At 37.4% G+C, this 72089-nt stretch overlaps 4 protein-coding genes and 1 pseudogene across 5 annotated transcripts in view; 4 read left to right on the forward strand and 1 right to left on the reverse strand.

Moving 5' to 3' along the window:
• Positions 1–12790: 12790 nt before the first annotated feature.
• Positions 12791–21362, forward strand: FGG (fibrinogen gamma chain). Its single transcript, XM_029953196.1, has 10 exons — positions 12791–12895; positions 12997–13041; positions 13490–13673; positions 13783–13876; positions 15387–15517; positions 15847–15980; positions 17160–17344; positions 18806–19083; positions 20451–20620; positions 21135–21362. The coding sequence occupies exons 1-10, from the start codon at positions 12818–12820 to the stop codon at positions 21147–21149; spliced, it is 1314 nt and encodes a 437-aa protein (XP_029809056.1). The 5' UTR covers positions 12791–12817; the 3' UTR covers positions 21150–21362.
• Positions 21363–32430: 11068 nt separating this feature from the next.
• Positions 32431–40272, forward strand: FGA (fibrinogen alpha chain). Its single transcript, XM_029953296.1, has 6 exons — positions 32431–32492; positions 34558–34683; positions 35141–35324; positions 36416–36561; positions 37148–38570; positions 39364–40272. Exons 1-6 carry the CDS (start codon positions 32439–32441, stop codon positions 40083–40085), a joined length of 2655 nt encoding a protein of 884 aa, XP_029809156.1. The 5' UTR covers positions 32431–32438; the 3' UTR covers positions 40086–40272.
• Positions 40273–51651: 11379 nt separating this feature from the next.
• Positions 51652–59503, reverse strand: FGB (fibrinogen beta chain). The gene is made up of 9 exons (XM_029953393.1): positions 59407–59503; positions 59180–59200; positions 56635–56823; positions 55988–56171; positions 54815–55042; positions 54148–54261; positions 53669–53794; positions 52909–53194; positions 51652–52322 (listed from the first exon to the last, which is right to left on the reverse strand). The coding sequence occupies exons 1-9, from the start codon at positions 59476–59478 to the stop codon at positions 52091–52093; spliced, it is 1452 nt and encodes a 483-aa protein (XP_029809253.1). The 5' UTR covers positions 59479–59503; the 3' UTR covers positions 51652–52090.
• Positions 59504–68076: 8573 nt separating this feature from the next.
• Positions 68077–72089, forward strand: part of PLRG1 (pleiotropic regulator 1) — a 17120-nt gene continuing 13107 nt past the window's right edge. Inside the window, exons 1-4 of one of the 2 annotated variants that reach the window (XM_029939812.1) lie at positions 68077–68177; positions 69519–69625; positions 70671–70813; positions 71486–71539. In XM_029939812.1, the coding sequence (XP_029795672.1) occupies positions 68169–68177; positions 69519–69625; positions 70671–70813; positions 71486–71539 (313 nt within the window). In that variant the 5' untranslated portion in view covers positions 68077–68168. Of the gene's footprint in view, positions 68178–69518; positions 69626–69920; positions 69993–70670; positions 70814–71485; positions 71540–72089 lie in introns of those variants that run through there. The other variant, XM_029939814.1, reaches the window with a different exon arrangement.
• LOC115302906 overlaps positions 72081–72089 on the forward strand; it is a 114-nt pseudogene continuing 105 nt past the window's right edge.

Raw genomic sequence — 72089 nt, forward strand, 5'->3', positions numbered from 1 at the left:
AACCCAAAATGGATAAAAGACCTGAATGTGAGACAGGAAACCATCAAAATCCTAGAGAAGAAAGCAAGTAATAGCCTCCTTGACCCCAATCACAGCAATTTCCTATGTGACACATCCCCAAAGGCCAAGGAATCAAGAACAAAAATGAACTATTGGGACCTCAACATAGGACTTTAAAATAAAGCATATTCCTAAATTTCTCCTATTCTGGTCACCAGCTCTAGTAAGTCCTATGTGATGCTGGATATCTATAATGACATAACTATATTAAAGCTATTCACAGTTCAATCCAACAGATTTGCTCAAGCCTTTCAGGTAATTCAGCACAATTAGGAGACTAGTTTTACGGAATAGGTCAATAAACAAAATCAATTTAGTAGACAGTCTATCTGCTTCTGGCTCTATAAACATGAAATAAATAAAATGACTACTCCACTACTCATTTCATATTATTGGACATATTATCCAACAACTAAGGTTCTCTTTTGTTTAAATTGTTTATTATTCTTTAACTGAAATGCATTCCAAGGCCCAGATAAATAGGTGAACTTAAATCCATGGGGGATTTCATTCTGGAGATTTGAAAGTCTTTGGCATTCTGTAAGATTGGGGCAGGAGATAGGGATAGACCCTTTCTTTCTTTCTCTGTTCTGTTATCTTTAAACTCAGGTCCAACTTCTGCCCTGAAGCCCTTTTGTTTTCACACCATACTTCTTTCTTGGATACTCTTGATGTCTCTCATTGACTCAACATCAGTTCCCACTCCCAAATCTCTGTCTCTAGCATTCTGATGCCATCAGCCATTAGAGATCTCATTACTGTTCCAACATAAAATGTTGGAAATTGGCCTCAACTCTCTCCTCTAAACCAGTTCCTCCTCCTCATTTTCCTGTTTATGTTCACAGACACCATCTTTCCTACTCCTCAGAGCTATTACCCCTAGCCCTTTCCACTCCATTTCTTCCTCAATCCTTCCCTAAATCCTTTCTAGGGTATTTTTGTAAAGTGCCTGAATCTCCCCCAAGTTCTTCTTTTTTTTTAATTTAAATTTTTATTTTTGAGAGAGAGACACACAGAGTGTGAACAGGGGAGAGTCAGAGAGAGAGGGAGACCCAGAATTCCAAGCAGGCTCCAGGCTCTGAGCTGTCAGCAGAGAGCCGGATGTGGAGCTTGAACCCATGAACCATGAGATCATGACCTGAGCTGAAGTCGGCCGCCCGGCTGACTGAGCCACCCAGGCGCCCCATGAATCTCCCCAAGTTATTTCCTGAACATCTTCTATGTGCAAGCACTTCTGCCGTGTGTTCCAGCATTGGACTTGGTGCCAGTCTACCTTTCATTCTTGTGGCGGCCTTGAGGCAATGCTCATAAAGCAATACATATCAACAAGTTGAATTACCAAAAGTCTAATTTTCAACTTAAATAGAAGAAACTTCTACCTTTTGGGGTTTTTAAAAAATTGTTTTTGTGACAAAAAAAAATTGTTCCAGTATGTCTTTGGTATAAAACATCAGGGGAATTACGTAAGCTTTGAAATTGCTGAGCAGAAATCAGTCCTCCCTATGTAAAGTAGGCGTGATTCCTCTTCGGTACCATGGACAGCCCTGGTTCTCCTAAGAATGAACATAGTAATCATCTAGGGAAGCTTGTGAATAAAAAGTCCCTTTCCTGGGTTATTCTGATTCAGTAGATCTAGAATAGGGCTGGGGAATGTGCATCTTAAAATAAAATAAAACAAAAATCTGAGGAGCATTTTAAAGAAATAGGCATGTAGAAGAAAGTCTAAGTATTTAATACAAAAATGAAACATTGCCTGTATCTCATTAAATAGCTTTATACAACTACTACTATACCTAATTTGTGTGATAAGATCCCATAATTCTCTCTCAATAGCCATTACCTAAAATTCTATCTTTAGAAGCTCATGTCTTTGATTTTTAGTTTTATCTAAGGTTTAAGTTTCCATCTTGGTAGAAGTAACACCTTAGTCTAGATCAGCCATTTGTCCCTTACCACATATGTATTTATCAGATCCTGTCCTTGGGAGAACAGAAAATAGGTAGGGATTGCTGAAAGGAGAAGGTGCCACAACACACCCAAATAGGTCAGGGTGCTGGGCCCAGGCTGGCAGCCACTGACGCAGGACCTTACAGCAGACAGAGACGTGGCCGTCTGGGGCTCCATAGCAAATTGTGGATGAAGAGTGGAGTTGGGTGGGGATCCAAAACCTTTCAAGAATTCCTGAAATGTAGGCTATGACACCTCTTATTGGTGATAGCTTAGGGCATAGTTGGGTGAGCTGGGCTAAAGCATGGGACCAGGACAGAGAAGCCTAAGGAAAGGGGCAGATGAAGGTCATTTGGCTTTCGGTACCATACATGTGAACCCTAGACCTGTGGGCTGTAGACATGTTTCTTCAATTAGCACCAATGCCTGACAGATCCAACACAAAAGCTTCATGAATTCCCCTATTTTCTCATCTTCAAGTGTTTTAACTTTGTTAGGGTTGTGCTGTTGCTCAGGGCTCTCTGAGCAGGTTCTAGGCAAGTGCAAGTAGCTCAGAAGCCTGTGTGTAGCCTTCTCTCCTTATACTTCACAGAATGAACGAGGAGAAACAGTGAGCAGCGGCTCCTGGAAATTCTTCCTAGTTGTGGCAAGGGGACTTGTCCAACCTGTTTTAATGGACATCATTCCAACTTGGATTAAACTGTTACATAGTTTTGCTTTTGTTTTCCAAAAATAAAACACATGTGAAGTCTCCTTTAGATTTTTTTTAGTGTTTATTCATTTGGGGGGAGGGGCAGAGAGAAGGAGACACAGAATCTGAAGCACACTCCTGGCCCTGAGCTGTCCAAACAGAGCCCAATGCAGGGCTTGAACCCACAAACCATGACATCATGATCTGAGCGGAAGTCAGACATTCAACCAACCGAGCCACCCAGGAGTCCCATGAGGTCTCCTTTGGTCAAAAAGTGACGGAAAATGTCTCTCTCCCGGACTGATGCCACTCAGATGGGGTCCCGGTGGTTTGTGCCGGGGCAGCTACTGTTACCGTGTCCCACTCATACCCGGTCCACCCTGTGCTATATCTGATTGTCTTGCTACATCCATGAACAGGTTTTTTCTGGGAAAAACACTTTCAAAGGCTGGGGTAATTTGCCTTTTCCTTTCTTGACTAATCTTGTAAATGCTTTACTATTCATATACTCTTCTTTAAACTGCACTTTACTATTTTATTTTAGTGTTTTAGTAACACTTAATATTCAGTAATATTTTGGTAAAATAAACTTTGTTCACTAAACAAGTATTTATTGAGGAAGTGCCTTGTTTTAAGTGCTGCAGGTAAGAGCGGGTAAAAATCTTTACCTTCATGGGGCTTACATAAATTTATTTTAATTAATTTATTATAATATAATTATAATATTGTTTTAAATTTTATGGGATTGTGATATCTTAATCTGATTTAAAATATCTGACTACTAAGCTATGTTGGGCATGCTTTTGTGGAGGAGTGTAAATACAAGACTGAGAAGTTTGTATTTTCTTGGCTCGGATTAAGAGAGTCCTAGAAGGGTTTTTATGAAGAGAGCGACATCATCAGGGTTCCTTTACAGGATACCAGACAGAACAGTAGTGTGTGGCTGGATTTCACCATGTTTGGGGGCTAAATTTTACAGGGTTCCTCTACTTTACCCTCACTCTGCCACTTCCCTGGGACGGTCAAATCTCTCACAACCCCAAATCAAAAAATTATGTATGTTGGCTTCAAACCACCCACCCTCCAGATTCCTGGGGGCCTGCAGGTGGCAATGGCGAGCCAGCATGAGAGTGGTGAGTAGCCTCACCACAAACCCAGCAAACCTCACCTGGTCACCGAGGGCCAGGCTCACCCACCCCCAACCAGCACAGGCTCAGCCTCTCTCCTTCCCCTACCCTCCTTTATTTTCCTTCACAACCTTTATTACCAACCGATACTATATGCTATTTATTGCCTCTTTCTTTCCACTACAGTGTAAACTGGACGGCAGAGACTTTGTCTATTTTGTTCATTGTGTTGAACAAGGAGGGCGTGGCAAACAATCCACACTCAATAAACATTTAGTCTGAGCAGCCAGTGGAGGAACATCAGGGGACAGTGTGAAGTTATCCTTTAGCTGAATTTTGGGGTGCATATTTGATTGAGCATTACTTCAAGAATTTTCTGAGGATCATTCTATATAGTGTCAGAGCCAGAGGCAGCTTACCACAGCAGGAAGATAGGAAGAGTATGAGGAAGAGGCCTTCCATGCCCTTAACAAGATGATGCAGTACTCAGTATTAATGAAGTGCTCATGGGGAATTAACCTAAAAAACATATTGGGCGAGATCCAGAAAAAGTATTGATATGAGAATGTCAGGTAGTTTTCTGACTCAGAGGGGTGCATGATTAAGCAACTGGTCTCCGGGATCTTGGTAAATGGATTTCTCCTGTGTCGTTACTAAAAGATGAAACACAGTGTTCTGAATTTTTGACTGATTTTGTCTCTTTATGACTGAGCCTGTCCTAGTTAGCTCCGAAGGCTGTTCTTCAGTAACCTACTGGCCCAGTAATTATCAACTAAGAATCTGGCTTACACTCTGGTCTTCCTTGCAAAACAGTCAGTAAATATTTGGGCTTTTGCAAATGGCATCTCTGTTTATCAAGCGGAGGTCACTGTTCCACCACTCAAGGTAAAGCACACATGGCAATCTATGTTTAAAGAAGGGTAATTAATGTATGTCACCTTTCACGGATGAAGCCAGGTCCTCCGAAATGTCAATAAAAAGTTACCCTTTGCATACAGCATATTCTTTATGGATTACATTTGAATTGAAAGGCCTATAGTGCCATCACATTAAGGTCCTAAACTAACTCAAGGAGTTAGAATTTAAAACAAAGACACAAGTCTAATCAGTATTCTATTTGCTCTCATTCAAGACTGAAGTTCAGAGCAAAGGCAGGCATTATGTAAGATAAGATGGATCATTTTGTTTATCTGGTAGAATTTTCTTTTCTCCTTACCTGCTCTCCTTCAGGAATGTATAATGTTTCTACAAAGATGATTTATTTGACAAAATGACCAGAGTTTTCCTCAAACATAGTGCTGCTTCTTTCACCATACATAGGCTGGTATCTCTACTCAGAGAGTTCAAAGGTCCTGTTTCTGGAGAGTATATTTTTGTGAATATTATTGGCCCCTTTGTAATTTTTTTTAAACCATACTCACTTGTTCTTGATATCTTCTGCCAATCACATTTAGTGGTGAAAATTGTTTCATAGGGTGAGGGATCTCATATTGTAGATTCCATGAAGATAGAAAGGAACAAACCAGGCACTCAGTAATAGAGGCCAACTCAGCTCTTAAATCTAATATTGATTTATCTCAATTCAGAGCAGTCTCAGAACATTTCCTAATCCCCAGTCATATTAAAAATGGCTGCTTCTTGGCCATATTTGGCACTGAATGCAATTCTGATTGGAATAATCCTTCTTTCTCTAAGCACGAGGTTGCTTGATTTTCTAACGTCCCTTCTGTAGCATTTTTGAACACTCCTACCCTAGCCCAGATGTTCCAATTGATACATCTGATGTAGCTTTGTGAAGTTAGAAAGCTCAAAACCCACTTTGTGGCTGCTGCCCAGCCCCCAATGAGAACTCCATATCAATGTACCATGTTGTTTTTCTGTCTTTGATTTACATAGTGAAACTAAAGGTACATTGTTCATAGTCTATCAAGAAAACATTTTCATTTTCACTTTCCCTGGGCTATTTTTATAAACAAAGCAAATATCCTAACAGACAAGGTTGTTTCCCTTAATGGGATATTTCTACTATTGGGTTTGGACTGATTTTCAACATGTCAACAGGTCATTTCCTACCAATTTGAGGAAAGCCAATTCTAAGGAGTTAGGCTACAAATTTAGCTTATACCTATAAATGGTTTATTATTAGACAAATAGAAATATCATTGTTAGCATTCATTCAAGATTCCTTGGATGACCCAATGGATCTATCTTCCTTTAACCTACAGAGAGAATTCAACTCATCAAGTCCTACTGAACTTGAATCATGCAGTTAGCATGGAAAAAAAAAAAAAGGCTTGCATCTAAAATTGGACTGCAAATTGTCATAAAACAATAAAAACCCAGGTTTGAGAAAGACTATAAAAGACCATCCAGCCAACCTTGTCTCTAACTCAGAGAAGACAGGCAGATTAGATAGATATGATAGCAGTAAATATATGTTCATACAACCATGCACACATGTCCTTAGATATATGTGCAAACACACTTTTTTGATCCGTAAACTTCACTAAAACCCATTCCATCAGTGAATAATTTTGATTCTCACAATAATATCTTGTATTGTGTATCACCTTAGGTTAAGAAGAGCTTCATTTAGAGCCATGGTTAAGAGGTCAGGTGTTGGGCTCATGGGTTTGAATTTCTGTTCTGGCATAATGACTTGCATATGTCACCACAAACTCTCAAAGACTCTCTTTGCTCATTTACAAGACCTAGATAATACCTTCCTCCTAGGCTTGTTATGAGGATTAAATGAGAGAATATACAAAATGGCAACAGCTAAATTACAGCATGGCATCCAGCATGAAGAGTATGGTCAAAATCTGTGGCTCTTTTATTATTTCTGTAGGTCTCTATCATTGTCGGCAAATCAAAAAGTCTTAAATTAACGCTATCTAATAAAATTCAAATTCAGCAAACAATTTTGGAGCAGAGGTGGACATAGCAGACAAGTGGTTTACAGAGTAAATTATCAATATGAACACCAGTAGCAGTAGATGTTGTATTTTCAATTCAGAACACAGTGGATAATAGGCAGTTTGGGAGATTATTATTCCAGTAAACAGACCCATTGATCTCTGAACTAAATTAAATAATAATTTTGGTTTAAACACCACATAATCTATTTTTTCAGAAAATGAACCGAGAAGTAGAGGAAATCTGATTTAACAAATATTCCTCTTTCCTGGAACCCATTAATCATTTATAATTTATCAGAAAAAAAATAATTGGCTCAAATGTGGAAGAGAACAACTAGTTAAAATTTAACAAACTAAGAGATACCAGACTGAATTCAGGGCCAATGTAGGTCACTAAATCACTGTTGGTCATTTTGTCCCGAAGAGCGTCTTATCTAATATAGTTCTGATTGAGATTGTGGTAAAAAGCAAGTCATTTCTTTAAAATTGATTATTCATTTCAAATCCCAATGCAATTCAGTAAAAGCCAGAAACACAAATACTATACTTCTAAAATTGGATAAGAAAGAATGTTCAATTTCTTCAATATGTGTTTATCAACCTTGTGCATATGAAATTATATATATATATGATTTTATATATGTGAGTGTGCTTATAAATATAAAATTTAACACAAAGGTATGAATTATTACCTAAAATCCAACAAAGCAATACTTCATGGTCTTTAGCATAAAGAATCACAGTGATAACATGCTCTGTCGGAACACACTGTGCATGAACTCTCTTACTAGTAGGAAGTAGACCTGGCATACAGTCCAGTTCCATTAGCATTTCATCTCTGAATGGTGGAATTGATTTCAGCAGAATTTCAATCTAAATTAGACAACCAGATGTTTTCTTCTCCAGGTAGCATTAAGGAATCAGCCTGTAGTTACTTACAACAGATCATTTATTACAGAAAATGTTCCATAGCCTAAACAACAATTTTGTTCCCCATAAACCAAAGCTACCAATAAATGCTGGAATCCAGCACCAGCAGGTCCAGGGTTCCTTGAAGGATGGACAGTGTGGGAAAAAGGAAATGAGACAGCCTCAAGTTTCTTTCTGATCACCAAGCAGGCATCTCTGCTTTGTCTGTTTTGATGTCTTTATTTATAGGTCAAGCGATAACATGACATCAGAAAATAGAATTTTTTATAGTGGCTAGTTTTTTTGTGATAAGATGTTTTGATCAGCAAAAGTGTACAGAAGCAGGTTTTTTCAGAAGTATTTTTGTAGAACAACCCCTTCATTCTTCATGTAAGTCCCCCAGAACAAGAAAGTAACAAACTTATCTTATTTTGCATGGGTTGTTTTTTTGCCAATATTTATGACTCTGTTTTTTAATTAACAAGTTACAACTAAGTCATGTACTTAGTTGAGCTGAGTACTTAGTACTTACAGTGAGGTTGAGTAAATCTTATAACAGGATGTTTTTAGTAAAAAACAGGATGACATACACATTTTTTAAGTCAGTAACGCTAAAATTAAAACATAGTTTAAGTTGTACATAGGTAGGCTAGGAGTTATTTTATTTGGCTCATTAACCACAAGAGAAAGACTGTTAACAAGTTGCTTGAAAAAGCCTTTTCTTTGATGTAAGCACAATGGAGGCCCTATGTGCGTTTGCCTTGCACCTTGGTTTCTATTTTCTTATCCATCCTCATAAAAGAGGTCAGTACAAGGGAGGGTATTTGTAGAATGTGGACCTTGGGAAGGGACTAAGTTCTGTCCTTGTCTTCTATTTCTTATCTCCAAATTAAGCTCCTTTTCTCTGGGCCAGACTTAAATGCAACTCTTGTGTTTTTAACCCTTTTATAGTCTATGTTTTGAATCTACAAAGGCCTATTGGAAGAGTCTTTCAACGAATATCTACAGTGCTTTGATCTAAAATCTCCTTTGTAGGGGTAGAATTATGCTTCTTCTCATGAGGTATCTGTGGGGAGAATTTCGCTCTGATTTGGAATTTGTGAGGTCTAGTCAATAAAAGTAGGCCCATTCCCAACATGAACAGTAGTAGCAGAAGGAGAAGATACCAGTTTCACCTCTCATGGCAGGAGCTGTGCAAACATCTGTCATTTCCTCGCTGTGACTATGTTATCCAGTGAGGCTGGTGTGGCTCCCAGCAAATAATGATCAATCTTACAATTTTATGAAATGAAGTACTTATTTCTACAAATTCCAATTTTCACTTGAAAACATTTGGTAATTCATAATCCTTATAAAAATTTACTTAACTCTTTCTATAAATCAAGCAATGTGCTCAGCACATTATTTCATTGAATCCTGGTAACAGTCTTATGAAATAAGCATTATATTATAAATATTATTTCTATTTTACTATCACAGATAATGAAACTCAGAGAGGTTAAGGAACTTGTCTTGAGTGACATAACTGGTGAGTTGTAGAGATGGGATTCAAACCAAGCAGATGGACTCCAGTGCTCTGAACACCTATTTTAGCATATTCTTCTCAATGGCTACATTCTCCTTAAAGGGCAATGTTTTCGTCAGCTTTTATATTTAAATTTTTATTTAATTTTTTAATGTTTTTATTTATTTTTGAGAGACCGAGAGAGACAGCGTGAGCAGGGAAGGGTCAGAGAGAGAGAGAGAGAGAGAGAGAGAGAGAGAGAGAGAGAGGGAGAGAGGGAGAGAGAGGGAGATATAGAATCCAAAACAGGCTCCAGGCTCTGAGCTAGCTGTCAGCACAGAGCTTGACGCAGGGCTCGAATCCACGAACTGTGAGATCATGACCTGAGCTGAAGCTGGACGCTTAACCGACTGAGCCACCCAGATGCCTCTATATTTAAAATTTTTTAAATCAAGAAATAATTATTAGTAGTACAACAAATAATGATTGTGCATGATAAATAGTTACATGTTTTAAGTATATATACTTTAAGTAAGTAATTTGTGCATATATTCAAAATTCTAAAGACAGAGTATACAGAAAAAATGAAGCCTTTTCTCCAACTTTGTCCTTCATGCTTCTACCTCATCGCTCTGTAGACTCTAGTGGGTAATCTTGAAAACGTATTCAGTGTACATGCTGACATGCATATGTGCACATTCTGTTGTCTTTTGTATTTTGCTTTTTATTTTGAATATAGTGCTTTGTTTTGTTTGGCTAGGAAAAAAAATTTTTTAAGTAATCAAAGTTCAACAATGTTTTATGGGATTTTGTGTTATATTTAGCTAGACCTTTCATACTCAAGTGTTATGAATGGTTTCTCTCATATTATTTTTCTAGTATTTCTGTGGTTTTCTTTTTTCTTTTTATTATTTTTTTACTGTTTATTATTGAGAGAGAGACAGACAGACAGACAGAACATGAGCGAGGGAGGGGCAGAGCGAGAGGGAGACACAAAATCCTAAGCGGGCTCCAGGCTTTGAGCTATCAGCACATAGCCCAACATGGGGCTCAAACTACCAACCATGAGATCATGACCTGAGTCAAAGTCGGACACTTAACCAACTGAGCCACTTAGGTGCCCAATGTGGTTTCCTTTTTTATATTTAAGGATGCGTTTCATCTGGAATTTATTTCGGCATGAGAAGTTAGGTATGCATGATGCTCATTTTCCCCAGACACCTTCCCACTTGTCCTAACACCGGGTTAATGCCATAATTGAATAATTTTGAAGGCTTATTTTCAGCCTAGTTCAATTCAAGTTATCAAATCATTATTGAGTATTAAACATGGCTATGCTATGTGCAGTACCCATGAAATTAAGTTTACAATCTAAGGAAGTCGCCACAGCATGTATAATATACAAGGGAAGATTGTTATGGAAGAAGTAGGGGAGCAGACCTCCAGAATCTGGGGTTTTCTTTCGGAAGGGTAGAAATCATAAAATAGGACCTTATGGTTGTGTAGGATTTTGACAGTCAGAGATGCAGGCATGTGTATGAAGTCAATCCAGGCAGAAAGAATGACATGTAATAAGCAAAACACCATGTGAGAGCTAAGACTATATGGAGCACCATAAGGGGAGGTCAGTTTGATTCAATCCAGTTGGGGTAGAGGAAGTAGGAAATAGAATCAAGAGAGAAAATGCAGCACGGGTAGGAAGGACATTTATTATGTTTACATTCACTATGATGGAAGATAGGAAGGCATTAAAGGTTTCTGAGCAGGCGAATGTTACAATCAGAGCTACATTTATAGGAAGATTAATCTGTCAACAGCATGACAAGTGGTTTGGAGCTGGAAATGACTGGAAGGGTGTTGGAAGAAAAATAAGTTAATGTGCAGTCTAGACAAGCAGTGCGGACAAGAAATGAGTGACTCCTCTAGGATGCTGGCCGTGAAAATACAAAGTAGGAAGAAAATAGAAGTGACAGTGGGAAAATAGTTTTAAATAACAAGTGTTGACAACTAATTAGATGAATAGATAAGGAGGGTGAGGAAGACTGGGAGACTTTCAATGGCTGAGGGCATGGTGATGTGACTGGTAGTAATTGGTAAGTCAGAGAAGGTAACTATAAGGAGAAGAGAAAGACAACACATGCAGCGTTAGTGTATTTACTTTGTTATGATAATTATGGATTATTTATTGAGTAGGAACATTTGTTTCTGTTTCAACTCAAAACAAATGTTCTTTTGTAAGGAGTTAGGATTAAATATCCAAGTGTTCGTATTTGTTTCAATCCAGATGTGTTTCTCCCAGTAATATATTTAATTAAAATTTTCAGTAAACCTGACTTCAGAGGAGGAAATAGTAAAAAGTAAGAGCATTAATAACAGTGGTAATGCACAATCATAAATTATATAGAGGAGATGACAAAAAAACCATGTTTTCCCAATATACAAGGAAACGCTAGGGGCGGAGTGAAAAAGGGCAGCCTCTCCTTTATATCTCATTTTGCCCCATTTTCCTCCAGGCGGGCTCCTGGTCACATATATGGGGTGAAGATTTTCCTAGCCCCTGTATCCAGGCTTTCCTCGAGGTAACTAGATAGAGCCCCAGGGAAAACAAAAGTAGGTTCCTGTTTCCCCTCTGGGGCAGATGCCGTGCCAAACCAGCTCGTTCTTCCCAAGGAAGAGAAGAGTGGAGCTTCAAAGCCCACTGCAGAAGGAGAGCCTTTGATGGTGCTCAGCATGTGGGTGAAGGTGGTCAGAGGGTACAGACGTCCAGTTCCAAAATAAGTCCTGGGCATGTGAGGCACAGTGTGGTAGCCAAGGTTAATAACACTGCACTGCATATTTGAAATGGCTGAGAAACTCGATCTTGAAAATTCTCATCACAAGTAAAAAAAAAATGTATTTTGTAACTATGTGTGAAAGGTAACTAGTTTTGTTAGTGGTGATCACTTTGCAATATATAAATAGTGAATCAGCATGTTGTATGCCTGGAACTAATATAATGTTATGTACGAATTGTATCTCGACTTCCCGGAAAAAAAAGGGGAGGGGTAAGAAAGTGGTCAACACGGAGGGTTACGGATGTATTTCCAGGTCATTCATTCCTGAAAATACTGTCAATTTGGGACCTGCTGCTTCCCCAAGGCTTCTCCTCCTGCCATGGCCACAGGTTAAAAGTAGGCGTATGTTATCTCATCCCTTGGCTAAGAAAGGGCTTGCATTAAGTTGGTTTATGGCACCAGGCTTCATCTTCAGGCTGGGGTGGGTTTGTTCTGGTTGAGGTCAGCTCTCTATTTGCTCTCAGCCCTGTACTGGAAGAGGTTGCATCACACAACCTCCCAGGCCCCCTCCCCCTTCACCCCAATGGCTAATGCTTCACCGGCCTTTGCAGATGAAGGTGCTACAGAGGAGAAAGTTTGCGCTGAGCCAGAAAGGAGGAGCTTTCACCTGTGTGCCAAATCTGAGATCCTGACCGAGCATAGCGTGGGAGCCAGGATGAGGAAAAAGACGGGAAAGACCTCCCTGCCTTTCTGGAAAGAAGGTCCCGTGATCAGCCCCAGCCACTGGCAGTCCAGCCATCCTTGGAGCTTACTTAAAGGGACAAGTGGGGCCCGAGAGGCCACTGTGCTGACACTTCAGGGCTTGGAGCACCGGACACCCAGACACCATGACTCGGTCCTTCAACAGCCAGGGTTTAATCCTCTGCTTCTGTACTCTTTCATTGCTCTCCTCGACATGCCTGGCAGTAAGTGCGCTGTTATAGAACATAGTTGTTTCACATGGAAAACTGGAAAGTAAGGACATAGCTGATAAACTAGTGACATTTCTGTTCTTTTTTTCCTACAGTATGTTGCTACTCGAGACAACTGCTGCATCTTGGATGAAAGATTTGTAAGTAGTTTTCATGTTTCTCATTGTGTTTGAAGTGGGGAGGGGCAGAGGAGCAGAAGGAGTTCCCTCACAAATATCATTTGGCATTTTAAACTTTAAAAAAAAATTTATGTCTTTATTATTATTTTTTTATTTTTAGAGACAGAGACAGAGAGATAGCGGGAAAGGATCAGAGAGAGAGGGAGACACAGAATCTGAAGCAGGCTCCAGGCTCTGAGTTGTCAGCACAGAGCCCGAAGTGGGACTCAAACCCACGCCGCACTATGAGATCATGACCTGAGCTGAAGTCCTACGTTTAACCAACTGAGCCACCCAGGCACCCCTAAACTTTAAAAAAAAAATAGTCTAGGTTTTACCTATGTTTATTAGTAGATATTAATGCAATATTTAAATTTAGCTAATTTTTCAAAATCAAGATTTCTAATCACTCTAATCATTGCATTTTCAGGGTAGTTATTGCCCAACTACCTGTGGAATTGCAGATTTCCTGTCTACTTACCAAACCGGTGTAGACAATGATCTGCAGACTTTAGAAGACATCTTCAGTCGAATTGAAAACAAAACCTCAGAAGCCAAAGAATTGATCAAATCAATTCAAGTCATCTATAATCCCAATGAGCCACCAAAGCCAAGTGAGAAACTAAATACTACTAACTAAGAAAATAATTTGTGAAGTTCTTTTGCTGTTCTTTCAGTGGTTCTGTTTGCTTAAGTCTTTTTATCTCTGATCCTGGGTTACAGACAAGATAGTGAGTGCTACGAAGGATTCCAAGAAAATGATGGAGGAAATTATAAAATACGAGGCATTAATTGGATCACACGCATCCAATATTCGGTAAGCATTTTTGTGTTAATTTACTCTCCCAGTCTGACTTAGATTTTACTCATTATTTCAAGCTTCAGCGGAAGTAATCTTTTATTTCTTCCCCACTTATAATATCCAATGGGCATTATGCCTGACTATCTTGAGCACAGCGAAGGTAGGAGTTTTTAGAGCATTACCAATTGCATTGGGTTATAAGTGCTTTTTAATAATCTAGAGTAGAAAGGTGTTCTAGACATCTTCATATGCTATTGTGACCAGAATTAATCAAGACGGTCACCACCTACCCACTTTGCCTTACAACACAAATTCATATTGATGGGAATTTGGTTGTTGAAGATGAAATCCTTTTAATAAAAATAACAACAATGATGTGGTGGGGAATTAGTAAGCAGAGGTACAGGGAAGATCTTGGCTGCAATAGTATAATACATTGAAGGCAGAACAGAAAAAATGCTTTAATAAACTAAGCATAACAAACATTGTAAAGCAACATGTTGATCATGGCACACGTATGCTCCTCCCTTCACTTGAAAGCAAAATGTGTCTGTTAACAACTTCCCAGAGCCTCACTGACTTCCTGAACCTAGGGTCTGAGATACAGCTTAGTTTCTTACTCAAATTTTTTTCCTAAATTATTCTTAAAGTAGCATAGGAAAATGATATAAACGATGACCGGAGAGAAGTGGTCCAGAAGGGGTCTATCTTCTGTTTGTCATCAGAGGCCATTATTATTTTTTGTGTGGTTATTATTAGCATGATAATTTGCATTATGATTGCCCATCATTGAAGTAAAAGACTATGGTGCAGAAATTTTCTAAGGTGCATGAGAGAAAAAAAAAGTGGTCAGATAGTTTGTCTAGCCTTCTTTCTTTCAAAGGAAGATACAACAGTCTGCACATGGTAGATGGTTTTCTCTCATTTCTGAATATGTACAAGCAACCCAGTGAGAAACCACAAAAACAGCTTTTTATTTCCCTCAGACTCTTTCCAAAGCTATGTATACAGAAACAGTAAGAAGAAAGAGAAAGTGTCTGTTATTTTATGTAAGATACTGCTCCAGATACTTTTCCCATGTATGTTGTAGACTGAAGTCCATAAATAGATCCTCAGATCTACAGTGAGAAGGAGTAGCTTCCGCCTGTGTGAATTACTAGACGTAACCTTTCCTTTTCTATGAATATTCTGTCCTAAGAAAGATCAGGCAGTCTTCCTATTAACCAGGATCAATACTCACACACGCTGTTATTTGCTGCCCTTTCTGCAGAAGGTAAGAATCAGGATGACGACTTACCATGGTATTGTTTATTGATAAACACTCTGTTATTTTCTTTTTCAAAAAGCTTAGAACCTCATTCAGAACCTCATTCACCTCAATTCAGTATCATAACTTTATCATTTCCTCCAAGAATGAAGCAATTTATCAGGAACTACTTCTTGAGACCACAAAGTATTTTGTAATGAAAATACAGAATTACTCCTCTGAGGGGAATACTCTGTTACCTTATTCTTCTGCTTGTAGATTTTTGCAGGAAATATATAATTCAAATAACCAAAAGATCAATAACCTGAAACAGAAGGTAGCCCAGCTTGAAGCCAAGTGTCAGGAACCATGCAAAGACACAGTGCAAATACATGATACAGCTGGGAAAGGTATGTGAAAGGCTTATATTGGGGTTATTTTTATCACGGCAGATACATAAAGCAAAAGAGAATGTATAGAAATGTACAATGTGGAAAGTGCTTATAGGAATGGATAAGAATAACATAGAAAGTGTTCAGCCAATAAATCTAAAATGTCCAATTGCTTAGACCTTTCTTGAGCAGCTAAAAATAGGAAGGAATGATGATGTGAGAAGAAAATGCTTCTTGGGACATGAATAGTTTGCAGCATATTAAAAGCTCATTATGAAGGTTGAAACAGTTAACAGGGACTTCAAACCACAGTAAAACCTCTCTCTCTGCTCCTTCTCCTCCTTCAGACTGTCAAGACATTGCCAACAAGGGAGCCAAAGTCAGTGGGCTTTACTTTATCAAGCCCCTGAGAGCTAAGCAGCAGTTCTTAGTCTACTGTGAAATTGATGGATCTGGAAATGGATGGACCGTGCTGCAGAAGGTAGTTTTCCCTCACCGCATATACTTAATAAACACCCAGATAAACACCTGCCATATGCCAGAGACTTCTGCAAGCACTTAGTGAACATTAACTCAGTCAGTTCCATGCAATTTCTCTATGAGGTGGGTACAATCATTTCCTTTATAGAGGAGGAAACTTAGGCACAAGAGGTTAAGTAACTTGTCCTTGGTTACATAATAACTAACACATAATAGGTCATGTAATAAGTAAAAGAGTCAGGATTTGATCCCAGGCAGTCTGGTTTCAGAGTCTGTGCTTTGACTCTACACTATGTTGGCACTACTGTTGTAGACTCACGATAGCATATAATCACTCTCAGAATGAACTGAAGTTCTAGCTCAGAAAGAACTAGAAGAGACCTCTTTCATCAGGTTGCACAAGATCTAAAGCTGCCCTTCACAAAAAGACAAAGTCTCCCAGAAGATACAGTTGGGCTATTCCGAGACAAGGGCCCTCTGGTACCTCTGGCACTCATTGCTCATTCTTTTGCCTTTTGCTTATTTTTTTATTTTTTTATTTTTATTTTTTTAATGTCTTTATTTATTTTTGAGAGAGACAGACAGACAGACAGAGCATGATTCGGGGAGGGGCAGAGAGAGAGGGAGACACAGAATCTGAAGCAGGCTCTAAGGCTCTGAGCTGTCAGCACAGAGCCTGACACAGGGCTCAAACTCCCAAACTGTGAGATCATGACTGGAGCTGAAGCACCATGCTTAAAGGACTGAGCCACCCGGGCGCCCCACCTTTTGCTTATCTTTGATCACTGTTACAACTAATCCTGCAGGGGGAACTCAGAGTGAATGATGGAAGCAATTGGGTTGACTTTCCTATCATCAGTGTAAAAATCAGCAATATCAAGTTGGGGTTCTGATGTCCTCTAGGTGCCTTTTCAAAACGACCACTGCTTTAGAATTTATTATGTACCAGACACTCTATTAAGTATTTCTCTTAATTCTTTGATGTAATCCTGCAGCAACCCTAAGAAATAGGCATCATTTTTCCAATTTTACCAATGAGGAAACTAAGGCAGTTTGCCAAAGTTCACTTCATAAATGGTGGAATCATACTGTCTACATTTTCAACAAAATGTTTATAGCAGTTTCTTTATATGCACTGATAACCCACTTTATCCTTTTGTCCATGCAATTGTCTAAGTAGAGACTTGATGGCAGTTTGGATTTCAAGAAAAATTGGATTCAGTATAAGGAAGGATTTGGACATCTGTCTCCTACCGGAACCACAGAATTTTGGCTGGGAAATGAGAAGATTCATTTGATAAGCACACAGTCTCCTATACCATATGCATTAAGAATAGAACTGGAGGACTGGAATGGCAGAACCAGGTACTGTGGAGAGGACTTCTATTTTTTGGTGAGGAGACCGTCTGGAATGTGCACTTTCCAATAATCAATAGGCCAACAGCAAAGACAGCCTTACAACTGCAAAGAGCACATCCAACCACTTTCCTCAGAAGTCAGTTTGATTCTTAGGCAGTTTGAAGATGTAGGTCTCATCCAGGATGGGTAGTGCTTGGTACAATCTACTTACCCTGGAACCATACAGAATAATAACTAATATTTGCTGAGCATTTAATATGTACCAGTCATCGAGTGTGAAATTATAATTCAATCTAGTTCAAATAACTATTTCATGAGCAAGTACTATTATTAATCTCATTTTACAGAGGAACTTTCCCAAGGTCACATTGCTGGTGTGTGGTAAAGATTGGATTAGAACTTAGGTAGTTTGACTCTACAGCCTGTCCTCCTAATAACTATTTTGGTTGAAAAGCGAATCCAGAGTTTTCAGATTTCCTGGTGCTTTAATGACAATTCAGTCAAATCCATGAGTTACCTTAAAATTAAATCATCTAGCTCCTTTGATGAGATAAAGTCCCTTCTATGCCCAGAGCTATCGGAGAACTTTGAGCACAGTATTCCTAATTAAAATTCATAAAAATATCTCATACTTTGGTTACGTCTACAAAATAATTAAATACACTGCCTCCAGACAGGTATTTTTAAATTTTTTTTCATCAGAAACTACCATAGTCAGCAGACTTTCTCCTATGAGAACACCTCCCATTTCCCAAGTACTGGAGATCAGGGAGGAGGCTAAATTTTTTCTGAACATTTCTATTCATGCACCAAAGCCCATTCTTTCCCGCACTCCATAGAATTCTGGTCCTTATTCACAATTTTTTTTCCAGGGAAGAACCTCTCTCTGATCATACCACCTATGTTTTGTGGGCCACACAAGTACTGTTTCATTTATGTGATGCTCTAGGAAGCCCTTCTTCCTGCCACTACCACACTGCTTTGGATAAGAAAAACTCCTTTAGGACCTCATCCTTTAGATGATATGACTGACTAATAGAGGTGTAGTTCCTCCAAGATCACTAAATTAATGATCACTCAGTGTCATTTTCTATGCTTTATGATAACTCCATGTGTAATGCTAACCACTTAGATTAAGGTGGAAAACATGAAATTAGATTCATCTAAACACCTGGATTTGACATTAGGACTCCATAGGCAAAAAGCATTAAAAGGGCAGATGTTTTTATAGTTTTCACTGGGATGCCTTGAAGGCTTCTAGACCCATCCTGGGTGGTGTTGATGAGTTCTGAACTCGTTCACATGTCCACTGCCTCTTGTCAGATTTGCAGAAAAGTTGACTCAATCAGCACACTTGAGGCTTACAAAGCAAAGTTAAACATTCCAGACAATTTTCTTATGGAAAAGGGAACTTCTGAGATCCCAAATGTGGGTCAAGGTGTAATATCTCTATGCCCTTCTTTATAGTACTGCAGACTATGCTGTGTTCAAGGTGGGACCTGAAGCTGACAAATACCGCCTGACATATGCCTACTTTATTGGTGGAGATGCTGGAGATGCCTTTGATGGCTATGATTTTGGCGATGATCCTAGTGATAAATTTTTCACATCCCACAATGGCATGCAGTTCAGTACCTGGGACAATGACAATGATAAGTATGAAGGAAATTGTGCTGAACAGGATGGATCTGGTTGGTGGATGAACAAGTGTCATGCTGGCCACCTCAATGGAGTTTATTACCAAGGTATAGATGTCTTCCTTAGATATATGAACCTGTGTATAGTCTATATTTTTATAAAAAGTAAAGAATAGATATTAGGAAATAAGAAATAATAGTAAAGATGTTGAGGGGCTTACTGTTTAGTTCTTTATTTTAAACCAGAATTAGATAATACTAAACTTATACCTCCCATCGACCCCACTACAAGAAATCCACCCAGTTGACACTTTGGGTTATGGTATCTCTTCTAGACTTATCATATGTATGATATGGACAGACTAACATTATCGTATATGTGCTTGCTAACATATTAGCGTGGGGCAGCTTCCCATGAGCTATATGACAGATATAACCAGTGAGCAGTAAGCAGGTGTCCAAGGGACCGGAGTAAAGAGCAGGGAAGTAGTGGTAAGGGCACAGTTCCATAAAAGCTTGAGAGGAAAGGAGTCCAGCCTGAGAAATGTAGGCACTTATTTTGGACCGGGGGTAGCAAGCTGTAGTTTGCTCTAAGGCTAGAATACTTCTAAACAGTGGACTTACTGGTAAACGATTGTTCCTACCCAACAACTATGTATTGGGGAGGAGGCCCTCCCAATTCTGAAAGCTCTATTAAGATAAGCAATCTTACTTCCTCCAGGCACTGTGCTAGCCAATAGATGATTTGTAGGAGTCCTCTTAAAAGCTATTTTAATTGATATTTTGGTTTTCGCAGCATTTTTTCTCCCCGCCCCCCCTTTAAGTTGTACCTTTGCATTTACAAACCATGCAATTAGAAGACACTCTCAAGGAAGGTGTTCGACCCACATGACTCAGAGTTACCATGTTGATAACCTGTGGTATAATCCAGTGTTGGACTCAGAGAATCCTTTATAAAATTACATAAGATCTGGTGCCCAAGGACAAGGAGAAGGCAAATCAATGTAGTCTCCACTGTGTAATGGAGATGTAAAATAACTTTCCAGAACTGTTTTCTAAAGTACTTTCCAGTGAAATTGTGTTTTTAGGTGACTCTAGGCCATCTCGTCAGGAATGTGACTCCTGCCAGTCTAACCTGCTCTGGAAAGATCATCCATAATATCTGATACCAGGATGGCTAAACTCCTGGGGTTAGCTAAACTGGGGGTTCTCACACTGTTAGTAAGGGAATACATTTATGTATGGATGTGATCAAGAGGTTCAATACAGATATAAGATATAAGGGGTTGATTCATGATAGAGTGTATTTTAATTGTAAATCAGGACTTAGGAATTTTTAGGGATATTCCTGATAGCAGATAACACTATAAATTTGATATAAGTGACAATGTGTTTTGTAATAAAGCATTCTTTATAGACTTTCTGAGGCAAGGACATTCAAGAGCAATTATATGTACATCTACAATTTGTTTTAGGTGGCAGTTACTCAAAAACATCTACTCCTAATGGTTATGATAATGGCATTATTTGGGCCACTTGGCAATCCCGGTGGTATTCCATGAAGAAAACCACCATGAAGATAATACCATTTAACAGATTATCTATTGGGGAAGGACAGCAACACCATCTCGGGGGAGCCAAACAGGTTGGACCAGAACACCATGTTGAAATTGAATATGACTAAGTCATTTTACCCCAAGAATTAACTGTTAATGTATATTAATCCACAACATTTCAGAATCTTTTCTGAAAGTTTCATTTTTGTTACTCTATTTATTAATTTTAAGTCTTTTATTAAGAGTATTTAGCCTTAAATGGAAATTAAAACTCACTTTGGATTATAGTCCCAAATTACTGAACTCAGAGTTGTTTAAAATATGTTTCAGAAGATAACATTTTAGTTTATTTCCTAAATCTATAATAGTAAAATTATTGCCTTATTTTGCATTTTAATAATAAGATATCATTTTGTCTTAATTTTTTGTTTTTATTATTTCTTAAATATTTTAGTATATATGAATAAAATCAAAGTAAATTCTAGCATTTCAAAGGCCTAAGTACTTTTTCCATGTTTATTAACCCCAAATCACTCATATTTAACTCTTCTTTTTAAATGGACAGAAGTATATCTTTTTAATATATTTTTGTTTTGGTCTTAGGCTGGAGACATTTAAAAGACCATTTCAAAACTGATTTGCTTTTTTAAAAGGACTTTATCTGAACAGAGAAATAAAATATTTTTCCTATGGGACAATGGACTTGCAAAGCCTCACTTCATTTTAAGAGTAAGGAAGAACCACCATGTTGAGAACTCCACTAACAGTTTTATGCTGATGATAATTTATCTACATGTCATTTCAATAAACATTTTGTTTCCTAAGACTATATACATGGTACCTTTTATTGATCATGAAACACCATCACTTTCCTTCAATTCAGTAATTCCAGTTGGGTAATCATCAGTAGTTGCTGAGCGCTTACTCTATGCCGAACCTTATCTTGACTCTTAGGTAGTTATGAAGAATATGGAAATCATGGCTTTTGTCCTCCAGGGGACATAAGACAAATACAGGAGAATACAGTAAGCCCAAGTAACAAAATTTGGTGTAAGAAGATAAACGCAAGTCACAATCTCACAATCACATAACTAAGGTTCATGGAACCCAGAGTACAACTGGACATATAAGGTTGTTTGGGGATTCTCTCAGAAAAGCCATTTAGCTGCAGACCCCTGTAGCTAGATGTGGGCACCATGAGAAGATGGAGAGCTTTAGGGCACACTCTGCTCTGTCCCTCCCTGGTAACTGATAAGTTGAGTGGAACCGAGCCATGACTTCATGCTGAATCCAGGGATGTTGAGGTTTTAGCAGCCAGAGATAGGAATTGACAACTTTCTGCTAGGAGTAGCACAGTCTGTGTAAGTTGACCGCAGAAAGTAACTGACTAATTTTATGAGAGGAGGATCCAGTCATACTGTAGTCCTCAGCTTTGGCTTTGGATTCTCTTCTTTTCCACAATTTCTTTCCTAATTCTCCAACTTCTTTGTTTTCATGAGTCCTGATGAGAAGTTAAAAACAGGAAGTCACTTCTAGTAATACAACCAAATACCTGTGAGGCTTTGGGATAAGAAAATTGATTCATTGTTTCCAACACTCATTCATTTATGTATGGTTGAAGTATCCATTCAGCTAACACTTACAGAATGTCCTCACTGTACTAGCTACTGAGCTGGAGAGTGGGGATATTGCACAGAGTCGTATTTTCCTTCTTTCCAAACTTGTTTTATTCCATCCAGTTCTCAAGTTCCAAAAAACCCAGTGGCTCATCTTCCAGTCTTCCTCGTTCTTCCTTCCCCATATCGTCAAGCCTGCCAAACCCACCTGCTAAATATTTGTTATTTTCATTTCCTTCTCTATACCCCCTGCCACCATGTTAGTTGGGACATACAATATCCCCTGTCAGGATCATGGCAATCATCTCCTTCCTCTCCTCCATTTTGTCTTCAACCTTGCCTTCTCCCACCTGGTTATGCTTCAAACTACGTTTAAACTCAGAATGCATGCAAGACTGCATTCCCTTTGTGAATCTACAAAATTCTCTGGGTGAGCAATTTGGTCACAGACAAGAAGAGTTGTATTAATATCATAAGTTTTGTTGTAATATCACTTCAGTCATTTATCCCAAGAAAATTATTTTTGAAAATGAAAATAGCTATGTAGAGAAATATAATACATTCATATATCTAATAAGTGAAACATTTAGAAAATATTTCACAGTGGAAGAATGGATGAACAAGATGATTTATTAGTACAATAGAATCATTGAATGCAATGATTACATAATAAGTATAATATCTCTATAAACATGGAAATATTTCCAAAGTAAGTGAAATTTTAAGATGAAAAATAATTCTACAATAATTATTTTAAAAGTATCTATACATAAGTTTTGAACAAAATGCAATCTTTACATGTGTACACTTTTTGTACATATTTATTCCCCCCAACCAATCTAATGTAAAATTTAATAAACATACTAGAACACAAAACAAATATAAGGTAGTCCAAAATCTTTTCTGATTTTTCAAATGATCACTTATTTAGTGCTTCTTCTAAAATATCAACTATAACTTTCTTTCAGAAAAATTTTAGAATGTTTTTGTGAGTGTCCCAAATATGTATTGGTCTGCATGTTGGATAATCCAGGATTGGTTGTTAGAGGAGGGCTGACTGATTGGTAAAGAAGGGCTTCCAACTCTCTCTTTATATCTCTCTGTATTGTTCGATTTGCTATTAATGAGTACTTATTAAATTTAAAGTTAATTTTAAAATCTAATGAGATAGAGAAAAACAGATGAACTACAATATCTTATTTGTTTAGTTACTAATATTCAGTGGTAAGAAATAAAGCATGAGAAACACTTCCAGACTCAGTTGGATGATATCTCCACAAATAAAATAGAAATAGAAAGAATTATCTTGATAAACTTTAAAAGGTCTACTTTTAAGTGAAACAAAGAGTCTGAGGCCTCATAGACAAAGATTATTTTTCTTCACAGCTCAAATCATTGGGTAACTTACTCAACCCTTTCCCAGACATGCAAAAACTAAGGTCACTGCAAAATAGGAAGGCTCAGTGCAAAGCAAGTGTGCATGGTCCCACAGTTTGAAAAACCTGCAGAGGGAAGCTTCCAAAAAGGAAGGTCTTGTACAGGTGTGCTGAAACCACGACTTCAGTTTGTGCCACTATATGGCAGAGCTCTTTAAGCGACAGGCTGGAATAATCATTTATGAGCAAATATCAAGATTTAGTATCAAATACATTAAAATTTACCTTTGACGTGCTGTAACTTTTTTCAATTCTCTTTATGCTTAGTAGTTGTAAAGATCATGTTTCAGATTGGTAGATAGGTTGAAAGTGAATGAGAAATGAAGAATGTAAGTATAGTACACATACTAGGGAACTTGACAAGATCTAAATTTTTTGACTCTGGACTCTAACCAGTATAAACTAGCCAAAGTATTTATGGTAGAGAGCTTTGATTATTCAGCTGATAAGTGTAAAAAACAAAGTACACATGTAACCCCTTGGAAAATCCAGCTCCCTGATGATTTTTATCAGTTTGAGTTAGTTCCAAAAGACTGTCTGGTGGAAGGGGGGAGAATTAAAGATAGTAAGAGAGATAAAGTAGATGGACAATAGTAACTTGGTGACAAAGAGACCAAGAATATGGAAAAGATTGTGTCATGTATCTTTCTGGTGGCATGAGGCAGAGAGTGAGCTAATCATAATCCTGGTACACTATTCTCATTCATCAGTGCTGGGTCATTCTTTTGATTGATTCTTTTATTCAAACTTCCTTTTCTGCCATTTGTCTCCTTAATAGACAATTATTTCAATAGATTAGATGTGTTTATTTGCATACATTCTTATAAATCACGAATTATTTTTTGTTATGTATTTTTTTTTTTTTTGTATTTTTTAATTGTATATAGGGCGCCTGGGTGGCTCAGTCAGTTAAGCGTCCAGCTTCGGCTCAGGTCATGATCTCATGGTTAGTGGGTTCGAGCTCCGCATCGGGCTCTGTGTTGACAGCTAGCTCAGAGCCTGGAGCCTGCTTCAGATTCTGTCTCCCTCTCTCTCTGACCCTCGCCTGCTCACACTGTCTCTCTCTCTCTCTCTCTCTCTCTCTCTCTTAAAAAAAAAGAAAACCCAAATAAATTGCATAAAGGTCATTATGTTATAAATCAGTATTACCTGGCTGGTCCCCAAATTCTATGTTACTGGTCTGAATTAACATAGTTAGATAATTTGAGGATGAGCATGTAAAAACATTTTTTTCCCTATATTATCTTTATTCTGATTATATTCACTGAAATATAATTTTAAGTTTTTGGAATCTAATAAAAATTTGGCCTATATTTTATACATCCTTACTTTTTTGAATTTCATTTTTCTAGTAATTATTTTCATTTTATTTTATAATCTAATAGGTCTGTGATTGTTTAGAAATGTAATAAAACTGATATTTTACCACAAATTCTTTGAGAAACACCGCTGGGGCCCCTGGGTGGCTCAGTTGGTTAAGGGTCTGACTCTTGATTTCAGCTCAGGTCATGGTCTCACAGTTCGTGAGTTTGAGACCCATGTCAGCGTCTGCGCTGACAACACGGAGCCTGCTTGAGATTCTCTCTCTCTCTGTTTCTCCCCCTCCCCTGCTCATGTTCTCAATCTCTCTCTAAATTAATTTTTAAAAAAACTACATAAAAAAATAGAAACACAGCTAAGGTCTTCACTGTATTTAATACTTTTTTTCATTCACTATGTTAAGATATATCCATAGTGTGAGTATTTTAGTATTTTATAATTTCCCTTATTTTCTTTTGAACCCAAGGATTATAAAGTGAATATTTCTTGTTCCCAAAGCTTGTGATTTTTAAAACAATTTTTAATTAATATCTAAGTTTATTGCATTATGGTCAGAGAACATAGTCTTGATATTACTTCTTTTTTCTTTTTTCCCTTTTTTTTTAAGATTTTATTTTTAAGTAACCTATATACCCAATGTAACCCCAAGATCAAGCGTTACAAGTCCTCAAACTGAGCCAGCCAGGTGCCCCTTGATATTGATTGCTGAGAGAGTCACTAATTATTCTGGGACAAAGGGAAATTATCAGAGAATTAATTGATCCCATAAAAGTATACATAAATCATAATCACTCTCCAACATGATCTACATACCAGAAGACTACTAATATTTTTTCTCTTAGGCAGGAAAATAAACAAACTAAAGACAGACAGTTGTCAGCCTCCTAAACATAAGCTTTGGTCCAAATGGCCTTGTAGCCATGACCAATTACAAGTCCTCATCCTAGGTGTGGCCACAGACTTGTAGAACATTCCTGCGTGTCAGGTTTGAAAGACTTTGGGAAGACTGGCTGGCACAATTTTAAACTCTTGCTTATTTCAGTTTAATTGGGAAATAACTGAAGGTACAAACCGAGATAAATTCTGGATCATGATATTTAATCCAGTTTACAACTGGGTCAAAACGGAGTTTCCCGAACGCAGAATCCATCATTCTTGGCCCTCACTCTCGTTTCCCAGGGCCTCCTCCCTTGGGCTTTCTCTTACTGGCAACTTCAAAAGCACAAGATGACCTGAGGTGGACGGGAAACCTCCCCAGATAATTCTAAATGTTGACTCCCCCTCAATAAACACAGCGGGCATATTCCACTCTGTGATGAAAGTGGCTCTTCCCAGTCCTCAGGGGCCAATAGTTAAAGTGTGACTTAAAAAAAATTTGACCTAACTTTTAAGAGACTTTGGACTGGCAATGTTTTCTTCCTAATTTGCTCCTTACATCACAGAACTATGGTAGAGGTCAAATGAGAGAACATATGAAATTGCTTCAGAAGTAAAAACAAAAACAATTTTTTTTCTGCTAAGATTCGTATTGCTGCATGGGATTTGAATCCAATGTCATTTAAGTTTGGAAATACAATTTTAAAACTTTAATATTTTTTGCTTTTATTTTTTAGTAGTGTTTTTCTTTTGTAATAATTTTTATATATTTTATTCTCTTATTTTGTAATATTTTTGCAGGAAAGTTATAAAGCTGCTACTAGAGAGTCCCCTGTACCTGTCACCCAGCTTCCTCTAATGCTAACATCTGACATTGCCATGATTCATTTGTCAAAACTAAGAAACCAACTCTAGTAGTTCCTATTCCCTATCTGCCACACCCTTTTCTGTTCCACCAAGGGTTTTTTTTTGTTTTTTTATTTTTACTTTTTATGTTTATTTTTGAGAGAGAGAGAGAGGGAAACAGAACATGAGGCAGAGAGAGGGAAACACGGTCTGAAGCAGGCTCCAGACTCTTAGCTGTCAGCACAGACCCTGAAACGGGGCTCAAACTCATGAACTGTGAAATCATGACCTGAGTTAAAGTCAGACACTTAACTGACTGAACCACCTAGGTGCCCCTCTGTTCCACCAGTTTTTCCACTAATGTCTTTATTTAGTTTCCAGGATCCTAGCCAGGATACAACATATTTAGTTGCCAAATCTTCTTAGTCAACTTTTGTAACAGTTTCTTAGTCTGTCCTTTTTCAGGATATTGACTGTTTAGAGGATTGTATTCTGGTATACTGGTCAAGCATTTTGTAAAATGTACTCCACCTAGAATTTCTCTGCTGTTATTCTCAGTAATTTTTTGTTTAATTTTATCTAAGCATAAATTAACCCGTATGCATTCTTCAAATTGCCTTGGTTTTATTGTGGAATGACCCATTTAAAATAAGGGTGATTCCAACAGGAATTACCAAGAATTAAATTTATCTTGATAATTAACTTTACTTACACTTTCATATAATTTCTTGCTCTCGAACATCTAAGTTCCTTAAAAATGCCATTCCCCCAGATCTCAATATATCATTATTAAGTCAGTACCAAATGGTGTATCTTGTTTGCTAATCTTAGATTAGCAAAGGAGCTAATTGTTCACAGTGAAACTGACAGAGAAGTGTGTCAAATCTAATGGATTTAAGGTGCATGACATCAGAATGAATCCATGTTGGTGATATTAACACGTTAATAGATTATTTGTCTGTATAATGGCTTTTCTTTTCAAAAATAGCGTTTATAGTTTAATTCATGTTCAAGACAATTTGATACATCTAGTAAAATTCAGTAAAGCATATTATAAGTAAAATTAACTTATCTTGAAAATGAATTATTTAATTGATAAACGCAGTTAAAAGATGAAAAGAGTAAAGTAGTGAAAAACACTCAGTGGCCTCACTCTTACCCATCCCTCTTTCTCCCCCTCCCTGCCCCCCTCCTTCCCTCTCTCTCTCTTTCTTCCTCCCTCTCTGCTTCATTCACACATACACACGTCACACACACACACATGTCACACATACACACATGTCACACAGACACATACTCAGAACTACTGTAGCAGAAACTTGATTAAATGTGCTTAAGCAGAAGACCATGAAAATAATGCATTAGAACAAAACAAAGAATTATTAATCTATTATTGGAACATTATAAAATTTACTTCAAAAATAGTAAAAAAAAACAACCCAATTCAATTAGATGGCTATCAATCTAGAAACAGTTCAATTGTAACAGATAAAGTAGATTTCCTTCCTTATTAAGTAGATTAAAGAGAAACGAAGTGTGACAGAACCAAAGATCAAGGAAAGCACTCCCCTCCCCATCTCCTCTATTTTGCAAATCCAGTTCAGAATCATTTCTGTGTGTTTAAGGAAATTCCCATCTTTTCTCTGGAGCTGTATTTTCTAGGGAGACTATCTGGAACCATCAGGGTACTGGTACTTTCCAAAAGTAAAAGTGCCGTTAGTTACTCCTACATAAATTATCACTCATTCTCCTTTTACACTAAACAGCTTGGTTAAAAACAAACTTTTGCAACAGCCTTGAAATGCAGGAGACAAAGAGAAAATCAGACACACAAAGCTGAGTAATCTTGCCAGTGTTTTCCAGTGACTCCTTTATAGATTACCGCTGTAAAACCTGAGGTAGAGGCTTCAAAAGTGTATTCTAAGTGCCAGAATTGCCTACATTTTTACAATCCAAGAGTTTCAAATTTTAGAAATTAATTTTAGTACTTTCCAACTATGCATTTAATATTGTTTTGATAAAATATGTCCTGTCAAAGCAACATTAACTTCTGGTGATTAAGACAATAATACCAAAGGCACACAGATTCATATAGATTTATGTTAGAAGACACAGTGAATAAGAAGCATCTTGAATTTACAGACCTGAATTAAACCAGATATTTTAGGAAACATTTTATACAAAATGTAGTAGAAAGTGATGCAGAAATGATTCTCTGCTCTGTATTTTATTAGTACTTTGACTTCACATCAAAGAATTCTTCCTGTTGTGTTGTATTAAGTTAAGCCACAGGAAACGGCACATATTATTAATCATTTGAATCTACAAAAATGGCAATTTTATATGGCTGGACTTCTTAGCTACATATTGATTTGCTCACCAATTTTAGGCACAAAACTATACATATGTCAATTGCCTTTCTATTTCAAGAACGTAGCATGCAGGGCTGGCAAGTAATAAACATGCAGTAAATGGTTATTACATTTAAACAAATGAAGAAGTAAGTGAACTGTTCTTAGAATTCAATACATTTAGAATAAATAGGTAAAGAAAGAAATGTTTTCTACTTCCCTGGGATATAGCCCAGAGCACAACGAATATCTCATTCAAAAGAAAGCTGAGGATTTGTTTTATTTTGTTTGTACTTGTTGAGTTGTGTTTACACAATGGCTCTATATTTTACTTTTCTTGTGTAAGTTTTGACAGCTGAGAGCCTGAAGGCTTCTTCAAATTCTGTGTCTCCCTGTGTCTCTGCCTCTCCCCACTCATGCTGTCTTTTGTACAAAAAATGTTAAAAAACTAAAACCCTGAAACATAATGACAGTTGTAGAATTTCTACTCTTTTTACATACCATTCCAGTCCCACCAGATGTTATGGCATAGCAAATATATGAATCCTTGCAACTAAATAATTGTACTTTGTGGAACATAATATTTATTTCAAAAGGATAAATAAACCCTCTCATTAGTGCTAAAAAGTTAAGATATAGTCCTCTCTGGGAAAAATATTATACAGAGGTTATGGCTTATGAAACTGGAAATTTCTCAGATTTTGCCCCCACTTATACACTTGTAAAGATATCCTTATTGTCACATAATTTTAAAAAATGGTACTCCTTGGAGCTCCTGGGTGGCTCAGTCAGTTAAGCATCTGACTTCAGCTCAGGTCATGATCTCAGAGTTTGTGGGTTCAAGCCCTGCACCAGGCTTTGTGCTAACAGCTCAGAGCTCAGAACCTGGAGCCTGCTTTGGATTCTGTGTCTCCCTCTCTCTCTGCCCCTCCCCCACTCACACTCTGTCTTTCTCTCTTGCTCAAAAAGAAATTATTTTTATTTAAAAAAAAATTTTAAATATAAAAAATGGTACTCCTTGTGTTATTTGTTGCCTGTTTGCATGGCTTCCTAGCTAAACAAAACCTGCTTCTCCATAGTTTATAACATGTGGGTGGGGGGCATAGTGTGGCTGGTGCCCAGTCCTGCAGTCCCAAAAAAGGGCCTGGTTTTGGAATTCCAATCCTGGAGAGACAGCATGGGAACTTTCAATTCTGTGGCTCTAGGACATTCTAGGAACAATAAAAGCTACCATTTCTCGGTCTCCTACTGTATATATCCAACATGTTATATATATGCCATATTATATAATCCTCAAAACAACCCTGCAATGTAAATAGTACCACCCCATCTTAAAGATAAGTAAACTATTCAGAGAATTTAGTTTGTCCACGTCACTTAACTAGAATCCAGATCTCACTGTCCACAAAGGCCGTTATTCTTCCGCCATATTGTGTTACCACTGTGACAGCCTGTCATTCTTCCAACAAATACTTATTAGTATTACTCTCTGCCAGACTTGCACTAGGCAGTGTGCCTTGGCCTCACAAAACTTAGCATGGAGGAGACGTAGACACATAACTTCCCAAATACACATTATCCTGTAGTGATAAAATGTTATGAAGTGAAACAAAGCTGGTTTAATGGTAAGGCTGGTTACAGAAAGCCTCTCTGAGAAGGTGTCATCTGAGAAGACCCTGGATGTGCACACACTTGAGGGAGCTGTGGAACAGCGGGCATAAGGGCTAAAGATGGTGCCTTGGAAATGTCGTGATGTGGTCCCAGAGCAGTGCCATTCAGTCAGACTGTCTTCTGTTCACTTACTTTCAACTAGGTTGTGTTCACCTAAATCACCTGAGGCCTCCCCAGGTTACTCTCTTCCATAGACTGTGCTCACCTCCCAACTAGAGCACTTTCTGTGAGCACATGAAATCCTCTAACGAGGTCAAGACTCCTGTTTCTATCCACACCAGGCATTTTGCTGGTTCAGTCACTGCCTGTGAGTATACCTTTCTGTAGAATCACTGCCTTCCAGCACCTAAATGCAGCTCTAGGGTCCCCTCTAAGTATTGCAGTATGGAAGAACAAGAGATTGCTTTTTTTTTTTAATGTTCTCATGAGTAGATTTCTTTTTTTTTTTAAGTTTATTTATTTTGAGAGAGAAAGAGCATGAGTTGGGGAGGAGGGCAGAGAGAGAGAGGGAGGGAGAGACTCCTAAGCAGGCTCTGCACTGTCAGCCCAGAGCCCAATGCAGGACTTGATCCCATGAACTATGAAATCATGACCTGAGCTGAAATCAAGAGTCAGACACTAAACTGACTGAGCCATCCAGGCACCTTAAGAGATTGCTTTTAATTGGAGAGATGAAATCAGGTACACTGCAAAGTGTTTTCTATCAAAGTGCCTGGCACTTAGCAAACACTCAATAAATATTAGCTATTACTATTATCAGAATTGACTTCATATAGGAAGCAGAATTTGAGGCAAGGCAGGTTTATCAGACAAATTACAGAGTGCCCAGTTAAATATGTATTTCTGATAAACAACAAATTTTTTTGTATGAGCACATACCCAATTTTGCATGGGACACACTTATCTTAAAATGCACTTTTCATTTATCTGAAATTCAAATTTAAGTGGGTCTCTGTTTTTGTTTGTTTGTTTGCTAAATATGGCCATGGAAAACTTTCCCATGGAGCTGAAGAGCAGGGAAAGTAAATCAGCATGTCCAAAGGAATAGACACAGGAAAGAAATGATATTTCTCATGGCATTTTATGTTCTTTAATAATTGTTAACATTTACTGAGTACTTACTATGTGGCAATCACTGCTCTGAGTGATTACAATGACTAACTCATTTATTCTCCATAAAAGCATGTAATTTCTCCAAAAGTACGGAGTGGGAAAGGATATAACTGTGATTATGTACCTAAGATGTTTGGCTTAGGTCTTAACCATTTTGGATGGAGGAGAATAATCTGCTCACGGTAATTTACAGAAGGACTTCAGGGACAGCCTATCACCACAGTCATTTTTTAAAATTCAGATCTTCCAACTATAATTCCTACGTAAAGTGAAATATCATTTGCCAACTCTCGGTTCACAAGGGCTACTGCTAGTCTGCCTTACCCACTTTCCATATTTTTTCAAGTCTCAAGTATAGAGGTACGGCTTTCTATGTTTCCTTTTGCATTTCTAAAGTCATCCTGTTCCTGGAATGTGAGATCATCATGGAATTGCTGCCACCTTTGCAATAACTTATCTAAAGCAAACAAGCTTGGGAGAATTGAGCAAGAACTTCTAGGATACCAACCTCAGAGAAAGAGCAAGGGATGTAGGCGTGCAAAGTGACTGTCTAACCAGGACAAAGATAATGATTAATGAGCCCTCCTTTCAGATTTAAATAGGATGGGAACTAGGAGTGGAGGTAGTCCTTTCTTTCAGTGGGAGTGCTCCTCAAGACCAGCCCCACTCTTAGAAAAGATGTTTTCCCTGAAGATCTTTTGCCTGGTCCTGAGTGTGGTGGGCACAGTCTGGGTATGGTCGCCTTTATGTTCTCTTCTTGCTTTCTCTCTGGTGCTTATTCCACAAAGAAGTTGCAGGTCTGAGCAGCCTTCTGCATGTCCTCACACACCGTGTGTTCTAGCACTCTTATGTATACTGTTAGCTTTATCAGTTCTAGGCCAAGGAGGCAAGTTCCTAGATGAGTCTGAGACCTCAAGAGTAAGAGGCCGGCTTAGTTGGACCAAAGTATAGAAATTCATAGGGGAAGCTTTAGCATCTGTAAAACTCAGTCTTATAACATTTGTTTGTTTGTTTGAAGGGAAGATATCTTTGCCATCTTTGTTTCAATAAAGCCTTAGGATAGTTAATGCTAGTTAACAGAACAAAACACTCTTCTGATAAGAATTTTAAAAATCTAATTATTAATTTATTGCTATTTGTCCATAATAAGCTGAACAGTTGTTTAGTACCGTTTTTCTGAAAGGTGGTTTCTATGCTTCTCTAGAAAAAAAGAAAAGCAAATTAGCGGTCCTGGAAAACATGACATAGCATAATCAGAAGAGATTGATTGAGAAGGCAAGATGCTCTCTGGGAAGAAATTTTTTAAAATAGTTACTAGAAACTGCAGTGATTTCTCTCCAGAGACCTGTAGGAAAGAAGACTCCAACTTACAGGCTTTTGAAACACTTTGGTCTCATAGAAACATGACAAATGTGTTTAAGAAACTTTGTTACTTTCAGGCTATGAATTATTCCAATTTATTCTTTTCCCTTCACCACTCATAAATCCTGATGCCAGAGTAGAGAAAACTAAAGAGAGATTCTAACTTAATTTTCTTCCTTATAGTAAACTAAAAAGTAAAAAGTTTTATGAAAAATAAGACTAACCTCATTTGCTATCATGATAATTTGAATAATGCATATGTTTTTGGTTATTTCTCCCTTATTGGCATAAATACTTAACTTTCGCCTATTTTTATTGTTGTGCCATTTTATTCTGAAGTACTTTTGAATTTATAATTTTATTTCTTAAAGAGATTGTACTTGTCCCTTTAAATAAACTGTTCTTGACTACTTGAATTGTTATTATTATTATTATTATTATTAGGGTATTTTTAAACAAGACAGCAAATATTAACTAATTATAAGAATATACTCTCTCTGGGCCACCTGGCTGGCTCAGTGGGTAGACCATGTTACTCTTGATATCAGGGTTGGGCCTAGAGATTAATTTAAAAAAAGATGTAACTATCTGAGATTAAAATAGCGATAGCAAAATCCTTGTAAGTTGGTGATACAAAATAAACATAGCTAAAGCTTAAAATCCATTTTATTTATTAGGACATAAAGTCCTGTTGGAAGAATGTTTTTATGTCCTATTTTACTTAATAAATCACAACAGAAAATTTTTATAAATCTATATTTCTAATTAGAAGGTATTCAAAAAATTTGTCAGTTATGGACCATTATTTTTGCTTTCAGTCTATTATTTTTCTTTACAAATAAAAGGAGATTATTACATGAGTGGATAACCTAAAAAGCATTTCCCAGTCTGAGTTGGCCATCTTTGTATCTTTGGTATGTACTTGCTCAAATTATAGAACCACAGGGTCAAAGTAGAAACTTGAAGGAGACACTAAGCTAAGATAGTTTGGATTTTTCCTACTGAAACAGAAATTACAGGATAAAGAACTCTGAATTTTTTAATTACCTTTCTATCTGCAGATAGATAATGAAATGATAAAGGTAAATGATAATGAAAAGGTAAATTTTAACTAATTTTGTCAATTTAAATAATTTTCCTTATATAATAAATAAATTAAAACTCCTACCATTTATTAAATGCTTGTTTTGTCTCAAACACAGTTAAAAAATGTCTTTACCTTATCTCCTTTAATTCCCACAACTCCATGAAATGGGTATTAGGATTATTAATCAAAATCTAAGAAAGCTTGATTTCTGAAGCTTGCAGAGAGCCCAAAACTGGAGTTCTTCATCTCTTTGTGAGCCTCCCCTCTTGGGATTTACAGGCATTATGGTGTCTTCTCCTAATCTGCCTAATGTTGTTCTCTTTTGTGTGTATGAATGAATCTGTGAAGACCGTAGATGACCAGCCAAGTGAATTTATAGCTGAAGGAGGAGGTGTGCGTGGCCCGAGAGTCCTGGGACACCAGCACTCTCACTGCAGAGAGACAGACTGGCCCTTCTGCGCTGATGAAGATTGGGTGAGCAGTTGACATAGGGAATGGGAGAATCCTTCCCTGCTGTGCTAGAATTGTGCACAGGCTGGCCCAACATCCCAGAAAACGTTTCCAATGTGAAATAACCTAGTAGCTCATTACACGCCAAATTAAAGAAGACACATGGAAAGCAACTTCACTCTGAGAGCACTATTTAAATTACCTCCCAAACTCTGGATCATTAGTGGGATTAACAGATTGCATTTTAGTTGCATATTCAGACCTTGAGATTTCCTGGTGCCTAAGTTATGGTTAAGTGGACCTTCATTCCAGAATCTCTCTATGACCTACACCTAGTCCTCTTAAATACTTTTAAGTCAATAGATGATCTAAAGATATTGGGGTGGGGGCACGGGGAGCAATGGGGGCTGCATGGAAACCTTTGAAATTGTATTGGATCCAGATACAGACCCGTAATGTAATTTTTCCTCTTCACTTCCAGAACTACAAATGCCCTTCCGGCTGCAGGATGAAAGGGTTAATAGATGAAGTCAATCAAGATTTTACAAACAGAATTAATAAGCTCAAAAATTCACTATTTGAGTATCAGAAGAACAATAAGGACTCTAATTCATTGACAGCGAATATAATGGAACTTGTGAGAGGGGATTTTGCCACAAGTAACAGTAAGCATTACAGATTTGTTGCTTTGACTTTATAGCACACAACAAAACAACAACGACAAAAGCCCTAAATAAATATGCTGTCTCATAGCAACTTCAATTTTATCCCAAAGTACTTAAGATAGAAACACATGCCCTTATGACATTCCCAAATTTTAAGGAGGGGCTTGCTTTTGTTATTTTTATAACATAAAAATGGTTAGCTTAGAATTGTTTAATGTCACAAAGTCAGAATTTGGTATTGAAGAGTAGACCTTAAGTGTGCTCTTTTTTGAGTGTATACTGAAAATAAGATGATCACAACCTTCTGAGAAGATATTTTTGTTTCTATCTCACAGAGGAGGAAACAGGAGACTCAACCAAAGACACAAAGCTCTCATGTGATGGAGCTAGGAGTTCAATCCACAGACTCCACCAAGCTCTTTATGTTTTGTTTTGTTTTGTTTTTTAATTTAAAACATAGAGCCATAGGACTTTCTCATAGGACTACAACTAAGCCTTAGGACAAGGAAACACTAGATTTGCTCTGGGCGTGGGAAGCGAGTTTAGTGAGGCTCCAGTTACTGAAGCCTTGTTTTAATTTTTTACATCTTTAGAAGACACTTAACTAATTTAATGTTAATGGTGCAACCACAATAATGGCCAAGTGAATGATCGTGTTGACCTAAAAAAAAAAATAATTTTTTTAAAAGCTTAGGAACAATTTCAAATGGATAGGTAGAAAGAAAAACTTCTCAGTAAGAAAATCCAAGAATATGTTTAAGTCTCTTGGCTAAGGATATGATGAAATAATTGAAAAGTGATCAAGCTATTCAATCTCCTAATTATACCTTTAAAATTCCAAATTTTTTTTCTCTGCATCTATTTGAATTACTAACTGCTAGTAGGGCATCTTAAGTAACAGCCATGGATGACTAAAGGACATAACATTGTCCAAAAATGCCTAATAGATTTGGAACTCACAAATAAAATGTCCAGAGAACAAATTGTTTTTAAAAGGGGGAGGATACTTGTTAGCAAATTTCCTTCTTTATTGGCTATTATAAGCAAAGCACTTAGCAGATACTTCAATATCCATATTTTCTTTTTTTCAGACAATGATAATACATTTAGCCAAGTGTCAGAAGATCTGAGAAGCAGAATTGTGATCCTGAAGCGCAAGGTCCTAGAACAAGTACAGCATATCCAACTTCTGCAGAAAAATGTCCGGGATCAGCTGATAGATATGAAGCGACTGGAGGTAAGTAAGTTTGTGGCTCTGCCACCACAATGTCTTTGTGTTTGAATAGCAGGAAGAGAATTTTCATTGAATGTCTACTGTACGTAGAGCAAGGTGTTATATCCATTATCCAACTACGAAGTAGGTATTATTTCCCCACTCTACAGATGAAGACCAAAAGCTCAGTGGTATTAAGTACATTTTCCAAGGACACATAGACAGTAAATTGAAAAAGCAAATATTAAATCCCTGCTTGTCTTGTTCTAAAGCTTTGACACCATGGTGCCTCTGAATCTTCAATCTGAGTCTCACTGAGGAAATTCATTAGTGTTTCCTCTCAGAAGGGATAGTACCTTACTCTTTACCTGTTTTAAGACTAAGATGAATCCAAATAGTTCCTATTGTTTATGCAGGGTAACCTTACAATGCCCAACATCTCTTCCACTGAGGTATGACATAAATGAAAAAAAAGGTATTGATTGGGAGGTCTCCAAGTCAAAGAAATGAAACCAGCTTTCAAAAATTAATTAAATGCTAAGAACTCAATAGACATAATTTCCTTATTTATATCTACCTCTTTTCTTTATCTTTCTCCTCCTCTCTCTAGGTCGACATTGATATTAAGATCCGATCTTGCCAAGGGTCATGCAGTAGGGCTTTAGAACGTAGGACAGATCTAAAGTACTATGAAGATCAGCAGAAGCAACTTGAACAAGTTATTGCCAGAAACTTACTTCCCTCTAGAGATACACAGTACTTACCAGAGCTAAAAATGGGCACAGCTCCAGGAACGGTTCCTGGGGAGTACAAGCAGCAGCTTCAGAAGGCCCCTGCAGAGTGGAAGGCACTTATGGAAATGCCACAGATGCAAATAAAGTTTGAGAGGCCTGGTACAGAGGGGAATGCCCCCGGAGACTCTGTATCTCATGGAACAGGATCAGTGCCTGAAAGCCCTAGGAACCCTGGGAGCTCTGGACCTGGAAGCTCTGGACCTGGAAGCTCGGGCGCTTGGAACCCAGGGAGCTCTGGACCTGGAAGCTCTGGACCTGGAAGCTCGGGCGCTTGGAATCCCGGGAGCTCTGGACCTGGAAGCTCGGGCGCTTGGAACCCTGGGAGCTCTGGACCTGGAAGCTCTGGACCTGGAAGCTCAGGCGCTTGGAACCCGGGGAGCTCTGGACCTGGAAGCTCTGGACCTGGAAGCTCGGGCGCTTGGAACACGGGGAGCTCCGGACCTGGCAGTGCCGGCTCCTGGAACCCTGGCAGCTCTGGAGCTAGCAGTATGGGTACTTGGAACACTGAGAGTACAGGTGCCTGGAGCTCTGGAAGTTCTCAGCCTGGAGGTTTTAGGCCAGAGAGCTCAGGGCATAGGGACACCAGGCCTACCAAGCATGAGTGGGGCACATTTGAAGAAGTGTCAGGAAGTGTATCTCCAGGGACAAAGAAAGAGTACCACACGGGTAAACTGGTCACTTCTAAAGGAGAAAAAGAGCTTCTTATTGGTAATGAGAAGGTCACCTCTGGTGGCACGACCACCTCCACTCGTCATTCATGCTCTAAAACGATCACTAAGACAGTTATAGGTTCTGATGGTCGCAAAGAAGTGACCAAAGAAGTGGTGAACTCCGAAGATGGCTCTGAGTGTGACTTGTCCCATTCTTTTTCTGGTAGCCTAGATGATCTCCATTCTAGACACCCTGATTTGTCTAGTTTCTTTGACTCTGCCTCGACTGGAAGCAAATTCTCAAGTTTACTCACGCCTACGTTAAGAGAGTTTGATCGTAAGACCCAGTCTATGGGCTCAGAATCTGACATATTCACACACTTAGGGGAACATGAGCTTCCTTCCAGTGGTAAAACTTCAGCCCACAGCAAGCAATTGGTAACCAGCAGTAAGATTTACAGCAGAGGAGACTCCGCATTTGAAAGCAAGAGCTTTAAAGTGGCAGGTGAGGCTGGAAGTGAAGCAGAACATGAAGTCTTCAGAGAAGCATATGCCACCAAAAGCCATGGCAAAGCTCGCCCTGCCAGAGGTATCCACACTTCTCCTTTGGGGAGGCCTTCCCTGACCCCCTAGACTAAGTTCACTATTCGGCAGTGCCTCCCTAGCACCTTGAACTTCTTTTCTAGCCCTCTATTACACCTTACAGAAATAACACCTTTTGGGTTTTTTTTTTTTTTTTTTAATTTTGGCACTAGACTGTAAGTTTCAGGAGGGTGGGCACTTTGTCATGTTCATCTGTGTATTTCCAAATGCCAAACAGTGCAGAGAGTCATCACTCAATAAATAACCTGTGAAATGAATGAACGAATCCCTCTGAAACTCGATTTTGACTTTGGTTAGCCAAATTCTTTCACCATTCAAAATGTGTGCTGTTGGAGTTGTCACGCAATTTATTAATCATATTTTTAGTGTGTGTCTCAGTTAACATTGAGGTCAGGTTAAAAACAAGTTATATTAGCACTAAATGATGCTTAGATATCATTGCTGGTTACTTGCTATTATCAGTACATGCAAGTAAAATTTCTAAGTCATTGAGGAAAATCCCCTTTGCAATTTGTAGGTATAAATGTTGCTCACTTGCTTAAGCTCCATCCCACTGTAGGTACATCCTTTCCCCATGGAGGGAAGGAAAGAGGGAGGGAAGAAAGGAAGGAAGGAAGGAAGGAAGGAAGGAAGGAAGGAAGGAAGGAAGGAAGGAAGGAAGGAAAGAAGGAAGGAAGGAAAAGGAAGCTAGTATCTACTTTCATTTAATCTGGGCCATGCCTATCTTTGTAAAGTTAAATGAGAGTAACTTCTTCCAACCAGCTTAATTTTTCTTTTAGACTGTGATGATGTCCTCCAAACACATCCTTCAGGTGCCCAAAGTGGTATTTTCAATATCAAGCCACCGGGATCCAGTAAGATTTTTTCTGTTTATTGTGATCAAGAGACCAGTTTGGGAGGATGGCTTTTGATCCAGCAAAGAATGGATGGATCACTGAATTTTAACCGGACGTGGCAAGACTACAAGAGAGGTTTCGGCAGTCTGGATGACAAGGGGGAAGGAGAATTCTGGCTAGGCAATGAATACCTCCACTTACTGACCCTGAGGGGCTCTGTCCTTCGGGTTGAATTAGAGGACTGGGCTGGGAATCTGGCTTATGCAGAGTATCACTTGAGGGTAGGCTCTGAGGCCGAAGGCTATGCCCTGCAGGTCTCCTCCTACGAGGGCACAGCGGGCGATGCTCTGATTGAGGGTTCCGTAGAGGAAGGAACAGAGTATACTACTCATGCTGGCATGCAGTTCAGCACCTATGACAGGGATGCAGACCTGTGGGAAGAGAACTGCGCAGAAGTCTACGGAGGAGGTTGGTGGTACAACAGCTGCCAAGCAGCCAATCTCAATGGCATCTACTACCCCGGAGGCTCCTATGACCCCAGGGACAACAGTCCTTATGAGATTGAGAATGGTGTGGTCTGGGTTCCCTTCAGAGGTGCAGACTATTCCCTCAGGGCTGTTCGCATGAAAATCCGGCCCCTGGTCACCCAACAGGAGGGGAAGTGAGAGTCATCTGTTTTCTGTGTTTAGTGAAAGGGAGAAAGAATCAGAACAATAAAGGAGTCAAGATTTTTTACAATCTGTTAAAAAATTCACAGGTGCTATTTTATTATTCTGTGTACTGTATCTAAATGTAACTGAGACATATCACTGCTTTTAAAAATAAAGTTATGTGAGTTTTTTTATCTTTAAAGAAGCTCTGTGGGTTTTACCATTTCTGTAAGGATACACCAAGGAACATTCAGGACATCATGAAGAAGGGGTCAGGTGGATGCTTCTCTTTGAGACCCTTAAGGGTGCTGTTTTGAGAACCTCTCTCCCACACTACTCAAGGGCCATTGCAAAATAAAAAAGTTATTTCATCCATTTTGGATGAATACGTTGTGACCAATACTTTAAGTCACAAATCACTGAATTAAACAATGGCTGCACTTTGTAGAGGAATTTACAAATTAGGAAGTATGTTCATTAACCCCATTAGCAAGTAAGTCCAGGAAGGCAGGAGAAGCATTCCCTGCTAATAAAAATAGAACTCTGATTTTTAAGCCTTTCAGTGAAGACCATAATGCATACTTAATTTTTCACCCAGAGTCTAACAGAGATCTATCAAAAACATGGCATGAAAAAAATGCATTTAAAATCCTTTAAATACTTACAAGTATTCAAAAAATACTATTACTATATATTGAATTCATAAACTCAATATATGTACATTGGTCAATATTTTATTTGATGTAAGTTACATCTTTGTTCTTTGTGAATTTGGCTCGTGTCCCCAATTTTTTTAAATGTTTGTTTATTTATTTTGAGAGAGAGAGAGAAAGAAAGCACATGAACATGAGCGGGGGAGGGGCAGAGAGAGAGAGAGAGAATCCCAGGCAGGCAGTGTAGAGCTCGATGCGGGGCTCCATCTCACAAACTTCACAACCTCACAAACTGTGACATCATGAACTGAGCTGAGATCAAGAGCTGGTTGCTTAACTTTGCTTAACCCACTGAGGTAACCCTCTTGCTCCCAATTTTTAACTCAAATTTCTTTCCAGTGAGAACTAGTTTCCATGTACACTTGAAAAGGTATTAAAATATTCCAAGCACCCTGGGCTCCTGGTACATTGCTTTCATTTGCATAGTTTCTTTTTTAATTTTTTTATGTTTATTCATTTTTGAGAGAGATAGAGACAGAGCATGAATGGGGAGGAGCAGAGAGAGAGGGAGACACAGAATCGGAAGCAGGCTCCAGGCTCTGAGCAAGCAGGCAGTCTAGGGCCAAGGCCAGAGCCTGGGGGACAGACAAAAGATGAATACAATGGCTTGCAAATGAGTCACACATGAAGCCCTAGCATTCTTGCATTTTCTTCTATGCAATTAAAAATCCTTGGGGTGTCTCAGTTGGTTAAGTGTCAGACTTCATGAAGCTCAGGTCATGATCTCGAAGTTCACGGGTTTGAGCCCCATGTCAGGATCTGTGCTGACAGCTCAGAACCTGGAGTCTGCTTCAGGTTCCATGTCTTCCTCTCTTCCAGCCCTTCTCTCTCTCTCTCTCTCTCTCTCTCTCTCTCTCTGTCTCTTTCAAAAATAAACATTAAAAAAATCCTTGATACAAATATATTTCCAAATATTAGAATAATCGGATAAGAATTTTTTCAGAATTAAAAGAAGTTTCGGGGCAACTGGGTGGCTCAATCAGTTGAGCATTTGACTTTGGCTCAAGTCATGATCTCCGGGTTCATGAGTCTGAGCCCCACATGGGCTAGCTGCTATCAACCTGTCAATGCAGAGCCTGCTTCAGATCCTCTGTCTCCCTTGCACTATCCCTCCCCCACTTGCGCTCTCCCAAAAATAAATATTTTTAAATATAAGAATTAAAAGAAGTTTCATTTATTTCAGATGTAGGCATTCCATGTTACCTCTCTACCTGCCCCATTTACACGCACACATATGCCTGCATAGAATGAGTTGGGAGTAGGAAGTATTTTATTTTCCAGATTGTCCTACTATTATGGACAGAGTCAGGACCCAAATGAAAGTGACTCTGAATGCAAAAGGCCACTCATTTCTCTTTTATTTTGAAAGCTTTGAGTTTATTGGCAAAGATTGGGTAGTCGATATTGACAGAATTATGATCAGTGGAGATACAGTTTAGTTGTGAGAAAAGACACCAAACATCTCATTTCCATTTTACCTGTAACTTGTTGCTCTATTTCCCTTATTATCAAAATTAAATATTAATTTAACTCCCGTGACTCTCATTCACGATGGAAGCCCAACTTGTTTTTCACTCAGTTATTACTCTCTTGAAACTTCTCTCTTTAAAGTCAACAAGGACTTTGTGTCCAAAATGTAACATCCTGCATTCAAGCCTCCTACTGCCTGACATCTTTTAAATATCTGCTGCTATTGTCCCCACCCTACTCTTCAATCTGCTTTTTTCTCTTGGGTTTTGGTACATAGACCACTCCCATTGTCTCTCTTTCCTCAGTCTTTTTAACTGGCAATTCCTTCTCTAACCACTCCTTAAATGTAGGAGTTTCTCATTACAGTAATATTAATATTCATTTTTATCAGTTGAAATTAGGTTTGATGCATGTGGCTTCAATAAGACAGAAACATTTCTTATTTGCAAAAAAAGTCTGTAGTAATATGTCCCCTTAGTATCTTCAGGAAGCCATCATCCTAACAAATGGCTTTCACCTTCTAGTTTACCTCGTGTCCTATCAAACACCATGTCCTCTGACAATCTGGAAGACAAAGAGAGAAGGGAAATGGAGTATCTTCTCTCTTTTAAGAAACTTTCCTGGATGTTCCATACAGCACTTTTACTTATATCTCACCAGCCACAGCTTAGCCACATGGACATGCCTAGCTGCAGGAGAGGCTGAGACACCTTTATACAGGCTATCCTAATTAAAATTAGGATCTGTTAATGAGGAGTAGGAGAATATATGATATGATATCTTATCATATGATATCTTTTGTTAACTTATGATATCCTGTGTTAACTTTTTTTTCTCTTTTGAAGAGAAAGAGAGAGAAAAGAAGAATCTTAAGCAGGCTGTATGCAGGACTCAATCTCACAACCATGAGATCATGAGCCAAAATCAAAAGTCTGATGCCTAACTGACTTAGCCCCCCATGTGCCCCTTGAGTTAATCTTTTCTAATTTGGGCTGTTTAACCTTCTCTTAACCTCTCCATTTACCATAATTCTTTTGCTCATTTATTCTCCACAAAGTTACCTTTTAAAAATAAAGCAATCCTGTCTTTCTCCTGCTTACAGCCTACCTTGAGGCTGAGTTAAGAATTCTTAGCTTTGGATATAAGTTCTTTCACAAATTGGTCCCTTTTCAACATCTACATTCACTGCATTTGGATTCCATTGAATTTTTCACTGGTATCAGATTATGATACCAGTGCTGACAGCTCAGAGCCTGGAGCCTGCTTTAGATTCTGTGTCTCCTTCTCTCTCTGCCCCTCACCCATTCATGCTCTGTCTCTCTCTGTCTCAAAAATAAATAAAACATTTAAAAAAATAAAAAAATAAGTTTCTTCAAATATTTTTATTGTTTTTTCTTTTATATTTAAATATTTAATTAACCTAAAATTTATTTTAATATGTTATGAAGAAGATCTACTTTTGTTTTCTTATAGATGGATAGTCAGTTATGCTGGGTTCAGTTATTAAAAGCATTCTTTGCCAGTGGAAATGAAATACCAATTTTGTTGAATAAAACAAATTTATAGATATGCTCTCTCCTGTGCTTACGTCACTTTGCTCATCTGTAAAGTATAGATTTTTGGTGAAGTATTATCCTTCTTACCCTCCACTATTTTTTTTAAGTCAAAAAAGTTTTACTTTCAGTTTTTACTTTTTTTGATTGTTCTAGGGCCTTTGCCAAGGTCTTTCTTAATTTCTAAGTAGTTACTCTTTTAGAGGGTTAGGGTGAGTCATCTTTCTTTTTTGCTATAACCCTGACCTTATGTGGAATTAGTGAATCGTCTTTTAAGTATTAATTTCCATGTATTTTATAAGTAATTTAGTTTAAACATACATACAAATGTATAAACATACATTTTTGTACGTGGTCATCTATGTGTATATAGTAAGATCTTAGTCTGTGGTTTTGTATATGTGTGTGATCTCTTTGTATTCTAGGATTTGTGCTTTGTATGATTGGCTGTTTTATTATCTAGTACATGAAAGATTACGACTGTTAGATCTTCTGCATGGATTGCACTTTTTATCATTAAAGTATTTTTTTACTTATTTCATCCTTTTAGGAAAGAATTCTACCTTGTCAAATATTAATATTGTTATCACTCCCAATTTCTTTTTCTTTACATTTACCTAGACATCTTTAAACATCACTTTCTTTAGAAAACTTCCCTAAAATAATAGACGAATTTTGAAGCACAATTTTATTTGATTTGTTTTTGAGAGAGAGTACATGCATACACTCGTGTACATGGGGGAGGGGCAGAGAGAGAGGGTGAGAGAGAGAGAGAATCTCAAGCAGGCTCCATGCTCAGTGCAAGCCCAACATAGGACTCAATCCCCTTAGATCACAAACTGAAACAGTATCAAGTCGGATACTTAACTGACTGAGCCACCCAGGTGCTTCTATAATTTTATTTAATTTTTTATTTAAAAAACTTTTATTAAAAATTTTTATCAAAATTTTTAAAAAGTTTATTTATTTTGAGAAACAGAGAGACTGGAAAAGGGCAGAGAGAGGGAGAGGGATAGAGAGAATCTCAGGCAGACTCTGTGCTGTCAGTGCAGAGCCCGATGTGGGGCTCAAACTCATGAACTATGAGACTATGACCTGAGCTGAAACCAAGAGTCAGATGCTTAACCGACTGAGTCACCCTGTACCTCCACAATTTTATTTTAAATTTACTTCTTGTTTAATTGTAGTTTCTTCCTTCTTTAACTCTTATCCAGTTGTTCTTTCATTTTTAAACTTCTTACTTAATTTAGAAGATTTTCCTATAATTATTTTTTAAAAACTACTTTTACTTTACATTTACCGCTAAAGTTTTTTTGTTTCTACCTTCCTTAACTTCTGTTTACTTACTCATGATACTTTTCTCCCTCCAGCTCCATGCCATCTTAATCTGCAAGTTTTATTTAGGTTATACATTTCAACATAACCCCTAGTTGGATGAATGAATAGATAAATGAATGAGTAAAACAGATATGAACCTAAAAGTTTTGCTGGGAAAGAACATGGTCTTTGAACTATTTCTGCCAGAGAGGAAAGTGCTGAATTTGGGATTTTGACCATGAGTAAGGAATGGAATAAATTAAAAGTATTTTAACTTTGCTTCTAGGTAGATGGGTCTTCATTGTTTAGCCCATAGCTGTCCTTGATGATGTCCTTTACCGTGCCATGGTACATGAAGAAAACCTCTTAGTTAGTTGCTTTTTTCTTAATTGCAAGAACTGTATTTTATTTCTGCTCCTTCACACAGGTCTGGTGCAAAGTAATGACCCAATAAAATGTTTGTGGATTAGGAATCTAAGTATAAATGGAACTTTAAAGTTCATCCATTTCAAGCTACTACAAAATGCATAAATCCCTTCCATATCTGTTGATGCCATATTTAACTTTTAGTAAAAGAGATTATTTACATTTTGATTCATGTGTTCTGTTTACATATTTGCTTTCAATTTCTGGAAACCCTCAGAACAAAGTATTATCTCCAAGAACATTATTAAAATACTTTTTAAAATGTTTATTTTTGAGAAAGAGAAGGAAGGAAGGAAGAAGGAAGAGAGAGAGAGTAGAGAGAATCTCAAGCAGGTTCCGTATTGTTAGCAAAGAGCCCAATATGGGGCTCAAACTCATGAACCATGAGATTGTGACCTGTGCCAAAACCAAGAGTCAGACACTCATCTGACTGAGCCACCCAGGTGCCTCTAGAATACTTTTGACCAATAATTACTATAGTTTATTTAAGTCAGGTGAAAACATTTTATAAGTTGATTTTTCTAGTGAGAAATAGCCGTTTAGGAAGAGTAAATAATGTGATGCTAAGGAGCACATCTGGGAAAGAAGGTCACTAGAGTATTCTTACAGGCTCAAACTACCTAAGTTCCACATAGCATTTACTGTGAGTTCTAGGATGATGATATAGTAGTTTAAGATGATAAACATGGGAGTACAGTTGATCCCTGGACAACACAAGTTTGGACTGAGCAGGTCCACTTACATATGGATCTTTTATAGTACAGTACTGTAAATATATTTTTTCTTATGATTTTCTTACTAATATTTTCTTCTGCTTACTTTATTATAATAATACAGTGTGTAACACATACAACAGACCAAATATGTGCTAATTGACTGTTTATGTTATCAGAAAGGTTTTTGGTTAGGAAATAGGCTATTAGTAATTAAGTTTTTGGAGAGTTGGAAGCTAAATTTGGATTTTCCATTTTGTGGCAGTCTGAGCTCCTAGCCCCTGCATTGTCCAAGGGTCAACTGGATTGATTACGTATACCATGTAATTTTAATTATTTCCCGAGTGTTATTTTTTATGTAATTATACTCTGTCATAGGCTCCTCTTATAACCAACAAAACACATTTCCAGTTTAGTTAGTAAACACTAAGGATGCAGCTGGTGAATCAGAACAGGACCCATCTGGGGAAGTTCAATAACCTCAATTCATACCCAGAAAAGTCTAAAAGAAAAGGATAGCACATTAATATAAGTTCATGCAGAATGCATAAATCATAAACTAAAGGTTTTTTTATGCTTAAGGAACATAATACAACATCTGCTATTTGCTGAAACAGCTTAAGAAGTAGCACCATTTAGAATTTGGTGACCATGAATATTGTACACGTTGCTTGTAGGTAATGAAATTTGCACAGAAACCATTTTGGGGATATCATATTTTATCTGTTTATCCATGAATTTATTAATTCATCTATATACTCTTTTTAATTGAATTTCAAGTACTTTGTAAATCTCATTTATGAAGAAAAATTCTTAGTGAATTGGGGGCGGAAATGGCAAGGGCCTTAAACATCATAGAAGGGAGTAATAGGGTGAGGAATTTGCACCTGGGGAAGAGATTCGTATGAATAATATACAAGAGCTGGAAAACACGTCTTCCATTTCCACATCATGAAAGCAACACTCCAAAACCACGTAGGCAAAAAAAGTTTGAGAACCTTCCAGGTTTGAGCTAAGAAATGCTCAGTTACTGAACAACGGTGTCCCTATTCTTCGCCTCATTGCTGAAGGTGGCTTTGTGCTGGTTGCAACATAGCATAGGAAAATATTGCTAAATCTACCTTTGATTCTGTCTACAATAGGTCTATGACCGCAGGATTACAGGCCTACATAAGCTATTACAAAACTGCTTAAAAGTATCTCCTTTGAGAGATAAAGTCAATGTAGCAAACAGTTGGTGAATCCAGGTGAAGGACATAGAGGTACTCATTAAACTATCCTTGCAGTTTCTCCATAAGAATGAAACTTTTCAAAATAATCAGTTTTTGGAGAAATAAATATAATTCAGTCAAAAAACAATACAAAAAACGTATTGCCAATTGGTCACAGTTTGGTTGGGAGAAGGTGAAAAAGGGTATAGTGGTTAATGTTGGTTCCAGTAAGAGTATTTGCATAAGCATATGACTCTCTCAGTCTAATCACCTGGGACAGAAAATATGTGAATGAACAGAGAGTAATATCATGTTCCTGATTGCCATCCTACATATGTAAAGAATGGTTAAAAATTCATATAAAAGGTGATTAATGCTAAAAGAAAATTAGCATTAGGGAAAGGACATGAAAAATAACTCTCAAAAGAAGATGGACAAATGAACTTTAAACATTTTAAAAATCTCTTACTTGCTCTGGGAATTAAGGTATGAAAATTAAAGCAACTATCAAAGTTTTAATTACAATATTCAGTGTTAGTAAGGGAGAAGAAAAATAAAAACAAACACCTGTAATTTTGTCTGCCAATGGTAAATTGACACCATTTTTCTGGGGAGTTACTTGGCAATATATATATTTTAAAAACCTTTAGGATGTCAACCCCTTTATTTCCTTCAGATAGTCTGCTTCTAAAAATTTATTCTAGGAAAAGCATATAACCATATGTGTTATATAGAATACAGATTATATATGTGCAAAAAAGGTTATGTAGAAGGATGCTAATTTCAGTATTATGTTTATTAGAAAAAGGTCAGAAGAATCTAAATTTTAAGTGACATGGACTTGCTTAAAAATTAGAGTGCATTCACATGTTGGAATATTACATAGCCAGTAAGAAGAATATTTAGAAAAGTAACATTAATGAAGAATTTTAAGTAACATGGAACATTTTTCATTACACAAGGTGAAAAATTCAAGTGCTAATACATGTATAGGATAACAAGAAAAACATAAACCAAGATAGTAGCTGCTTTCCTTTTAGCATTGAGATTATAAGTAGTCTACTTCTCCTGTATTTCCCCAAATGTCTGCAAATAATGTGTACTACTTTAATTACATAAAACCACATTTAATGTTGTTAAAATAAACAGAAATTATTCCATTTGCTACGTTAACCATAATTATGCACCAACACACTGTGCCTTTGTGCTGAGTTGCAACAGTGGAAAGTCAGGCAGAGAGCATCAAGCCACATGCTCCAAAAGGGGGAGGAATGGACTTCAGAAATCAATTTCAGCTCTGTGTACAAATGGTAGGTAGCATTTTTAAGCTGTTTCTGCACTGAAAAAACCTAAAAGTCCAATGCTGTGAATCCCCTGAGCTGAGAGACGACAGAGTAGAAATAATGCTTCCAGCTTTTAGAGACTGTGTTGTTTCAACCCAAGTCAAGTTTTAAACATAGGCTTTGGTCACCTATAAAATCACAGTAATTTCTTTTTTTTTTAATTTTTTTAAATATTTTTTATTTATTTTTGAGAGACAGAGACAGTGTGAGCAGGGGAGGGTCAGAGAGAGAGGAAGATACAGAATCTGAAGCCGGCTCCAGGCTCTGAGCTGTCAGCACAGAGCCTGATGCAAGGCTCAAACCCATGAACCGTGAGATCATGACTTGAGCTGAAGCTGGATGTTCAACCGACTGAGCCACTCAGGCGCCCCTAAAATCACAGTAATTTCAAGAATGGCTACTTGTCCTAAATATCACCTCATGGTCACCATTTGGGTGAACAACAACAACAAAAAAAGGCTCAGTGAGAATGATGAGAGTCTCAGGTAAATGCAAATGCAGACTGTATGAGTCATTCTAAAACTCCAGCCAGGGATCAGAATCTCTTGAGGAAATTTATTTAAAAACACAGACTCTCAGGCGTTTCCCATGTAGAGACTTTGATGTGATAAATCTGAGTTGACACCAGGATATCTGTATTTTAAATAAGCTGTGAAGGTTTAGATGGTCTGCGTGTGTGATGTTTGGTGTGTAATTATTAAACAACTAAGTCAGCTAAGCTACGACAGCCAGTTGGTGTCGTGTTACCTTCATTTTTTTGGCCCATGTGGAAAAATCGGTGCTCAGTTTAATAGACCATTCGTCAGTTACATTGATTAGCTTTTCTTCTTGGGTCCTAAATGCAGAGGAACTGGAAGTTGATGTCCAAAGTACATATATCCTTTCTAGTTTTTTACCTATTTTCAGTCTTTTTAAATGTGTAGTAATAAAATATATCCCAAATTCTCATACCATGGTGTTGAATTAATAATTTCCAACTAGTTTTTTTTATTAGCTTCATAAAAGTCATGAGTTAATCTTTTTTGAAACTGTTTTGTATATTCTAACTTTCGGACACTACCTTTGTATGATGCTCAAAATTGTGATGTTTGAATGGGCAAAATCAGGTATGTAGTATTATCTTACTGAATGATAATTTAAGAAAGCTTCTTTCTAAATAGGTATTACACATCATCCAAGAATATCTCTGCTTCTGCTGTTTGCACATTACCTAAGAATTGACCATCAGATTGTCTACTTTAATATTTTTCTTTTAATCTGTGGCTTTACGTTAAGCTCTAGGGATTCATGAGATCTGTGAGTTCATAAGGGGTTGAGCAAAGGTCTGAGGGATACTGCCCTTGGACTGGGCTCTATCCATCTCGCCATCCTTTATTCAATGGACTTTTGCTACACTCAGTCTTGCTGCAAAAGTTCTACTTTGGGGCACCTGGGTGACTCAGTCAGTTAAACATTTGCCTCTTGATTGTGTCTTAGGCCATAGTCTCATGGTTTGTGAGTTTGACTCCTGCACCAAGCTCTACGTGGACAGCACAAAGCCTGCTTGACATTCTGTCTCCCTTTTTCTCTGCTCCTCCCCAACTTGCTCTCTATATCTCTCTCAAAATAAAAATAAACGTTAAAATTTTTTTTTAAGTTCTACTTTCAAATATTTTGCATGTGAAGTTTCTGCGTGTGACTTTATTGGAAAATGAGTTCTATACCAAAAAGTTGGGGGAGGGCTATCCAAGATCTTGATAATCAGTGGATTTAGTCATCCAAGTTTTATTAATTTATGAAAATGATGCTTTCTGATAGGCTAGTGATTCTGGAATCAAAGATGAATAAGAGCTCATTATTAGTAAGAGAGAAAAGATATAAAACAGAATTTGCAGTTAAAGTGAGGTTTAAAAAATGAACAGCAATTTTTCAGATAGTGTTGGGAGAAAGATGCTATTAACAATGGCAGTATCATATAAAAGGGCCTGCTGATCTTCTCTGGAATGCTGGAAAATTCACCGTGACAAGAATGTAGATATGTAGTGAAGCGGGCAGGAGAAGGTGCTGGGGCAAAGTAGCAAACCATTTTCACTCCATATCAAGAAATTGGATTTTAACACTTAGATAACACAAAGCTGACATTAAGCAGGGAGGTAACTTGGTCAGAATTTCCTATTTTTAGGACACAATAGGTGATGGCTGAATAACAGAGTATAGGTAGGGGTCAGACAGAACTTATGGAAAAGAAATCAGGTAAAAATTGAAATTGGATTTGATGAGGAATCAAGATAATGACAGCATTTCTATGATAAAAATTAATAACCTCTGCTTAGATGCAAAGGTTAAGAGCTGAGCTATGGGACAATGAGTTTCTGTGAAAATCAGTGGCAATGATGCTACATTAGGGAAGAAGAGTCTAGAGGCATAGGGTTGCCCAGGGCAGTGAAATGATGGTAGAACAGAGAATAAAGGCAATATTGAGTTGATATACTCATTTCTTGGGGAGAAGTAGAAAGAAAAGAAAACCCATTTCTACTTCAATTCTGGTTTACCATGTAAAAAAAAAAAAGACCCAGTTGAGGTCAGTAGGAATAATTTCCAGGGGCAATAGGCAACCACTGCTTCCTGCCCCACTCTTCCTCCCAAAAAACAAATGGTCAAGGCCGGACCCTCATTGTCCTCTTGGATCTCCAATCCCAAAGTCTAGCTAAGGGGCAGGTTTTCCCATGGAGCAGAGTGAGATTTTGATTCTTCCTATGTTCAGTGTCAGTTTACTAGTTAATTAAATGTCTCTTTTCTTCCAAGTTCAAAGCCTAACTCATTGATCATGTAGATTACAAAATAAGAATACTATAATTTATTTGTAACAATGATTACTTTAATTAATAAGTCTTTTCGAAAGTTTTCTTTTGGTGACAGATCTTATATAAATAAATAGTATTAAAATGGGCTTTTGAACATAAGTTTTTAGTTTGCCTAACAGTTTTTCTACAACAAGGATAGAAAACTCCTCTTCCTAATTTGAAACTTCTCACAATCAACTGAAATTAAAATTATGGACAGTGTCCACAATGACTGTTTCAGTTACTTCTCGGTGAGAAATACAAATGAAGAATACAAAAATAACTCGTGTGCTATTTTTAATGTCATTTAGCCTAAATACTTTTACCCCAAAAGTCACACGCACAACCTTTCGGTAGTTTTAGAGGGATATAATGTGTGAAAGAATACTCCAATGACATAATATACAAAAATGCTATTACATAGAGAAGAATAAAAATCTACGTTTGGGGGGTCATTGCTGTGGGAAGAAGGGTCTGATCTTCATAGACATCTTCTTCATGGAATACCAGGACCCCTTCCAGTTCATCCACACCACTCCGTCGTCTGTGCCGTGTTTTGCCATGTCCCAACTGTAATGTCCACCCCAGTAGTATCTGCCATTTGGATTGGCTGCGTGGCATCTATTATACCACCATCCGCCACCATCCTCTTTAGAACACTGCTTGCTGGGATCTGCAGTTATCCTGAAAAAAAAATGTCTGGAGTTATTCAAACTGCAGTGCTGTCAAGTTAATCTTTGCAAAGTACCCTCAGAAGAGTGCTGTGTACAGTGATCTTTCACATTATGCTCTGGTTCTAGAAGTAAAGTCACACTAACTCACAAAATGTCTTCCCTGCCCTATCACGAGAAAGGGAGAGAACTGGGTCTGTGTGATAAGTTCATCTTACTTGTTTCTTTAAACTGACAGTTTTCAGCTCCCTTAGTAATAGAGAACCCTGGAAAACAAACTGGAGGTTTTAATATACACATTATAATATACAGATACAGAAATGTATCTAAATGTTCACTACTCAGAAGGGAATGTGCTCTAGTTCCAGTTCATGTTTTATAGTTGTATAACTTTAGGTAAGTTTCTTAGTCTTTCTAAATGCATCTGTAAAGTGAGAATAATGCAACCTGCTAGTGGAAATGTTTTAGAGGGACATATAAAGAGCTGAGTACAGGGGCTAAGCACCCAAGAAATGATAGTTATTAATATTATCGTTAATGGTTCTAATAACAACATCCGTAGTGGCCTTGAAAGAAGGAGGGGAAAACACAATACATACCAGCCATCATTGTCCCTGTCGTACGTGCTGAAGTACATGCTGTTGTGAATGGTCATGGTCTGGTTCTCTCCCACCAGTTGAGAAGCTCCTTCTATGAGGGCATTGCCAGCTGTTCCCTTATATTTGTTCACTGAGAGCTGGTATTTGTTGGCTTCGTTCTGTACAGTGAATCCTCCGTAGAGTGCCTTCACCCTGTCTCCTTTCCAGTCCTCCATTTCAATCAAAAGTTCTGTGGGTCCCATGTTGGTAAGCTGGCTAATTTTATCATTTCCAAGCCAATACTCACCTAACAGAAAAATAAAGTAAAGTCTCAACAAAAACAAAATGTTTGGAAATGAAAAACTGCTTTTCGGGGTGCCTGGGTGACTCAGTTGGTTAAGTGTCTGACTCTTGATTTAGGCTCAGGTTGTGATCTCACAGTTGGTGTCAGGCTCTGGGCTGACAGCATGGAGCCTACTTGGGATTCTCTCTCCCTCTCTCTCTCTCTGCCCCTCCCCGATGTGTGTGTGTGTGTGTGTGTTAGCACTAGCGTATGTGTGCACATACACACACACACCCTCTCTCTTTCAAAATAAATAAACATTAAAAAATAAAATAAAAACTGCCTTTCTTCCCTTATCTTTAGCTTTCACATTCTTTTTGTAAACTCTTCTCAACCTCCTAAAACTCCTAAAAACAGACTCCCAATATCATGTTTTTTGAAATGGGAAAAAAAACTTTTTTTAAACAGGATGATTTTATTTTGTATTCCCAGTTTTACCTGGTAGACCACAGTATTTTTTCCCATCTGCATTAGTTGCAATATTGCCGAATCCTTGTTTATATGGTTCCCATTTCCTGCCAAAGTCAACACTACCATCTTGACGATTCTGAATTACTGTCCATCCTTTGGTTGAAAAAAGCAAAAACAGCACATATTAATCAATAATAATCTCACTTTGAGGAGAAGGTCTATATTCCTCATCTCTTTAACTTATTTTATGCCCAGCTATGTTTAGTGCTTCAAATGTGTAAAATAATAAAATAAATAGGAATGGAAAACTTAAAGTCTTTGGAGACTACAACTGCTTTATCTTATTCGAGATTGTGAATCATAGATACTTTACAGGCTTTAAAATATCAGAACAGATTCCAAGTCAAATGGATCATTGTTAGTTATGTCAAAGCTAGGGTTTATTTCTTGGTATTCTATGGCCTCAAGATTATAGCATTATAGGTCAACCACCATCAAATGCTTACCTCCATTCTCTGTGGTCATGTCACAGTATACTCTGTATGGCCTGATAGAACTGTGAGGCTGAATGAGATACATTTCAGATGTTTCACCTCCATTCCTGATAATTTCCTCACATTCTGCAAACATAAGATAACATACTATATTCAGGGAACTACAACATAATTTCTCGGTCTTTAGTCATCAATTGTATAAGATGACTGACTACATAAGTTATTGAGGAATGCTTTATTTCAGACATTTGAAAAGAAGTTATAAAAATTGAATCATCCTTGAAACATCAGTTTTGAGTTCTACGGAGTGAAAAGACATTCTAGAAAGTGAAAAAAGTCCTTCTCCACGTTTTATGTCCTAGGATATACAGAACTTTCCAGAACACATTGATATGTGGTATGGAGAAATACCCACATCCACCTATCTTTCTTCCATTTATCCAAGCAGGCATGTGCATTAGTCAAGTGGAGCTACCTCCATCTTTACACTCCATCCTGTTCATCAAAAACTGGTGAATACATTAGGCTAAGTCAGAACACAGCATGGAAGGGATATCCTCATGATATGCTCCAATGTCATTAGGATTTGTTGGGAAATAGCCACTAATCTTTTCAAAGTTATTTTATAGAATGTTTGCTCTTCTAGAACTCTCTAGAAATATGTTTATTAACTAGTTACCTTTGCCAGACACCACAGGAATATTGCAGCTGACTGTGCATGGGGTGCGGCAGTATTCTATCTGAGCCGAGACATCCATTTCTAACTTCTGTATTTTGCTTCTCAAGTTTTCCAGGATTGAACGGAGCACACGAAGGTTAATTGGGATATTGCTGTTCACAGTCTCATCTATATACAGTCGTTGCTTTTCCAGCTCTGAGGAGTACTCACTTATTGCATTTTCGTTATCTGGAAAAAATGAAATTATGTAGGAATAATTAGCATTTTCTTCTGATAAAAAAGCTAGGTGTAGTCATCCATACAGTTGTAATTTTGATTTCTGAGAATAAACTAATAGATGCAGAGCTACTGTCAGGAAATCATGATATGCAGTTGTAACTAGGGGAAATTATTTGACCCATGATGTATACAAATTAACATAAAGTCTAGCTGCTATACTAGTAATTTACCTTAGGCGTAAGCTAAAGATTATGCCTAATAATAAATACAATAGGTTCTTTATTTCTCTGGTGAGGAAAAGAGGAGAAAGCAGTATTTAGACCTTCCATCTCAGAAGCTCAACATTGTATGGATTGGATACACAGTTACTTATCCATCTCATAGAAGTACCCTAGAGCCTGGAAATGTACAAGAAGAGTGTCATGATACCTTTGAAAAATGTCCAAATTTAGATAAGCTACTCACTGAGATGCCTATGCCAGGCGTACGCACTAGCTTATTCCTACCACCCAGCCAAGAGCACTCAAGGTTCAGACCTCAAGCACTCACAATTGAAATATTTGGTAGCATGACCTGCAATACAATTGAGTATGCCATAGATCACCCTCTTAGATTCCAAACCTGAAGTATTAAATCTGTAAGTGCTAAATTTTGCTCTGAGTATTGCCTTTTGGTTCACAAATTTCTCCTAGTATAAATTTCAGGACTCATAGTGATTTTTTTTTTCACAGAAAATGATTCTAGCTGAGAATAAGTGCTGAATCGTGCCTCTATGACAAGCGGCAGATAAAGACCCGCATGAGAACCTTAGGGTATTCAGGCTCATACCAAAAGCAGTAGAATGCTACTAAGATAACCTACAAACACTCATCTTCTCAGAATTATGCAGTCCCATGGCAGTCAAACAAGTTCCAATTTTAGAGCAGAATCAAACATAAAAAACAGGATACCTACCTCTTATTTGTTGCTGCCTATTTTTCCACATGTCTTTTAGTAGAGTTATATACTGAAAGGTACTAGAAGAGGACTGAGACACAGACTCTACATTACTATTTAACTCCTCTACACTTTTTCTGATTGGCCTTTCCTGTTTCACCAAAGTATCTTGCAACTGACATCCTGTAGGACACAACACTCCCTGCAAACAAAGAAGATAGCAGGCATTAGATAGAGGATTCAGATTACAGGTTTTGTGAAAATACAAGGATATCATGAACCAATATAAAAACTTGCAATTTTATTTTGTTATGTAAGTCCAGAAATTCTAGAGTCATCATTATAGTCCTATGAAGATTAAAATTAGTGCTTACCACACAATAAATAATTAGGGCTGTGAAAATTTTACCACCTGAACAAATAAGGTGGACAAAATACAAAGCTAAAAACAACACCCATGTATCCTCACTTACAATCTCGGACCCAAATTAAAGGAGACTAGAAAGGGACCCTTATCCCAAGGCCCAATAAGTTTTGTAGTTACTTCCAAAATAAAGAAACAAAATAATGATAACAGTGGGGATCAAGGCAACATTAGGAAACCATGATGAACCTAGGCTTTCTCTGCAGGGGAGACCCATGGTAAGAAACATCAGTGCACTTACCAGGTCTGGGTCAGCATGAAGACAGCCCCCAGCATCAGGGGCTTTTCTTTCTAGTTTCTTCTGGCTGATTGGTAGTTTGGGTGGTCGAGGCCGATAGCCACCTCCGCTAATGGGAAGTGGGGCAGGTCTCAGGCTGGGAGCCTCTTCCTTCTTGCCGAGGGGTCGATGGCCACGGACACCCACAACACCCTTTGGGGAACCCGGCAGAAATAAATGTGAAGTGTTACCAAAGATTTGAGATATAACTGTTATAATATTCTCATTTCATAATTTAGGTTATCGTGTAATCAATGGTTTCTTTAAGGTCCATCAGCTGGTTAGTCATTGTTGGTAAGTCAGTAGGCTGCTTAGGTCTCTTCAGCAGCAAAAGAAAAACTGTGTGAAGAGTTATTATACCTGAGGGAATTTTTTAAAAGGATGCTTTAAAAATAAGGCTGCATCAGATTACGAAGAGTGATGACCTCAGATTCCTGAAGCCTATACATTGGAATACATAAAATAGTAAGAAATCTACACTGTCAGGATGATTTTTCTGAAGCCATTTGTATTACTTAATTCCTGTAATCATTATTAGTTATTTTCCTACTTTCAATTTTTATGAATTAGATGATTAATTTGCCTAACTCTTATATAACAATATTTAAGAGGCAACACAGATTTTTCAAAAAGTGAAATTTACTTGAGATTTATTTGTAACCATCCAATCTTTGAGGCTAATATGTCCAAAGAGAAATAAGGTCCCCTGGAGCCAGACTGCTTGGGTTCAAATCTTGACCCTACCACTTACTAGCTATCCGATCTTGGGAAAGTTATTTTTTCTGTGCTCCAGTTTCCTTATCCGTAAAATAGGGATAATAATAGTATTTGCTGTCCGAGATGATTGCAAGGATTAAGTGACATTGCATCTGACACCCTTCAAAGAATTCCTGACACACAGTAAGTACTCATTATTTCTATTGCAAACACACAGTAGATACTAGAGTTTAAATGGCTTCTTCTATATTATTTCCAATCTTAGCTTTATCTTATATGACAAAATTATTTTTAAGCCATTCTCATGAAATTCCTACATGATTTCTACACCATAATTTTCTCATATTTAAAATAATTCTCAAGGCATGTGGCTAAAACTATTTGCGAACTTAAAGAATATTACCTTAAAACATAATGAGGTAGAAAATATAAAGTGTTTGCTTGGAATAACTAAATTGTCATGTGGCCTTTGTCAGCAGTTACACTTTGGGGGCTTAATTACAAATTAACAAATGACTATATGTGAAGAAAAGACTAAGCTCTCCAGCTATCTGGTGAGCCTCGAAGTCATGCAATGACTCTGTTTCAAATTTGGCTGTAATTAATTCATTAAGTTACAATAATATTTAACATTTAATGAGAGTGTGCTAGGCTTTAAACCCAGGCAAGTTGGCTCCAAATCCCCCCGCATAATCATTATTGTATCTGAGTATGTGTGATTGCAATAAATAATAATGTGAGGATTTGGGGAAAATATACATATTTCATGAGGTAGGCCCCAGAGCTGGTCTGTTCCACCTGGAATATTATCAAAGGTGATTCACCTGGTTATTACAAATAAAATTATAACAGAAGAAAAGTATTTTCTTTCTATTTCAGAGTGCCATTGGAGACATAGCATTGATGAGTTAGCTTTACTAGAGAAAAGGAGTTAAAAATATTTTAAAAATTATATGCATATTAAGGTTCATGAAGATCACTCAGTGAAATAACTAAACCTAGAAAATCCACTTTGGAGCTTAAACTACTAAACTATCTCTGTAAGGATTAGCTGATGAGTAGAAATGAAAAGTCTTTAGCCAGGTATTTACAAAAGTTCACTCTTATACATTCTTTACATTCTTCTTAGCTAATGCAATTAACCAGACAACTCTCTGTTTATCTGTATAGTTTAATAATTCAAACAATTTAGGTTCTCCTCAAATTCAACAAGTGTTCCAAATGAATCCCTTCCTTTAAGTATTATCGTATACCCTTATGTCTAGTGTGACATACTATGTGGTACACAAGAAATTTGATCATGCCTTATTTGAGAATAAAATTAAAATTCTTTAAGTAGTTGTCTCCCTAAATGCATTTCTATTCTTTTGTTACCTTCAAACCAAGAGAAATAAAACAGCATAGACAGCAGTTGAGGAAAAACTGTTCAATGAATGAATAAATTATACTGAGCTACATGTTTCATAATTTTTAGTAATGACAATAAATACAACTTATGATTTAGCTTTGTATCCTTGAAAAGACAGTTATTTCATTTTCTATCACTGTACTTGGTCTATTCTGTTCTTAGATTTGTTTATAATTCTCATTCAGAAGTCGCCAGTAATTTCAGGAGCTATGCCTTCCCTTCCTTCACCAAAGAGTAAGCCATCACAGCTTTTCTTCTTTTAAAATACAGCTTTTTCATTTTTTATAGTCTGCAAAATTAGTCCTCATAATTTTAATAATGTATTGACAAAAATAAATGAAAATCACAGTACTCATGATAACAAGTGAGAAAAAACAGTCTTACCCCATCTCTGTCTTCTTCTGCCTGGGAAAATATAGATAAACAAGAAAACAAGAAATCATTATTTTGTTTTTATATAAGGAACACTATGTAACAGTCTTTAAATAAAATGGGTCCCACTTCAACTTCCTAACTAAAATCAATGTTAATTTCATTAAGATAAATATTCACATGATTATATTGTTATATTTTATATTAATAAATTAATAATATAATTTTTAAATAGTCACCTCATCATAATCATTAAGAGCTTGTGACTTAATAATAAAAGCACACAGTAGTAGCAGTAATAGATTCTTCATGGTTTTAAACTTTTGGAAGCTCCAAGAAATTGTCCTTTGCTTGTGGGCTTAACTGAGAGACCTTCAATCTTATATACAGCTGAGGCCTTTGTTAGGTAGGACTTTAGAAATGGTTACCTTCCTTAGTTAATAGTTAATTTTTTGGTTCACTTGTTGGCTGAACCATTTTATCACTTAAGCAACATCTTCCCAGCAAGACTTATTTGTCATACAACTATTCTCTGTCGGCTGAATTTAGAAACACTAGGGTTCTTCAATTCATTTAATTAGACAACATGAGGGAAAATTAGGACATTTCCTGAAAGAGATGTGTATCACCTTTCCTGTAAATTGAGGTACATGCTGCAGAGGTTCACAAAGAATGTGTGAAGAAGTATTTTTAATCCAAGCACAAAAATTTAGACCTACTCAGAAGGAATCCACTAAAATTGTGACTTCTCTAAAAGTACAGCACAAATGTTTATGCTTTGAAGCAACCATGTAGTTAAGTTTTAAAAGAGGCCAATACATTAAGAATAATAGTATATCTCCATGTGCTTATCCTTCCTTTTAGACATTAATAAGAATAGGATTATTACAACTCATACCTTATGCTCTGATAGACAAATGTCAAAAAGAAAACATCATCTTCTCTTTTTGCTCTCACCTTTCCCCGCATTTTGTCCTTCATGAATATAAATTAAAATGTTCACAAAATTCAAAGCACTGATAAAATTATTACTAAAGATTCTTAAATCAAAGCATTATTGTGATTGTATACATAATTAACTATTTTATTTTTGTAGTACGTTATATATTTTTATTATATAATATATTGTTTATAAAAACAATGTTATTTTGCAATTAGTGAAGCTTTCCTATGTCTATTTCAAATAGTGGCTCAAATACTAAATATAGTCCATTTGCTTTCATTATTTTCTGTAAGCCACCAAATCGAAGTCTCTTATCTTTCTATTTATTTGTTGCAATCAGGATTAGCAATTCTTACAAGAATCAATGGGGAACTCAAAGTCAACAACACAAATCCCAGCAAGTGTGTTGCTTTATGGTACTTTGAGTATGTAGTATGAAAAGTGAAACATTCTCAAGATATTTAAAAAATAATTTTATTTGAAGATAGCAGGTTAGCCAGGTTTGGATCAGGAGAGTACATTTGTAGTTGAAGTATAGTGGACATAAAATATTGTATTAGTTTCAGGTATACAACATAGTGATTCTATAATTCTGTACCTTAGGAAATACCATGGTAGTCACCTGTCACCATAGAATTTATTACAATATTACCGACTCTATTCCCTAGACTGTAATTTTCATCCCCATGACTTATTTAGTTTATAATGCAAGTTTGGGAAATTCTGGGTGGCTCAGTTGGTTAAGCGTCCAACTTTGGCTCAGGTCATGGTCTCACAGTTCATAAGTTTAAGCCCTATGTTGGGCTCTGTTCTGACAGAGCCTGGAGCCTGCCTCAGATTCTGTGCCTCCCTCTCTTCCTGTCCCTTCCCCATTCATTTTCTGTCTTTCTCTGAAAAATAAATAAACATTAAAAAGATTATATTGCAAGTTTGTACCTCTTAATTCCTTCACCTATAAATCATGCTTCGAAGCAGATTCTTGATAATGGCATGAGACTCACTAAATTCTTTTCTTCTCTTGGTAGCATAGGTTACCTTCCCAAATTTCTTCTAACTCAAATTTATAGAAGCTAAGTATTGAGTTTAAATTAAGTAAAGTACTTCATTGGATTTTTTTCAAATTTGTATCCCACTTACTAGTGCTGAGTAAGTACTGTATTTTAAGACTAGCTTAGTTTTAATTTTTCTTAGAAGAATACACATCTGACCATAAAAGCAAATATATGCATGTATTCATTAAAATAAGATGCAAGAACATTTGTCTTCAAAATATAACTTAGAAAATGCTCATTTTAATAATCTGGACAGGGTCTTGTGTTAATGATGTCAGCTCCTTGCTGATTTGAAAAGACTATCTGATAGGAAGACTAAAACAATTTTTTTCTTTTGATGTAACATTATCATATTATTACTTCAAGCACTGAAACTAGCAACAGAACCATTATTTAATTTTCAGAAGCTTATTAATTTGATTTCTTCTGGCATTTAATAGAAACTTGTACAACGTTAAAATGAAAATCCCTTTAAATTCCCACTTTTTTCTACTCTGACTGGATTTGCCATCATCAACAAGAAGGTGGAGGATGGAAACTACTAGAAAGTATGTTCTGTAATAGCAGAGACTTACTATTCAGTCCACAAATAGGTCTTGGTAGCTTCCTATGCGACAGGTAGTATGCTAGAGACACATTTGTGAGCAAGATCGACAATTCACTAAAAATGTGCAGAAGGAATGACTGAAGTGGCCTTCACTAAAACATGCCTCAGAAGCCAAGTCCCAATAATCATTTATCTGAATTTATCTTAATTCTTAAAACCACTAAGTTCTATAGATGATGAAACTGAGGCTCAGAGAGGTTAAGTAAACACTCAAGGCATACAGGTAGTAAATACCAGTACCAGGACTTGACCCAAGCCTGTCTGATGCTATAGACCATACTCTGTGCCCAGCATACTACATCGCCCAACAAACTATAAACATTATAAAGAATTTGCCAGTAACTTTTTGGTTGGTTTGTTCTTGTTTTGGCCAGTCCATTGTCTCTGGACTATAAGGTGTCAGACTAGCACATTCATTCTTAGCCTTTATTTTCACCCTCAAGTATGGGTGTGGGTATGGATATTCATGTTGGTGTGAGAGGCATGACCAATGCAGTGAAAATAACTATGAGACTTTTTTAAAGTCTAGTTTTTGTTAGATAATATTCCTATTGAATTATGTACAGGTACACTAACACTTTAAAGTGCCTAATATTACAAAGTAAATTAGCATATTTTCAAAGAGAAGAAATATTTTTGCAGACATTCTGCTTATAAAAATACTTAAAGTTTTTAAAATGTTGATGTCATTGGTGGAGGGCGAAGGGAGTACAATTTGTTCAGTTATATTTTCAGGTCAATAGTGCTGTGTTCTTCCTATTAGCTGATACCATTACATAAGTCAAGGACAGTAAATCAGTGACAGAGAATACAGATAATCTGTCCCGCCCAGCAGCTCTCTGGCATGAAGGGAAGACTTGTGGACACAGACTGTCAAAATACTTGTTGATACCTTTCCAATTCATGTCAGGCCAGTCTATAGAACACAAGGCAATTTGTGTTTATCAATATTTATAGAGCACCTACTATGTGGCAAGTAGTTTGGTGGGGGCAAGGATATTTTGGTGAACAAGATAGACAAGTGCCTCTAATCATGAAGTTTTCTGTCTACATTAGAAGACACAAAATGGGAACTACTTGTAAGAACATGTACCTCCTTCAGAGGGAAAAGGTATTTGAAAAGAAAAGGGTTTTAGGCTTGAAACTTGTTTGAATGACCGTATTATGGTTTATATCACACACCTAGCACATGGTAGGTATTTTATAAATATCTGTAGAACAAGTTTATGAATGTGTGAATGAGCAAATGATGAAATGAATGAAAGGCGATACTGATTATCTTTGTCTAAATAGGCATAGCATTTGGGGAACTATACTGAATCATTGTTAGCCTCTGTATGTATTTTTCTTTTCTTATCCTGAGCTATAGAGTTTGACTACTTCTATTCAAGAAGAAATTAATAAACAAGAGCTGGAGACTAACTTAGACCAGAGCTTTGATGGACAAGCTTGAGATTAGTATGGCAATGACAGATGTCATTGGTTAGCCATTTTTGCGATGGGAACATGGATTGCAGAGAAGGATAGGGCTAGCTCTCCCTCTTGTGGAGAGTCTCTCTATTGATTTGGAAGAAATCAGTTTGCTTTGCTGAAGGAAGCGGATTCAAGCATGACAATAGGGGAAAACAGGATATTTTCTTCATCAACACAGTGCCAGTAGAAGAGCTAGAGAAAAGACAGAGATGCTCTTCTGCTCGTCACATTTAGACTCAAAACCACATGGCTGTAATGGACACCTGTTACACTGCTGCTCCCTTCTCCTGGAATGACCCTTAAAACATGGATCCAGTGGTCCTGATAGTATGGTGATGCCCTGGACCTCCAGCCACAGATGGTCAAGGTGGTGGTGGACCCCTTCTCCAAGCTAGCCCTAACAGCTTCTCTCCCCTAATTTAGTATTTTCAAAGGAAATAAGCAAAGTATTGGGTTGACTGACCTGATGTTACATTCATAGCAGCATTCAAGAGAGAGAGAGAGAGAGAGAGAGAGGGAGGGAGATCCTGCCAGCAGCAGCAAACATAACCAAAACCACTAAACTTGATCATTTGATTATTCTGTCAAATTTGTGAGACCCCTGATGTCCTTCTCATAGTACCCACTACCCTGTTACCTTTTGGTAAGTTAGGCTGAGATGGCTTCTGAAGTTTGCTGAACTAATCCAAAGGGAAAATTAAGATCAAATTTTTAGGAATCAGACTATTTTTAAGTGTAAATTTCATATTAGAAGGAAAAGCTGTGTTTTCAAACAATGCAATAAATCACTAAAGGTTTTTATACTTTAAGTGTATAGGACCAGCAATAAAAATCTGAAGAAAAGAAAAGTGTTTATTTTGGATTATTTTAGTAACATGTATTTAAAAATGTTTCACTATTGAATAACTATTTCCTGAACTAAAAATATTTTTGGGGTGTCTGGATGGCTCAGTCGATTAAGTGGCCGACTTCAGCTCAGGTTCATGATCTCACGGTTTGTGGGTTCAAGCCCCACATCGGGTTCTGTGCTGACAGCTGAGAGCCTGGAGCCTGCTTCAGATTCTGTCTCCCTCTCTCTCTGCCCCTCCCCCACTCATGCTCTGTGTCTGTCTGTCTCAGTAATAAATAAAAACATTTTTAAAAACTTAAAAATAGTTTCAATAAAATGTGCTCAGGAATAGATCAACGGTATATCAGACATTTATCATTTTGACTTTTCCAATCTAAGAATAACTGTGCATTTTCATTAATTCAAGTCTTTTCAGGGGGTATGTCCCTTAAATATTTTTCTAGACCTTACACATTTTGCACTTATTGCTGTCATAAATAAGATCATTTCTCCTATTATATCTTTTAACTGCATATATGACACTTATTTTTTCCTTAAGATTTTATTTTTTTAAAGTTATCTTCACACCCAACATGGGGCTCAAACTTACAACCCCAAGATCATGAGTCGCATATTCTACCGACTGAGCCAGCCAAGCACCTCTGGAAGCAATTGAGTTTTGATTATTTTGCAGTCAGATCTCATAGGGAATTCTTTTATTTTTCCAATAGTTTTTCTAGTTGAGGAAGAGAGAAGAGCAGGGGAGGGTTAGAGAAAGAGGGAAACAGAGAATCCCAAGCAAGCTGACAGCGCAGAACCTGATATGGTGCTCGAACCTGCAAACCATGAGATCATAACCTGAGTCGAAAGAGAAACGAATATCCTACTCTACAGACTCAATACCTGCAACTCATCAAAATGAAGGTCTCGGTGCCTTCCATCTCCACATGTAAGTATCTAAAACTTAACACCTCACTTTTTCAATCTTTCAACAAATATTGAAAGCCTACTGATTGCAAGTTATCCACATACTGGCTGTGTGACACACTATACTCATCCCATGTGTCTACTGGGGAACACAGATAATTAAACAAATATTGTCATCAAATATGGTAGTATGTGAACTCAGCTAAGAAAACTGAAAATATCACACTGCTGTTTTTTCTGTGACACATTTTTGCAAAATAGAAACACAAAAAAAGATAAATTATGAGTCATGATCATGTTCAATTTGACACCTGTTTTTTTGTGACATGGGCTGGGACGTCACAAAGTAGAAGGAAAAACTGATAAGCAACCCTTCCCTTCTCTCTCTGTCTCTGTGTCACAGGCAAGCATCCCTCACTAAGATATTTATAACTGACAGTGCAGATTCATTATGTTCTAGGCCTTTCCAGGCATAAACCAAAGAATAACTCCCTCGGGGCACCTGGGTGGCTCAGTTGGTTAAGCCTCCGACTTCGGCCCAGGTCAGATCTCACGTTCGTGGGTTCAAGCCCCGCGTCAGGCTCTGTGCTGACAGCTCAGAGCCTGGAGCTGCTTCCGGTCCTGTGTCTCCTTCTCTCTCTGCCCCACCTCCTCTCGTGATCTGTCTCTCTCTGTATTAAGAATAAATAAAACATTTAAAAATTATTTAAAAAAAAAAACAAAAAACAAAGAATAACTCCCTCACTTCTCCAGTGTCCCAGAAGCTTTTCTCCTAAGTCTGTTACCAGAAATAACTTGCTAACACTACCTCAGCATTTGGGCTAATTCTTAGCATTGCAATAAACACAGACCAAACTACTGTGAAAAATAGCCAAGTATTCTTTTTAATTGGTTCTGATGTTAGAAATTAAAAAACAAATGATAATTTCCACCATCCCACCCTTTTGAATTAGTGAAGAATTAGAAGTCTGAAATTCATGGGGAAAAGGGCATTTTGAGTCAAACAAGTCTAAGGAATATTGCATGGAAAGAAAGTAGTGTCTGAAAGAGATGATATATTTAACCCTCTAAACTGAGAGAAACAAGAAGAAAATATATCCATCTTTTTAGGAGTATAAAAATCAGAAAATACTTCCAACGAAGAAGCTATTGAAAAGCTGATGAAAATGACACTGAAATCCATACTGATATGACCTCCTATCACTTACTCAGTGGCAAAGGACATAGGTATTTGAAAGAGAATAAATGGATCTTATATACTGATGAGTTTAAGAAAAATAAAATAGATCAACTAATAAAGAAAGACCTTCTTTAAAATCTGTACTATTGGTTTTACACAAACTTTGTATTTACATTAATAAATTATTCACCATAATTTAGGTGGCGAAATCCTCCTATCCTTATAAAGACAAGGGAAAAACCCTTGTGAGGGAAAAATGCTCCTATCATTATAAAGAGCAGCAGTGACCCCTACTGCTCAAATAAGGCAGCTCTGGGTGTCCACCGGACAGATTCTTAATCTTTCCTGGGTCCTAGGTCCTTTTATGAATCCCAAGAAATTTATGGATCCTTTCACCAGAAAAACAAAATCAGGTTTTATATAAATATAAAATTTATATACAACATAGGTAATTCATAGATTCATGAGCTACATAAGGGGGTCACTATCTATCTAAACCTTTAAAGTAGATAATATAATTTTATAGATTCAAGAGATCTTTTTTAAAGGAGCATAATCTAGTGAAATTTACCTTAACTATTACAATATTTTTAAGAGTCTGGGTTTATAAAAATTCTCTAGAACGATTAACATGTTAATAGGCTCAACTAGACAGTTATTGCCATAGTTATATTAGAATCTTGTTTACGTTTCCATAATTTCATTGTCTTTAAAAATTATACTCTTTTGTATATTTATTACTACCTATAGAAAAGTTATAATATGACATAGCTGCCCAAGTACATATATATTTCATAATTATGGAATTTCTTTGCAAGGCCTCCCACTAGTGGTCACTGTTACAGAAAATCAGATACTAAATTCAAAGATGACTTTATTTTCCAGCAGAAACATGACCTTAATGTTTTTAATGAATGAAAACAATTTTTTTAATCAGTGCATTTTTAATATACTCAGTGAATTTTTAATGAGATTATCATTTCGCATTGCTATCCTTTTTATAAGATTTTTTCCTCCCTCTCAAAATCATGTGCGGGGTGTTCTGGGTAACGAGATCAGCGAAAATGATTAGGTTAAGGACCAAGGAGGGCCAGTGAAACGTCTAACTCCACAAATTTTTCTTTTTACACAGAAAAGTAATTGGGCATAATTAATCGAAAATTGCATTTTACCTGGGTGAAAAAAACAAAATCTTCATACTTTAGCGCCAGGATGTTCATAAACAAAAATAGCTCAAGTCTTCAGTTGCATTCTTTTTTCCACCAGCTTTGAAAAGTTGTACCCTGGCATTGTTGATGCCCCATTAATTAACAGACCTCTAGGAAACGGCCAAGAATTATGCAGTTTTGAGAGATTAAACATCTGTGCAGCCTAAAATAAATTTGGGGTTTTGCCGTATGATGATAAAAATCTTCCGCAAGATTGACTTAACAAGTGTTCACTCGCCAGTGGTAAGTGGGATTGCTTTTCGGAGTTATGGCTACAAAGGCGTCGAAATGCTTCCAGACAAGATTAGCCAAGTAGCGGAAGCAGGCGACACAAATTGCGCAGGGGGTCCCCAAAGTTTTAGCGCCGACCGGCATTTGCTCTCTCCAGATCCTCCCTAGAACGGATTACTTAGATTCGCTGATAAAAAGGATTAAGCATCCAGAAAACAGAACGCAAACAGCCAGACCCCTAAGCCAAAATATTTAAGTCAGAGAATAAGGCAGAAAACTTTACTTAAAGCTTTCTTCAGAGGAGTGAGCGAGACCCGTAGGTACGCGGTACTAGGAGCCTCCCACTTCAGGCCCGAGACCACGTCCCCGAAGACAAAGACCCGCCCCTCGATCCCACAAGGCCGGCGGGCGGCTAACACGCGTGCGCGGATACGTCAGATCCGGCGCTAGGGCGCCCGATTCCGGAAGGGGCTGCCCAGTTGTGGCGGCGTTTTCTGTGTTGCAGGCTAGCGTTTCTTGTCCGCTGGATCGGCGGGTTACACAGCGGCATCATGGTGGAGGTAAAATGGCACTTGGGGGCTGAGGGGTCTTTCGTTTCTGGAAAGTTTTACTTCGGTCGCGGGCGTGGGAGATCGAGGGTGTTTGGAGTTTGGAGAGGGTAGAGGCTGCGAAGGGAGGCTCTCTGGCTGAGGCCGGGTAGTCTCTTCTTAAGGTTTTCAGGGATGGAAGGAAGCCGGATGAATGGATTAGTTGGAACTTACCCCCAGGCTTGAAGCGGAGAGAATTCCTAAGTCCTTTTACTCTCGAGCCTTTGAGCTCTGCAGTGTCCCCGGAGGCGGTGCTTCTGGACCGTTCTTACTCCCCGTCTGCAGAATAGAATCCTAAAAGAATGGCAGTTCTCTCTGGTGTTCACTTAATGCCTTCCATCAGCTCTTCCCCCCCAAAACCTGCCGTTTTGAAGTTTTGCAGCTTTCCCTGGCTTGAACAACCATTCTGTTAGACAGCCTCATCCGTCTTATCTCAGAAATACTTCTTGACCCTTGTCGGTATCCACTGCCTTCACTTTAATTCAAACCAACACCATTTTTTATCTGGAGAAATGCATTAGCTCTTTGCTTGTTTCCTTGCTTCCATTTTTGTTACACCCCCCTTCCTTCGTAAATTGATTTGTTTAAAACGTAAGCTGATCATGCTTTTTCTGCTTAACATCCTTTACTGGCCCGATTTTACTAGAGCAAAAATGCCAACTGTTACAGTGGTCTTCAAAAAACCCTTAACCTGATCTGGACCTTGTCTACCCTTGGAACCCCATATGGACATCACAGTACAGCTTCCTACTGAGCATGCACAACTCTTGCAGCTCCTGGCATCATTGCAGTTATTGAACTGCTGGGTACATGGCATTTTCTCTTTGCTGGATTGTTCTTAACTCTGTTCTGTACAGGACTAACTTTTACTTAACTGACAGCTAAGAGATTTTCATAACTATCCTAAGTTCTTTCTCTGTCTCATCCCCGTACTTGTTTCCTTCATAGCACTTATCAAACTGTGTTTCTTATTTTTATCTGTTTTCTCTTGAGCACCTGGGCCAGGAGTACCGTTTCATCATTCTTTTGTTAGCTTCTAGCACAGTACATGTCAGACACATAGTAGGAGTTCAGTAGATATTTATTGAATAAATGATCAAGCTCAAGCATCACTAGTTGTTATGGCTGGGTCTCTGGCCAGTGAAGACCTTCCTTTTCATCTGAACTTGACTCCTATAGCTTACTACAAATTCCTATGGTGAGTGGCAGAAAGCAGTTTATATATTCTAAACATGTAAAGTATATAAAGTATTAACTTAGGTTATGATATGTGTAATTTGTAGATGGATATGTGATTATAATCTTTCTTTCTAGGAGGTACAGAAACATTCCGTGCACACACTCGTGTTCAGGTCATTGAAGAGAACCCATGACATGTTTGTAGCTGATAATGGAAAACCTGTGCCTTTGGATGAAGAGAGGTACGTATTGTTCCTTTTCAGTTGATAGAATATTTAAACTACTTAATCATTGGGGGAAGAGAGCAGGGAGAGGGGGACCTTTAAAGATTAGTGAGTGATACTAACACTCATAGGATATCTATTCAATAATGAATGGTGTTTGGGCATGATTTAAGCTGATTTAACTTTTTTTTTTTGGCCTTGTCTTTTACAGTAAAAATCCCATTAATTAATTGCATTTATAAGTACCCAGTAATTAGGAGAGTCCCTTTTAGGTGTTATATCTTATAATCAATCACTTTGTATGTGCTTTCAGCTTCCCGCTGCTCTCAGAGCCTTGCTGAGCTGAAATTGTACCTGGCCAGTACCTCTACTCCCATCTTTTCTCGTTAGTATGATGAAGATTTTTGAGTGGTGGCATATTTTTGGTTCTACATCTCCAGCTCCAGTCTGGGATTGCATTATGTGCAGTGTTCCTTCTTTGTCCTTTACCCTTCTTTTAAAATCTACTTAATTCCTAAAACAAGCATTTATATTTAATTTATAAAGTGAGCTATTCTAAAACATTTATATAAGTGCATTTCTTTAAAAAATAGAGAACTCATTATGTGCTTCAGCTAGTTCTAATTAATCTTTTTAGACACATCCACTAAAGGTTATGATAGACACTTTTACTATATTTTTATATTTACACTTTTGAAGGAAAATATATTGATTTTGAGGTTTTTAAAAGAATATATTAGTTTCTATGTATTTTTAAACCAGACCCTTGATAACTTATCATGATAGGTTTTGTATTTATTGGTTAACAACCTAAAATGTTAATTAAACTTAACGGATGCTATGTGGTGGATTGTGAAGGAAAGTGTGGAAATGCACTTGGAAGATTTGAGCTTTTTAAAATACTATTTAACTTTAAAAACATAATAGAAATTTTTTCTACATGATTAGCCAAACCTAAGCTATTTAAATACTTGTGTTTCTTGGCTGTCTGTGAATATATTTACTTTGGTTAATATTTTTAAAGTACTCAAGATACATTCTTATGTTCATAATTTTTGAATAGTCACAAACGGAAAATGTCAATCAAGCTGCGCAATGAGTATGGTCCTGTGTTGCATATGCCTACTTCGAAAGAAAATCTTAAAGAGAAATGTCCTCAGAATGCATCGGATTCATATGGTCATAAACAATATCCTGCCAATCAAGGTGAATATTGCATATCAGAAATGTGATAATTTTTTAAAATAGAAAAATGAAATGTTCTAATGCTGGTTCTGGGAGGACTGATTAGAGCCATACCCTATTGAACTACTATACCAGAATTATAATGGAAGTCTTGATTTCCTCATTGGAGTAGTGGGTTGAGATTGTGGTTGGTGGGGTTTTTCTTAGTAGGAAATAGAAGAGTGGTAGAATCATAATCGTAGAAATTATTAGGACATAGAGATGGTCATGATGGAAACTAAAGGAAAAATTTCTGACCCATGGAGAGACCATCTATCCAGTTTGGCTGTAATTCAGAAAGATGATATTAAGCACTGACATTCTCTTGCATAAAAATAATCTAAGATTTCACAGAGAAATCATTTGCTTGGAAGAAAAACCAAAGTGGATTTTTTACTTCATAGGATGATCTCTCTACACACGATTAGAATTATGCAAGCTTTCTTGACCCCATATCAGCAAATAGTCAAGAAAATAGCTGTGTAAGTGGTCTTCAGAAGCCAAAACAAAAATGATCAGTTTATCTAATTTCTGATGTTTGGGTTTAGTTGGGAAAATTTCAGAAATCCAGTTGATAATTTAAGACTTATTAAAAGAGATGGTACCTGTATATATGATAAATTTGCTGATGATCATGATTCTCCTCTTTTTAAGGACAAGAAGTTGAATATTTGGTGACAGGTACGCATCCTTATCCACCAGGCCCTGGTGAGTGAGCTGTTGCATATTGACAATGTCTGTGGGCATTTCCTTGAATGAACCAGTAATATGATTCCTATTGCCTATAAAATATAAACTTAGTAAGTAGGCATCCAGGCATAGCTCTTAGATGATAGTTGACTAATACTCAGCATCAGATGCATTCATTGAGCAAATGTTTTTGAGCACCTAAATGTATTCAGGCACTGTGTTAGAATTCAAAGACAGTAAGACTGCTCCAGGCTAAAACATGTTTATCTGGAGGTTTAAACAGACACGTTATTATCACTAAACTTACAAAAGTGATTGAAGTGTTAGTGTAGAAGCAGGTGTGATAGTAGTATCTACTAGATGTCTGTGTGTGTAGAGAATTGGCACTCAGACGGAGTGGCTGGTATAACGGGGTGGAGGACAAAAAGCTTAGTCTATCTGGGTTCTAGTCCTTGTAGAAGACAGGATTTACCATATTGAAAGCCCAGGCGAATTGGTACTCTTGTTTAGTAATTTACATTTACTCTTGGAAATATTCTGTCACTATTTGGGGACTGCTAAGACTGTA

The sequence above is a fragment of the Suricata suricatta genome, chromosome 1, assembly GCF_006229205.1.
Source record: "Suricata suricatta isolate VVHF042 chromosome 1, meerkat_22Aug2017_6uvM2_HiC, whole genome shotgun sequence".
Taxonomy (NCBI): domain Eukaryota; kingdom Metazoa; phylum Chordata; class Mammalia; order Carnivora; family Herpestidae; genus Suricata; species Suricata suricatta.

Coding starts and splice junctions, on each gene's coding strand:
- FGA (XM_029953296.1), top strand. CDS start 32,439: ATGTTTTCCCTGAAGATCTTTTGCCTGGTCCTGAGTGTGGTGGGCACA. Junction 34,684..35,140: donor TCTGCGCTGATGAAGATTGG/GTGAGCAGTTGA, acceptor CTTCACTTCCAG/AACTACAAATGCCCTTCCGG. Junction 36,562..37,147: donor TAGATATGAAGCGACTGGAG/GTAAGTAAGTTT, acceptor TCCTCTCTCTAG/GTCGACATTGATATTAAGAT.
- FGB (XM_029953393.1), bottom strand. CDS start 59,478: ATGAAGAATCTATTACTGCTACTACTGTGTGCTTTTATTATTAAGTCA. Junction 53,195..53,668: donor AAAATACTGTGGTCTACCAG/GTAAAACTGGGA, acceptor TTTTTCTGTTAG/GTGAGTATTGGCTTGGAAAT. Junction 52,323..52,908: donor GACAGGGACAATGATGGCTG/GTATGTATTGTG, acceptor TTTTTTTTTCAG/GATAACTGCAGATCCCAGCA.
- FGG (XM_029953196.1), top strand. CDS start 12,818: ATGACTCGGTCCTTCAACAGCCAGGGTTTAATCCTCTGCTTCTGTACT. Junction 13,042..13,489: donor GCATCTTGGATGAAAGATTT/GTAAGTAGTTTT, acceptor TTGCATTTTCAG/GGTAGTTATTGCCCAACTAC. Junction 15,518..15,846: donor ACATGATACAGCTGGGAAAG/GTATGTGAAAGG, acceptor CTCCTCCTTCAG/ACTGTCAAGACATTGCCAAC.